Source organism: Salvelinus alpinus, chromosome 25 (assembly GCF_045679555.1).
Source record: "Salvelinus alpinus chromosome 25, SLU_Salpinus.1, whole genome shotgun sequence".
Classification (NCBI taxonomy): Eukaryota; Metazoa; Chordata; class Actinopteri; order Salmoniformes; family Salmonidae; genus Salvelinus; species Salvelinus alpinus.
In genome coordinates, this window is record NC_092110.1 from 46,914,897 (window position 1) to 46,986,985 (window position 72,089).

Below are 72,089 nucleotides of genomic sequence, written 5' to 3' on the forward strand. Positions count from 1 at the left end.
CACCATCAACTGTGGGACCTTATATAGACAGCTGTGTGCCTTTCCAAATCATGTCCAATTAATTGAATTTACCACAGGTGGACTCCAATCAAGTTGTAGAAACATCTCAAGGATGCTCAATGGAAACAGGATGCACCTGAGCTCAATTTCGAGTCTCATAGCAAAGGGTCTGAATACTTACGTACATAAGGTATCGTTTTAAAAAATAAATTTGCAAACATTTCTACAAACTTGATTTTGCTTTGTCATTATGTATTGTGATGTCATTATGGGGTATTGTGATGTCATTATGGGGTATTGTGATGTCATTATGGGGTATTGTGATGTCATTATGGGGTACTGTGTGTAGATTGAGGTTTTTTGTATTTATTTAATCCATTTTAGAATAAGGCTGTAATGTAACAAAACATGGAAAAAGGGAAGGGGTCTGAATACTTTCAGAATTATCTGTCTATAGTTAGTTAAACCATCTGAGGACCTCTATAGTTAGTTAACCATCTGAGGACCTCTATAGTTAGTTAACCATCTGAGGACCTCTATAGTTAGTTAACCATCTGAGGACCTCTATAGTTAGTTAACCTCTATAGTTAGTTAACCATCTGAGGACCTCTATAGTTAGTTAACCATCTGAGGACATCTATAGTTAGTTAACCATCTGAGGACCTCTATAGTTAGTTAACCATCTGAGGACCTCTATAGTTAGTTAACCATCTGAGGACCTCTATAGTTAGTTAACCATCTGAGGACCTCTATAGTTAGTTAACCATCTGAGGACCTCTATAGTTAGTTAACCATCTGAGGACCTCTATAGTTAGTTAACCATCTGAGGACCTCTATAGTTAGTTAACCATCTGAGGACCTCTATAGTTAGTTAACCATCTGAGGACCTCTATAGTTAGTTAACCATCTGAGGACCTCTATAGTTAGTTAACCATCTGAGGACCTCTATAGTTAGTTAACCATCTGAGGACCTCTATAGTTAGTTAACCATCTGAGGACCTCTATAGTTAGTTAACCATCTGAGGACCTCTATAGTTAGTTAACCATCTGAGGACCTCTATAGTTAGTTAACCATCTGAGGACCTCTATAGTTAGTTAACCATCTGAGGACCTCTATAGTTAGTTAACCATCTGAGGACCTCTATAGTTAGTTAACCATCTGAGGACCTCTATAGTTAGTTAACCATCTGAGGACCTCTATAGTTAGTTAACCATCTGAGGACCTCTATAGTTAGTTAACCATCTGAGGACCTCTATAGTTAGTTAACCATCTGAGGACCTCTATAGTTAGTTAACCATCTGAGGACCTCTATAGTTAGTTAACCATCTGAGGACCTCTATAGTTAGTTAACCATCTGAGGACCTCTATAGTTAGTTAACCATCTGAGGACCTCTATAGTTAGTTAACCATCTGAGGACCTCTATAGTTAGTTAACCATCTGAGGACCTCTATAGTTAGTTAACCATCTGAGGACCTCTATAGTTAGTTAACCATCTGAGGACCTCTATAGTTAGTTAACCATCTGAGGACCTCTATAGTTAGTTAACCATCTGAGGACCTCTATAGTTAGTTAACCATCTGAGGACCTCTATAGTTAGTTAACCATCTGAGGACCTCTATAGTTAGTTAACCATCTGAGGACCTCTATAGTTAGTTAACCATCTGAGGACCTCTATAGTTAGTTAACCATCTGAGGACCTCTATAGTTAGTTAACCATCTGAGGACCTCTATAGTTAGTTAACCATCTGAGGACCTCTATAGTTAGTTAACCATCTGAGGACCTCTATAGTTAGTTAACCATCTGAGGACCTCTATAGTTAGTTAACCATCTGAGGACCTCTATAGTTAGTTAACCATCTGAGGACCTCTATAGTTAGTTAACCATCTGAGGACCTCTATAGTTAGTTAACCATCTGAGGACCTCTATAGTTAGTTAACCATCTGAGGACCTCTATAGTTAGTTAACCATCTGAGGACCTCTATAGTTAGTTAACCATCTGAGGACCTCTATAGTTAGTTAACCATCTGAGGACCTCTATAGTTAGTTAACCATCTGAGGACCTCTATAGTTAGTTAACCATCTGAGGACCTCTATAGTTAGTTAACCATCTGAGGACCTCTATAGTTAGTTAACCATCTGAGGACCTCTATAGTTAGTTAACCATCTGAGGACCCCTATAGTTAGTTAACCATCTGAGGACCTCTATAGTTAGTTAACCATCTGAGGACCTCTATAGTTAGTTAACCACCTGAGGACCTCTATAGTTAGTTAACCACCTGAGGACCTCTATAGTTAGTTAACCATCTGAGGACCTCTATAGTTAGTTAACCATCTGAGGACCTCTATAGTTAGTTAACCATCTGAGGACCTCTATAGTTAGTTAACCATCTGAGGACCTCTATAGTTAGTTAACCATCTGAGGACCTCTATAGTTAGTTAACCATCTGAGGACCTCTATAGTTAGTTAACCATCTGAGGACCTCTATAGTTAGTTAACCATCTGAGGACCTCTATAGTTAGTTAACCATCTGAGGACCTCTATAGTTAGTTAACCATCTGAGGACCTCTATAGTTAGTTAACCATCTGAGGACCTCTATAGTTAGTTAACCATCTGAGGACCTCTATAGTTAGTTAACCATCTGAGGACCTCTATAGTTAGTTAACCATCTGAGGACCTCTATAGTTAGTTAACCATCTGAGGACCTCTATAGTTAGTTAACCATCTGAGGACCTCTATAGTTAGTTAACCATCTGAGGACCTCTATAGTTAGTTAACCATCTGAGGACCTCTATAGTTAGTTAACCATCTGAGGACCTCTATAGTTAGTTAACCATCTGAGGACCTCTATAGTTAGTTAACCATCTGAGGACCTCTATAGTTAGTTAACCATCTGAGGACCTCTATAGTTAGTTAACCATCTGAGGACCTCTATAGTTAGTTAACCATCTGAGGACCTCTATAGTTAGTTAACCATCTGAGGACCTCTATAGTTAGTTAACCATCTGAGGACCTCTATAGTTAGTTAACCATCTGAGGACCTCTATAGTTAGTTAACCATCTGAGGACCTCTATAGTTAGTTAACCATCTGAGGACCTCTATAGTTAGTTAACCATCTGAGGACCTCTATAGTTAGTTAACCATCTGAGGACCTCTATAGTTAGTTAACCATCTGAGGACCTCTATAGTTAGTTAACCATCTGAGGACCTCTATAGTTAGTTAACCATCTGAGGACCTCTATAGTTAGTTAACCATCTGAGGACCTCTATAGTTAGTTAACCATCTGAGGACCTCTATAGTTAGTTAACCATCTGAGGACCTCTATAGTTAGTTAACCATCTGAGGACCTCTATAGTTAGTTAACCATCTGAGGACCTCTATAGTTAGTTAACCATCTGAGGACCTCTATAGTTAGTTAACCATCTGAGGACCTCTATAGTTAGTTAACCATCTGAGGACCTCTATAGTTAGTTAACCATCTGAGGACCTCTATAGTTAGTTAACCATCTGAGGACCTCTATAGTTAGTTAACCATCTGAGGACCTCTATAGTTAGTTAACCATCTGAGGACCTCTATAGTTAGTTAACCATCTGAGGACCTCTATAGTTAGTTAACCATCTGAGGACCTCTATAGTTAGTTAACCATCTGAGGACCTCTATAGTTAGTTAACCATCTGAGGACCTCTATAGTTAGTTAACCATCTGAGGACCTCTATAGTTAGTTAACCATCTGAGGACCTCTATAGTTAGTTAACCATCTGAGGACCTCTATAGTTAGTTAACCATCTGAGGACCTCTATAGTTAGTTAACCATCTGAGGACCTCTATAGTTAGTTAACCATCTGAGGACCTCTATAGTTAGTTAACCATCTGAGGACCTCTATAGTTAGTTAACCATCTGAGGACCTCTATAGTTAGTTAACCATCTGAGGACCTCTATAGTTAGTTAACCATCTGAGGACCTCTATAGTTAGTTAACCATCTGAGGACCCCTATAGTTAGTTAACCATCTGAGGACATCTGTAGTTAGTTAACCATCTGAGGACCTCTATAGTTAGTTAACCATCTGAGGACCTCTATAGTTAGTTAACCATCTGAGGACCTCTGTAGTTAGTTAACCATCTGAGGACCTCTATAGTTAGTTAACCATCTGAGGACCTCTGTAGTTAGTTAACCATCTGAGGACCTCTATAGTTAGTTAACCATCTGAGGACCTCTATAGTTAGTTAACCATCTGAGGACCTCTATAGTTAGTTAACCATCTGAGGACCCCTATAGTTAGTTAACCATCTGAGGACATCTATAGTTAGTTAACCTCTATAGTTAGTTAACCATCTGAGGACCTCTATAGTTAGTTAACCATCTGAGGACCTCTATAGTTAGTTAACCATCTGAGGACCTCTATAGTTAGTTAACCATCTGATGACCTCTATAGTTAGTTAACCTCTATAGTTAGTTAACCATCTGAGGACCTCTATAGTTAGTTAACCATCTGAGGACCTCTATAGTTAGTTAACCATCTGAGGACCTCTATAGTTAGTTAACCATCTGAGGACCTCTGTAGTTAGTTAACCATCTGAGGACCTCTATAGTTAGTTAACCATCTGAGGACCTCTATAGTTAGTTAACCATCTGAGGACCTCTATAGTTAGTTAACCATCTGAGGACCTCTATAGTTAGTTAACCATCTGAGGACCTCTATAGTTAGTTAACCATCTGAGGACCTCTATAGTTAGTTAACCATCTGAGGACCTCTATAGTTAGTTAACCATCTGAGGACATCTATAGTTAGTTAACCATCTGAGGACCTCTATAGTTAGTTAACCATCTGAGGACCTCTATAGTTAGTTAACCATCTGAGGACCTCTATAGTTAGTTAACCATCTGAGGACCTCTATAGTTAGTTAACCATCTGAGGACCTCTATAGTTAGTTAACCATCTGAGGACCTATATAGTTAGTTAACCATCTGAGGACCTCTATAGTTAGTTAACCATCTGAGGACCTCTATAGTTAGTTAACCATCTGAGGATCTCTATAGTTAGTTAACCATCTGAGGACCTCTATAGTTAGTTAACCATCTGAGGACCTCTATAGTTAGTTAACCATCTGAGGACCTCTATAGTTAGTTAACCATCTGAGGACCTCTATAGTTAGTTAACCATCTGAGGACCTCTATAGTTAGTTAACCATCTGAGGACCTCTATAGTTAGTTAACCATCTGAGGACCTCTATAGTTAGTTAACCATCTGAGGACCTCTATAGTTAGTTAACCATCTGAGGACCTCTATAGTTAGTTAACCATCTGAGGACCTCTATAGTTAGTTAACCATCTGAGGACCTCTATAGTTAGTTAACCATCTGAGGACCTCTATAGTTAGTTAACCATCTGAGGACCTCTATAGTTAGTTAACCATCTGAGGACCTCTATAGTTAGTTAACCATCTGAGGACCTCTATAGTTAGTTAACCATCTGAGGACCTCTATAGTTAGTTAACCATCTGAGGACCTCTATAGTTAGTTAACCATCTGAGGACCTCTATAGTTAGTTAACCATCTGAGGACCTCTATAGTTAGTTAACCATCTGAGGACCTCTATAGTTAGTTAACCATCTGAGGACCTCTATAGTTAGTTAACCATCTGAGGACCTCTATAGTTAGTTAACCATCTGAGGACCTCTATAGTTAGTTAACCATCTGAGGACCTCTATAGTTAGTTAACCATCTGAGGACCTCTATAGTTAGTTAACCATCTGAGGACCTCTATAGTTAGTTAACCATCTGAGGACCTCTATAGTTAGTTAACCATCTGAGGACCTCTATAGTTAGTTAACCATCTGAGGACCTCTATAGTTAGTTAACCATCTGAGGACCTCTATAGTTAGTTAACCATCTGAGGACCTCTATAGTTAGTTAACCATCTGAGGACCTCTATAGTTAGTTAACCATCTGAGGACCTCTATAGTTAGTTAACCATCTGAGGACCTCTATAGTTAGTTAACCATCTGAGGACCTCTATAGTTAGTTAACCATCTGAGGACCTCTATAGTTAGTTAACCATCTGAGGACCTCTATAGTTAGTTAACCATCTGAGGACCTCTATAGTTAGTTAACCATCTGAGGACCTCTATAGTTAGTTAACCATCTGAGGACCTCTATAGTTAGTTAACCATCTGAGGACCTCTATAGTTAGTTAACCATCTGAGGACCCCTATAGTTAGTTAACCATCTGAGGACCTCTATAGTTAGTTAACCATCTGAGGACCTCTATAGTTAGTTAACCATCTGAGGACCTCTATAGTTAGTTAACCATCTGAGGACCTCTATAGTTAGTTAACCATCTGAGGACCTCTATAGTTAGTTAACCATCTGAGGACCTCTATAGTTAGTTAACCATCTGAGGACCTCTATAGTTAGTTAACCATCTGAGGACCTCTATAGTTAGTTAACCTCTATAGTTAGTTAACCATCTGAGGACCTCTATAGTTAGTTAACCATCTGAGGACCTCTATAGTTAGTTAACCATCTGAGGACCTCTATAGTTAGTTAACCATCTGAGGACCTCTATAGTTAGTTAACCATCTGAGGACCTCTATAGTTAGTTAACCATCTGAGGACCTCTATAGTTAGTTAACCATCTGAGGACATCTATAGTTAGTTAACCATCTGAGGACCTCTATAGTTAGTTAACCATCTGAGGACCTCTATAGTTAGTTAACCATCTGAGGACCTCTATAGTTAGTTAACCATCTGAGGACCTCTATAGTTAGTTAACCATCTGAGGACCTCTATAGTTAGTTAACCATCTGAGGACCTCTATAGTTAGTTAACCATCTGAGGACCTCTATAGTTAGTTAACCATCTGAGGACCTCTATAGTTAGTTAACCATCTGAGGACCTCTATAGTTAGTTAACCATCTGAGGACCTCTATAGTTAGTTAACCATCTGAGAACATCTATAGTTAGTTAACCATCTGAGGACCTCTATAGTTAGTTAACCATCTGAGGACCTCTATAGTTAGTTAACCATCTGAGGACCTCTATAGTTAGTTAACCATCTGAGGACCTCTATAGTTAGTTAACCATCTGAGGACCTCTATAGTTAGTTAACCATCTGAGGACCTCTATAGTTAGTTAACCATCTGAGGACCTCTATAGTTAGTTAACCATCTGAGGACCTCTATAGTTAGTTAACCATCTGAGGACCTCTATAGTTAGTTAACCATCTGAGGACCTCTATAGTTAGTTAACCATCTGAGGACCTCTATAGTTAGTTAACCATCTGAGGACCTCTATAGTTAGTTAACCATCTGAGGACCTCTATAGTTAGTTAACCATCTGAGGACCTCTATAGTTAGTTAACCATCTGAGGACCTCTATAGTTAGTTAACCATCTGAGGACCTCTATAGTTAGTTAACCATCTGAGGACCTCTATAGTTAGTTAACCATCTGAGGACCTCTATAGTTAGTTAACCATCTGAGGACCTCTATAGTTAGTTAACCATCTGAGGACCTCTATAGTTAGTTAACCATCTGAGGACCTCTATAGTTAGTTAACCATCTCAGGACCTCTATAGTTAGTTAACCATCTCAGGACCTCTATAGTTAGTTAACCATCTGAGGACCTCTATAGTTAGTTAACCATCTGAGGACCTCTATAGTTAGTTAACCATCTGAGGACCTCTATAGTTAGTTAACCATCTCAGGACCTCTATAGTTAGTTAACCATCTCAGGACCTCTATAGTTAGTTAACCTCTATAGTTAGTTAACCATCTGAGGACCTCTATAGTTAGTTAACCATCTGAGGACCTCTATAGTTAGTTAACCATCTGAGGACCTCTATAGTTAGTTAACCATCTGAGGACCTCTATAGTTAGTTAACCATCTGAGGACCTCTATAGTTAGTTAACCATCTGAGGACCTCTATAGTTAGTTAACCATCTGAGGACCTCTATAGTTAGTTAACCATCTGAGGACCTCTATAGTTAGTTAACCATCTGAGGACCTCTATAGTTAGTTAACCATCTGAGGACCTCTATAGTTAGTTAACCATCTGAGGACCTCTATAGTTAGTTAACCATCTGAGGACCTCTATAGTTAGTTAACCATCTGAGGACCTCTATAGTTAGTTAACCATCTGAGGACCTCTATAGTTAGTTAACCTCTATAGTTAGTTAACCATCTGAGGACCTCTATAGTTAGTTAACCATCTGAGGACCTCTATAGTTAGTTAACCATCTGAGGACCTCTATAGTTAGTTAACCATCTGAGGACCTCTATAGTTAGTTAACCATCTGAGGACCTCTATAGTTAGTTAACCATCTGAGGACCTCTATAGTTAGTTAACCATCTGAGGACCTCTATAGTTAGTTAACCATCTGAGGACCTCTATAGTTAGTTAACCATCTGAGGACCTCTATAGTTAGTTAACCATCTGAGGACCTCTATAGTTAGTTAACCATCTGAGGACCCCTATAGTTAGTTAACCATCTGAGGACCTCTATAGTTAGTTAACCATCTGAGGACCTCTATAGTTAGTTAACCATCTGAGGACCTCTATAGTTAGTTAACCATCTGAGGACCTCTATAGTTAGTTAACCATCTGAGGACCCCTATAGTTAGTTAACCATCTGAGGACCTCTATAGTTAGTTAACCATCTGAGGACCTCTATAGTTAGTTAACCATCTGAGGACCTCTATAGTTAGTTAACCATCTGAGGACCTCTATAGTTAGTTAACCATCTGAGGACCTCTATAGTTAGTTAACCATCTGAGGACCTCTATAGTTAGTTAACCATCTGAGGACCTCTATAGTTAGTTAACCATCTGAGGACCTCTATAGTTAGTTAACCATCTGAGGACCTCTATAGTTAGTTAACCATCTGAGGACCTCTATAGTTAGTTAACCATCTGAGGACCTCTATAGTTAGTTAACCATCTGAGGACCTCTATAGTTAGTTAACCATCTGAGGACCTCTATAGTTAGTTAACCATCTGAGGACCCCTATAGTTAGTTAACCATCTGAGGACCTCTATAGTTAGTTAACCATCTGAGGACCTCTATAGTTAGTTAACCATCTGAGGACCTCTATAGTTAGTTAACCATCTGAGGACCTCTATAGTTAGTTAACCATCTGAGGACCTCTATAGTTAGTTAACCATCTGAGGACCTCTATAGTTAGTTAACCATCTGAGGACCTCTATAGTTAGTTAACCATCTGAGGACCTCTATAGTTAGTTAACCATCTGAGGACCTCTATAGTTAGTTAACCATCTGAGGACCTCTATAGTTAGTTAACCATCTGAGGACCTCTATAGTTAGTTAACCATCTGAGGACCTCTATAGTTAGTTAACCATCTGAGGACCTCTATAGTTAGTTAACCATCTGAGGACCTCTATAGTTAGTTAACCATCTGAGGACCTCTATAGTTAGTTAACCATCTGAGGACCCCTATAGTTAGTTAACCATCTGAGGACCTCTATAGTTAGTTAACCATCTGAGGACCTCTATAGTTAGTTAACCATCTGAGGACCTCTATAGTTAGTTAACCATCTGAGGACCTCTATAGTTAGTTAACCATCTGAGGACCTCTATAGTTAGTTAACCATCTGAGGACCTCTATAGTTAGTTAACCATCTGAGGACCTCTATAGTTAGTTAACCTCTATAGTTAGTTAACCATCTGAGGACCTCTATAGTTAGTTAACCATCTGAGGACCTCTATAGTTAGTTAACCATCTGAGGACCTCTATAGTTAGTTAACCATCTGAGGACCTCTATAGTTAGTTAACCATCTGAGGACCTCTATAGTTAGTTAACCATCTGAGGACCTCTATAGTTAGTTAACCATCTGAGGACATCTATAGTTAGTTAACCATCTGAGGACCTCTATAGTTAGTTAACCATCTGAGGACCTCTATAGTTAGTTAACCATCTGAGGACCTCTATAGTTAGTTAACCATCTGAGGACCTCTATAGTTAGTTAACCATCTGAGGACCTCTATAGTTAGTTAACCATCTGAGGACCTCTATAGTTAGTTAACCATCTGAGGACCTCTATAGTTAGTTAACCATCTGAGGACCTCTATAGTTAGTTAACCATCTGAGGACCTCTATAGTTAGTTAACCATCTGAGGACCTCTATAGTTAGTTAACCATCTGAGAACATCTATAGTTAGTTAACCATCTGAGGACCTCTATAGTTAGTTAACCATCTGAGGACCTCTATAGTTAGTTAACCATCTGAGGACCTCTATAGTTAGTTAACCATCTGAGGACCTCTATAGTTAGTTAACCATCTGAGGACCTCTATAGTTAGTTAACCATCTGAGGACCTCTATAGTTAGTTAACCATCTGAGGACCTCTATAGTTAGTTAACCATCTGAGGACCTCTATAGTTAGTTAACCATCTGAGGACCTCTATAGTTAGTTAACCATCTGAGGACCTCTATAGTTAGTTAACCATCTGAGGACCTCTATAGTTAGTTAACCACCTGAGGACCTCTATAGTTAGTTAACCATCTGAGGACCTCTATAGTTAGTTAACCATCTCAGGACCTCTATAGTTAGTTAACCATCTCAGGACCTCTATAGTTAGTTAACCTCTATAGTTAGTTAACCATCTGAGGACCTCTATAGTTAGTTAACCATCTGAGGACCTCTATAGTTAGTTAACCATCTCAGGACCTCTATAGTTAGTTAACCATCTCAGGACCTCTATAGTTAGTTAACCATCTGAGGACCTCTATAGTTAGTTAACCATCTGAGGACCTCTATAGTTAGTTAACCATCTGAGGACCTCTATAGTTAGTTAACCATCTGAGGACCTCTATAGTTAGTTAACCACCTGAGGACCTCTATAGTTAGTTAACCATCTGAGGACCTCTATAGTTAGTTAACCATCTGAGGACCTCTATAGTTAGTTAACCATCTGAGGACCTCTATAGTTAGTTAACCATCTGAGGACCTCTATAGTTAGTTAACCATCTGAGGACCTCTATAGTTAGTTAACCATCTGAGGACCTCTATAGTTAGTTAACCATCTGAGGACCTCTATAGTTAGTTAACCATCTGAGGACCTCTATAGTTAGTTAACCATCTGAGGACCTCTATAGTTAGTTAACCATCTGAGGACCTCTATAGTTAGTTAACCATCTGAGGACCTCTATAGTTAGTTAACCATCTGAGGACCTCTATAGTTAGTTAACCATCTGAGGACCTCTATAGTTAGTTAACCATCTGAGGACCTCTATAGTTAGTTAACCATCTGAGGACCTCTATAGTTAGTTAACCATCTGAGGACCTCTATAGTTAGTTAACCATCTGAGGACCTCTATAGTTAGTTAACCATCTGAGGACCTCTATAGTTAGTTAACCTCTATAGTTAGTTAACCATCTGAGGACCTCTATAGTTAGTTAACCATCTGAGGACCTCTATAGTTAGTTAACCATCTGAGGACCTCTATAGTTAGTTAACCATCTGAGGACCTCTATAGTTAGTTAACCATCTGAGGACCTCTATAGTTAGTTAACCATCTGAGGACCTCTATAGTTAGTTAACCATCTGAGGACCTCTATAGTTAGTTAACCATCTGAGGACCTCTATAGTTAGTTAACCATCTGAGGACCTCTATAGTTAGTTAACCATCTGAGGACCTCTATAGTTAGTTAACCATCTGAGGACCTCTATAGTTAGTTAACCATCTGAGGACCTCTATAGTTAGTTAACCATCTCAGGACCTCTATAGTTAGTTAACCATCTCAGGACCTCTATAGTTAGTTAACCATCTGAGGACCTCTATAGTTAGTTAACCATCTGAGGACCTCTATAGTTAGTTAACCATCTGAGGACCTCTATAGTTAGTTAACCATCTCAGGACCTCTATAGTTAGTTAACCATCTCAGGACCTCTATAGTTAGTTAACCTCTATAGTTAGTTAACCATCTGAGGACCTCTATAGTTAGTTAACCATCTGAGGACCTCTATAGTTAGTTAACCATCTCAGGACCTCTATAGTTAGTTAACCATCTCAGGACCTCTATAGTTAGTTAACCATCTGAGGACCTCTATAGTTAGTTAACCATCTGAGGACCTCTATAGTTAGTTAACCATCTGAGGACCTCTATAGTTAGTTAACCATCTGAGGACCTCTATAGTTAGTTAACCATCTGAGGACCTCTATAGTTAGTTAACCATCTGAGGACCTCTATAGTTAGTTAACCATCTGAGGACCTCTATAGTTAGTTAACCATCTGAGGACCTCTATAGTTAGTTAACCATCTGAGGACCTCTATAGTTAGTTAACCATCTGAGGACCTCTATAGTTAGTTAACCATCTGAGGACCTCTATAGTTAGTTAACCATCTGAGGACCTCTATAGTTAGTTAACCATCTGAGGACCTCTATAGTTAGTTAACCTCTATAGTTAGTTAACCATCTGAGGACCTCTATAGTTAGTTAACCATCTGAGGACCTCTATAGTTAGTTAACCATCTGAGGACCTCTATAGTTAGTTAACCATCTCAGGACCTCTATAGTTAGTTAACCATCTGAGGACCTCTATAGTTAGTTAACCATCTGAGGACCTCTATAGTTAGTTAACCATCTGAGGACCTCTATAGTTAGTTAACCATCTGAGGACCTCTATAGTTAGTTAACCATCTGAGGACCTCTATAGTTAGTTAACCATCTGAGGACCTCTATAGTTAGTTAACCATCTGAGGACCTCTATAGTTAGTTAACCATCTGAGGACCTCTATAGTTAGTTAACCATCTCAGGACCTCTATAGTTAGTTAACCATCTGAGGACCTCTATAGTTAGTTAACCATCTGAGGACCTCTATAGTTAGTTAACCATCTGAGGACCTCTATAGTTAGTTAACCATCTGAGGACCTCTATAGTTAGTTAACCATCTGAGGACCTCTATAGTTAGTTAACCATCTGAGGACCTCTATAGTTAGTTAACCATCTGAGGACCTCTATAGTTAGTTAACCATCTGAGGACCTCTATAGTTAGTTAACCATCTGAGGACCTCTATAGTTAGTTAACCATCTGAGGACCTCTATAGTTAGTTAACCATCTGAGGACCTCTATAGTTAGTTAACCATCTGAGGACCTCTATAGTTAGTTAACCATCTGAGGACCTCTATAGTTAGTTAACCATCTGAGGACCTCTATAGTTAGTTAACCATCTGAGGACCTCTATAGTTAGTTAACCATCTGAGGACCTCTATAGTTAGTTAACCATCTGAGGACCTCTATAGTTAGTTAACCATCTGAGGACATCTATAGTTAGTTAACCATTAACCAACTCAGCACAGCAGAGTAGGGAAGGCCAGACCCAGCACAGCACAGTAGGGAAGGTCAGACCCAGCACAGTAGGGAAGGTCAGACCCAGCACAGTAGGGAAGGCGAGACCCAGCACAGTAGGGAAGGTCAGACCCAGCACAGTAGGGAAGGCGAGACCCAGCACAGTAGGGAAGGCCAGACCCAGCACAGTAGGGAAGGCCAGACCCAGCACAGTAGGGAAGTGCAGACCCAGCACAGTAGGGAAGGCCAGACCCAGCACAGTAGGGAAGGCCAGACCCAGCACAGTAGGGAAGGCCAGACCCAACACAGTAGGGAAGGCCAGACCCAACACAGTAGGGAAGGCCAGGTGTGATTTGTGCATCACTAAGTGTAGAGCAGCTTGGCATGTCCACAGGACGTATGGCTTTGTCCATCTGCTAAGACAAATACTTGCTCAGAACATGTGGTCAGAGATTGTGGTTTCTTTCTCAGTTTCCAGAGTGATTCCTGTAACAGAGTGAATGAACACTTTGGGTCTTCCCTGGTTACTAGGCTGGTCAGGGGTCTTCCCTGGTTACTAGGCTGGTCAGGGGTCTTCCCTGGTTACTAGGCTGGTCAGGGGTCTTCCCTGGTTACTAGGCTGGTCAGGGGTCTTTCCCTGGTTACTAGGCTGGTCAGGGGTCTTCCCTGGTTACTAGGGTGGTCAGGACACTGTATTCAGATGGACTGTGGATCAGGTTCCTTGGCCTCCATCTGGGGGCCACTTCTCCTGGTCCTTGCTGGACCTCTGGCTTTGAACTGCTCTCTGCCTGAGATAGCATTTACCCAGTTCTAGTGGTCTGACCTGCCTGAGATAGCATTTACCCAGTTGTAGTAGATGGTCTGACCTGCCTGAGATGGCATTTACCCAGTTCTAGTGGTCTGACCTGCCTGAGATGGCATTTACCCAGTTCTAGTGGTCTGACCTGCCTGAGATGGCATTTACCCAGTTCTAGTGGTCTTACCTGCCTGAGATAGCATTTACCCAGTTCTAGTAGATGGTCTGACCTGCCTGAGATGGCATTTACCTAGTTCTAGTGGTCTGACCTGCCTGAGATAGCATTTACCCAGTTCTAGTAGATGGTCTGACCTGCCTGAGATGGCATTTACCCAGTTCTAGTGGTCTGACCTGCCTGAGATTGCAATTACCCAGTTCTAGTGGTCTGACCTGCCTGAGATAGCATTTACCCAGTTCTAGTGGTCTGACCTGCCTGAGATGGCATTTACCCAGTTCTAGTGGTCTGACCTGCCTGAGATGGCATTTACCCAGTTCTAGTGGTCTGACCTGCCTGAGATGGCATTTACCCAGTTCTAGTAGATTGTCTGACCTGCCTGAGATAGCATTTACCTAGTTCTAGTGGTCTGACCTGCCTGAGATGGCATTTACCCAGTTCTAGTGGTCTGACCTGCCTGAGATGGCATTTACCCAGTTCTAGTGGTCTTACCTGCCTGAGATTGCAATTACCCAGTTCTAGTGGTCTGACCTGCCTGAGATAGCATTTACCCAGTTCTAGTGGTCTGACCTGCCTGAGATGGCATTTACCCAGTTCTAGTGGTCTGACCTGCCTGAGATAGCATTTACCTAGTTCTAGTGGTCTGACCTGCCTGAGATAGCATTTACCCAGTTCTAGTAGATGGTCTGACCTGCCTGAGATGGCATTTACCCAGTTCTAGTGGTCTGACCTGCTTGAGATTGCAATTACCCAGTTCTAGTGGTCTGACCTGCCTGAGATAGCATTTACCCAGTTCTAGTGGTCTGACCTGCCTGAGATGGCATTTACCCAGTTCTAGTGGTCTGACCTGCTTGAGATTGCAATTACCCAGTTCTAGTGGTCTGACCTGCCTGAGATAGCATTTACCCAGTTCTAGTGGTCTGACCTGCCTGAGATGGCATTTACCCAGTTCTAGTGGTCTGACCTGCCTGAGATGGCATTTACCTAGTTCTAGTGGTCTGACCTGCCTGAGATAGCATTTACCCAGTTCTAGTGGTCTGACCTGCCTGAGATAGCATTTACCCAGTTCTAGTGGTCTGACCTGCCTGAGATAGCATTTACCCAGTTCTAGTGGTCTGACCTGCCTGAGATAGCATTTACCCAGTTCTAGTGGTCTGACCTGCCTGAGATAGCATTTACCCAGTTCTAGTGGTCTGACCTGCCTGAGATAGCATTTACCCAGTTCTAGTGGTCTGACCTGCCTGAGATAGCATTTACCCAGTTCTAGTGGTCTGACCTGCCTGAGATGGCATTTACCCAGTTCTAGTGGTCTGACCTGCCTGAGATGGCATTTACCTAGTTCTAGTGGTCTGACCTGCCTGAGATAGCATTTACCCAGTTCTAGTGGTCTGACCTGCCTGAGATAGCATTTACCCAGTTCTAGTGGTCTGACCTGCCTGAGATAGCATTTACCCAGTTCTAGTGGTCTGACCTGCCTGAGATAGCATTTACCCAGTTCTAGTGGTCTGACCTGCCTGAGATAGCATTTACCCAGTTCTAGTGGTCTGACCTGCCTCAGATAGCATTTACCCAGTTCTAGTGGTCTGACCTGCCTCAGATAGCATTTACCCAGTTCTAGTGGTCTGACCTGCCTGAGATAGCATTTACCCAGTTCTAGTGGTCTGACCTGCCTGAGATAGCATTTACCCAGTTCTAGTGGTCTGACCTGCCTGAGATAGACCACCCACTAGAACTGGGTAAATGCTGACAAGTCAGCTTCTATGTGGGTCCCAAGCCGCACCAGCTCATCAACTGTGTGGGCTGTCCCTCTTGAGACTGCTGGACAATTTCCAAGTATGAGATTGACCATTTCCTTTTTCAGCGTGACCAGGCTTACAGCGCGTACACAGAACTCTGCACTGACGAGCAAAGTCTTGGATGCTCTCTTTGTGGCCTTGAATTGTGTCTCGAAGCCTTTTCAACCCCTCTGTCTCAGTCTTCAGAGAGAAATGACCAGAGGAATGCAGTCTTGAATTTCAACACGCCACCAGTCTTCGGCTGTGACCTGTAGCACAGTATTCATAGTTGCCAACAGCTCACACACACACACACTATAGACACACTATAGACACCCATTTCAGCTAGGAGGTGGTCTTCTGTCATTCATACCACAAATATTTCATAACAGAACCCGCCGCGTTACAGTAACACAGAACCCGCCGCGTTACAGTAACAGAACCCGCCGCGTTACAGTAACACAGAACCCGCCGCGTTACAGTAACAGAACCCGCCGCGTTACAGTAACACAGAACCCGCCGCGTTACAGTAACACAGAACCCGCCGCGTTACAGTAACACAGAACCCGCCGCGTTACAGTAACAGAACCCGCCGCGTTACAGTAACACAGAACCCGCCGCGTTACAGTAACACAGAACCCGCCGCGTTACAGTAACACAGAACCCGCCGCGTTACAGTAACAGAACCCGCCGCGTTACAGTAACAGAACCCGCCGCGTTACAGTAACAGAACCCGCCGCGTTACAGTAACAGAACCCGCCGCGTTACAGTAACAGAACCCGCCGCGTTACAGTAACAGATACCTGCGGCGTTACAGTAACAGAACCCGCCGCGTTACAGTAACAGAACCCGCCGCGTTACAGTAACAGAACCCGCCGCGTTACAGTAACAGAACCCGCCGCGTTACAGTAACAGAACCTGCGGCGTTACAGTAACACAGAACCTGCGGCGTTACAGTAACACAGAACCCGCCGCGTTACAGTAACACAGAACCCGCCGCGTTACAGTAACACAGAACCCGCCGCGTTACAGTAACACAGAACCCGCCGCGTTACAGTAACACAGAACCTGCGGCGTTACAGTAACAGAACCCGCCGCGTTACAGTAACAGAACCCGCCGCGTTACAGTAACACAGAACCTGCGGCGTTACAGTAACACAGAACCTGCGGCGTTACAGTAACACAGAACCTGCGGCGTTACAGTAACAGAACCCGCCGCGTTACAGTAACACAGAACCTGCGGCGTTACAGTAACACAGAACCTGCTGCGTTACAGTAACAGAACCCGCCGCGTTACAGTAACACAGAACCTGCGGCGTTACAGTAACAGAACCCGCCGCGTTACAGTAACACAGAACCTGCGGCGTTACAGTAACACAGAACCTGCGGCGTTACAGTAACACAGAACCTGCGGCGTTACAGTAACACAGAACCTGCGGCGTTACAGTAACAGAACCCGCCGCGTTACAGTAACACAGAACCCGCCGCGTTACAGTAACACAGAACCCGCCGCGTTACAGTAACACAGAACCTGCGGCGTTACAGTAACACAGAACCTGCGGCGTTACAGTAACACAGAACCTGCGGCGTTACAGTAACACAGATACCTGCGGCGTTACAGTAACACAGATACCTGCGGCGTTACAGTAACACAGAACCTGCGGCGTTACAGTAACACAGATACCTGCGGCGTTACAGTAACACAGAACCTGCGGCGTTACAGTAACACAGAACCTGCGGCGTTACAGTAACACAGAACCTGCGGCGTTACAGTAACACAGAACCTGCGGCGTTACAGTAACACAGAACCTGCGGCGTTACAGTAACACAGATACCCGCCGCGTTACAGTAACACAGAACCTGCGGCGTTACAGTAACACAGAACCTGCGGCGTTACAGTAACACAGAACCTGCGGCGTTACAGTAACACAGATACCTGCGGCGTTACAGTAACACAGATACCTGCGGCGTTACAGTAACACAGATACCTGCGGCGTTACAGTAACACAGATACCTGCGGCGTTACAGTAACACAGATACCTGCGGCGTTACAGTAACACAGATACCTGCGGCGTTACAGTAACACAGATACCTGCGGCGTTACAGTAACACAGATACCTGCGGCGTTACAGTAACACAGATACCTGCGGCGTTACAGTAACACAGAACCTGCGGCGTTACAGTAACACAGAACCTGCGGCGTTACAGTAACACAGAACCTGCGGCGTTACAGTAACACAGAACCTGCGGCGTTACAGTAACACAGAACCTGCGGCGTTACAGTAACACAGAACCTGCGGCGTTACAGTAACACAGAACCTGCGGCGTTACAGTAACACAGAACCTGCGGCGTTACAGTAACACAGAACCTGCGGCGTTACAGTAACACAGAACCTGCGGCGTTACAGTAACACAGAACCTGCGGCGTTACAGTAACAGAGATACCTGCGGCGTTACAGTAACAGAACCCACCGCGTTACAGTAACAGAACCCGCCACATTACAGTAACACAGAACCTGCGGCGTTACAGTAACACAGAACCCACCGCGTTACAGTAACAGAACCCGCCACGTTACAGTAACACAGAACCCACCGCGTTACAGTAACAGAGAACCTGCGGCGTTACAGTAACAGAACCCACCGCGTTACAGTAACACAGAACCCACCGCGTTACAGTAACAGAGAACCTGCGGCGTTACAGTAACAGAACCCACCGCGTTACAGTAACACAGAACCTGCGGCGTTACAGCTGAGAATCTGTGAGCCGATATATACTCCATCCAGGGAACAGGGTTTAAGAGGATTAAGCACTAGTCATGACTGAGTAATTAGACATGAGATAAGAGATGTCTGAACTGAAATGTATATTTCTTAAATGTCAGTGTCAAAACAGTAACGTGTTCATATTACACCACTAATTAAATAACACAGACAAAATAAATCTGAAAGATCAATTTAATGATTAATGGAATGTGTCTGTAACCAAAAGACTTGAAACATAGAAACAACATAGAAACAAGTATGCCATTATTAGAAACAAGTATGCCATTCAGATCAAAGTAGGTAAAGTCATGTCAGCGGATAGCAAATTAAGTGTTCAGAAAACCTATTTTGCAGGCAGCCGTGGTAGAACAGGAGACCGAGGTTAAACTACTAAACACTGCCATCTGGTGGACAATAACAATATTGAAATTAGGTTAAACTACTAAACACTGCCATCTGGTGGACAATAACAGTATTGAAATGAGGTTAAACTACTAAACACTGCCATCTGGTGGACAATAACAGTATTGAAATGAGGTTAAACTACTAAACACTGCCATCTGGTGGACAATAACAGTATTGAAATTACAATAGAATCACTGTGTATTATGGTTTTCAGCTAGTTTAGTTGTGTTCCCATCGTCCAGCCAGTTCTACCTTTGGCGTATTCTCTTTATTATACATTAATACACTTCTTTTGGTCCCAAAATGAAGTCTTTATAAAATAAAAGTGGTCCACTTTTGATGTGAAAACAGACACTAACTAAACACAACACAATTTAACAAAGCTCCTCTCAATTTATTATACACATTGAACTAATGAAAAACACCAAAGACCATTCCTGATAACACTACATCAAGGAAACCTGTTGATTCAACCATATTTGTAACCAGGTTTCCATCCAACCTTTTCATGCGAGTAAAATACAAAAAAAAAAGTCACGACAGGTCTGATGTAAACAAACATTTTCGGTAAACTTTCCAAATGTCGACAAAACATGAAACCAGTCGGACTTTATGAGCAAATATTGATATAATAACCATCATTTCTCTAAGTTAACTTGGGAGTCACAGTTGTGTGGTCCTCCCACTACGACTCAATGGGAACCCATACAGGTTATTAAACTAATGAAATAAGTTACGATGAACTTCACAGGGTGGTGAAAGTGCACGGAGCTTGATGCTCCTTTCCAAGAAATATCGAGGGTCTCATTCTGCTGACATGATGCTCGACCGCCGTTTGACAAATAAAATGATTCTCTTTTGTCCATAATAATAATAAATCTCATGTAGGCTATACGTGTGCTCCAGCCAGCAGCCCTGTATCTGCACACTGCCGGCTGTTGGCTAGAGCGCACGTACCAACAGCACACGCTAAATAACAGAAACCTTTTGTTGTTGAAAGAAATGTAAAATCGCAAGAAGTATTTTCATGTGCGCTATGTAATCACGCACAGCCCGTTTTCTACCATGTTATTGACTTGTTTATTGTTTACTCCATGTGTAACTCTGTGTTGTTGTCTGTTCACACTGCTATGCTTTATCTTGGCCAGGTCGCAGTTGCAAATGAGAACTTGTTCTCAACTAGCCTACCTGGTTAAATAAAGGTGAAATAAAAAAATAAAATAAAAAATCTGCAACTAGTTCGTTTGATGGAAACGCATCACTGGTGGGAAAATGTGTGTTTTGTTTTTATGCAGATTTTTAGAATCTTCGCATGAAAATCTTGTCACCAATTGGATGGAAACCTAGCTAGTGAAAAACAAAATAATAGGAAAAACAAACTAGTCCGTCTTCCATAATGAATATCTCCATAACTCCCTGTGTGTCCCTGATGAAGACTAATGTGGTGAAGAGAGACATGTAGTTTCACAATAGCATCCATACAGGCAACAGGCAATCAATATATCAAGACTTTCTCCAATATAAAGTGAATGAGAACATGTCAGTACAGGTTTCCATTGATAAGGTGCTATATAGAAGCCTGTCGTGATTCTGTCCCAGCGGTGTAATTCCAAAAAAACAGGATTAGCAAATTAGCCAGCTAACTTTGAAAAACAGCAGCAACATATAACTACATTATCTAGTTGATTAAGAAAGCTACATTTGTTTATTGGTTGTTGAGTCAATTATAGCTTATGGATTTTAAGTCTATATATATAACTTAAATTTTTTTAAATTATATTAGAAAAGTAAGCTGGGGGGAAAACGAATTGATCCAGCTTCCAGAACCAGGTTATTGGTGTGTGGTTGTCTGCTGTTCACTTGTTGACCTTGTCCCTGTCGATGCCCTTGTGTTGTGGCACGTGTCTGTAGATGCAGGTATTGTATCGGACACAGCCTGTGGTTCTCCAGAAGTAACACTCCTGACTCTTCTCTCTGTAACACACGGACAAGAGCTTCAGAATACACTGAAATGTTACTTAGTGACAGCTGCTGATGTAAAAAGGTAATAAAATATGTTTATAAATCAACATAGGATGTTTAGAAACTCAGGCGCGAGGGGGGGGGTCTGTTAGAATAGCAGAATATACAAGCTGCCATTTTGAAATGTCGTTTTGCATCAGCAGTTTCTCTTATGTCAGCCAACATGTTTTAGATCGGTAAGTTAGCTGGCTAGACTATCTAAACTTGTAGTAAACATGGTCGGATTACCGACCGGAGGGCCCTCATTGATTTTGATAGTCATATCACTAAAAACTGCAAACGTTTCTCTAAAGCCTACGGCAAAATGTGTAGAATTGCATGACATTTGTTAAAACGCTGAATATTCTCTCCCACCACATGGTAAAATGTGTAGAATTGCACAAAACAAACTGTAAAAATAAAATCATAATCTCTCCACTGTCAAGAGGTGGGCTGCTAAAATGTTTTGCTCCAAATGTGGTGGGGTCTGCACATGTGGATACGCACACCTGAGGCCCCTCATGATGAGTTCAGATTTTGTGGCCCCCATTAAGACCCCCCTGCCGCTGAGGGTCTTTCTTTGTATGAGTCGCTCTATGTGAAGCAGATTTCAGAGCTCTGAACGCGTTGGATGCCAATTACACCCCCCTCCCACCCCGATTGTCTGGAGAATGTTGTCGGAAGTTCTCACTTTACATTTACGCGCCATGTCTGACCATTATGGCTGAGAGATTACTCGCTGGCAGTGTGGGGAAAAACTGAGGTGTCAGAACTGGGACTGCTGCTCCTGTGCCTCCACAATATAAATACTAGTGGACTAACCCGAAATGACGGCTTGTTACACATTGAAAAGTCCCTAGTGGACTAACCCGAAATGACGGCTTGTTACACAATGAAAAGTCCCTAGTGGACTAACCCGATATGACGGCTTGTTACACAATGGAGAGGGGTAAGATACAGAGAGAGGAAGTGGGCTGGTACATACATGTGGAAGCTATGCTCATGAAAAATGAATAGTTTGCACATGAACGACCACTCATTCTAAAAGAAATGCAACACATATATTTACACTTGTATGCCGTTGTCATCTCTCTGAAACCACTCGTCCGTCTCTGGAGAGTAGTTCGACGTAAGTCTCTGGTTTATCCAAGAATTTTGCGACGTTCAGAATGACACTGATGTCAGGTAATGATTAATGGATGACTGGTATGATAATGATATATTCTGATATATTCTTGAGTTCATTCGGGAAACGGTAACTCATTAAACAAACTTTATCCGTGGAGCCCCAAGTTACTAATGAGTTAATTTTTACATGATTCATTTAATCCCGTAATAATTAAACATAGTTAGTTGATATGATAAAATAGCCGTCATCACATGAATGATAGACACGTCACGACAACCAGAGGCTGGGTGTGGGTTTTCTACTCACGGTGCGTTGGTGAAGGTAAAAGCTAATTGGGACAAGCCCAGTTTCTTCTGCATCACTTTATCAGGGTGACGGACAGCCAGCATCACTCCGTTCAACACCTCACCCTGACAGACAAGACACATAGACAGACAGACTTTAAACAGCTGGAGACTCAGTGCAGGCTGACAGAACCAAGTTTCCTGGACAACTATCTCTGCAAATCTAGTGTTGACAGGCTGACACAGAGAACAATATATATAAATATATATGAGAGAGAACAATATATATAAATATATATATGACACAGAACAATATATATAAATATATATGAGAGAGAACAATATATATAAATATATATATGACACAGAACAATATATATAAATATATATGACAGAACAATATACACTGCTCAAAAAAATAAAGGGAACACTAAAATAACACATCCTAGATCTGAATGAATGAAATATTCTTATTAAATACTTTTTTCTTTACATAGTTGAATGTGCTGACAACAAAATCACACAACAATTATCAATGGAAATCAAATTTATCAACCCATGGAGGTCTGGATTTGGAGTCACACTCAAAATTAAAGTGGAAAACGTTTAGTGGGTGACCCCGTCTCTCTACCACATCGTTTAGTGGGCGACCCCGTCTCTCTACCACACCGTTTAGTGGGTGACCCCGTCTCTCTACCACACCGTTTAGTGGGTGACCCCGTCTCTACCACATCGTTTAGTGGGCGACCCCGTCTCTACCACATCGTTTAGTGGGTGACCCCGTCTCTCTACCACATCGTTTAGTGGGCGACCCCGTCTCTCTACCAGATCGTTTAGTGGGCGACCCCGTCTCTCTACCAGATCGTTTAGTGGGCGACCCCGTCTCTCTACCACATCGTTTAGTGGGCGACCCCGTCTCTCTACCACATCGTTTAGTGGGCGACCCCGTCTCTCTACCACATCGTTTAGTGGGCGACCCCGTCTCTCTACCACATCGTTTAGTGGGCGACCCCGTCTCTCTACCACATCGTTTAGTGGGCGACCCCGTCTCTCTACCACATCGTTTAGTGGGCGACCCCGTCTCTCTACCACATCGTTTAGTGGGTGACCCCGTCTCTACTACATCGTTTAGTGGGTGACCCCGTCTCTCTACCACATCGTTTAGTGGGTGACCCCGTCTCTCTACCACATCGTTTAGTGGGTGACCCCGTCTCTCTACCACATCGTTGAGTGGGTGACCCCGTCTCTCTACCACATCGTTGAGTGGGTGACCCCGTCTCTCTACCACATCGTTGAGTGGGTGACCCCGTCTCTCTACCACATCGTTTAGTGGGTGACCGCGTCTCTCTACCACATCGTTTAGTGGGCGACCCCGTCTCTACCACATCGTTTAGTGGGTGACCCCGTCCATACCACATCGTTTTGTGGGTGACCCCGTCTCTCTACCACATCGTTTAGTGGGTGACCCCGTATATCTACCACATCGTTTAGTGGGTGACCCTGTCTCTCTACCACATCGTTTAGTGGGCGACCCCGTCTCTCTACCACATCGTTTAGTGGGCGACCCCGTCTCTCTACCACATCGTTTAGTGGGCGACCCCGTCTCTCTACCACATCGTTTAGTGGGTGATCCCGTCTCTATCACATCGTTTAGTGGGTGACCCCGTCTCTCTACCACATCGTTTAGTGGGCGACCCCGTCTCTCTACCACATCGTTTAGTGGGTGACCCCGTCTCTCTACCACATCGTTTAGTGGGCGACCCCGTATCTCTACCACATCGTTTAGTGGGCGACCCCGTATCTCTACCACATCGTTTAGTGGGCGACCCCGTATCTCTACCACATCGTTTAGTGGGCGACCCCGTATCTCTACCACATCGTTTAGTGGGCGACCCCGTCTCTACCACATCGTTTAGTGGGCGACCCCGTCTCTCTACCACATCGTTTAGTGGGTGACCCCGTCGCTCTACCACATCGTTTAGTGGGTGACCCCGTCTCTCTACCACATTGTTTAGTGGGTGACCCCGTCTCTCTACCACATCGTTTAGTGGGTGACCCCGTCTCTCTACCACATCGTTTAGTGGGTGACCCCGTCTCTACCACATCGTTTAGTGGGTGACCCCGTCTCTCTACCACATCGTTTAGTGGGCGACCCCGTCTCTCTACCACATCGTTTAGTGGGTGACCCCGTCTCTACCACATCGTTTAGTGGGTGATCCCGTCTCTTTACCACATCGTTTAGTGGGTGACCCCGTCTCTCTACCACATCGTTTAGTGGGTGACCCCGTCTCTACCACATCGTTTAGTGGGTGACCCCGTCTCTCTACCACATCGTTTAGTGGGCGACCCCGTCTCTACCACATGTTGTGGTAGTTTACAGACAGAGACGTACAGACAGAGACTTACATGTAGAGTCCTGATGGCTTTCTCACAGTGGTCCATGTTGTGGTAGTTGATAAACGCACAGTTGGAAGAGCGGAGGATCTTGATACTGTGGATAGTCCCAGCACTGACAGAGAGACAATCCATTAACAGTCTTCTAGTCATCCTACTGTCTCATCTTACAGTATATATAGATACAAGCCAGGGTCAAGACATGTTTACCTCAGCTGAACACGGTGGTTATGTGTTGCCTCAGCTGAACAGGGTGGTTATGTGTTGCCTCAGCTGAACAGGGTGGTTATGTGTTGCTAGAGACATGTTGCCTCAGCTGAACAGGGTGGTTATGTGTTGCCTCAGCTGAACAGGGTGGTTATGTGTTGCTAGAGACGTGTTGCCTCAGCTGAACAGGGTGGTTATGTGCTGTGAGAGACATGTTGCCTCAGCTGAACAGGGTGGTTATGTGTTGCCTCAGCTGAACAGGGTGGTTATGTGTTGCCTCAGCTGAACAGGGTGGTTATGTGTTGCTAGAGACGTGTTGCCTCAGCTGAACAGGGTGGTTATGTGTTGCCTCAGCTGAACAGGGTGGTTATGTGCTGCCTCAGCTGAACAGGGTGGTTATGTGTTGCCTCAGCTGAACAGGGTGGTTATGTGTTGCCTCAGCTGAACAGGGTGGTTATGTGTTGCCTCCTCAGCTGAACAGGGTGGTTATGTGTTGCCTCAGCTGAACAGGGTGGTTATGTGCTGCTAGAGACATGTTGCCTCAGCTGAACAGGGTGGTTATGTGCTGCCTCAGCTGAACAGGGTGGTTATGTGTTGCCTCAGCTGAACAGGGTGGTTATGTGTTGCCTCAGCTGAACAGGGTGGTTATGTGTTGCCTCAGCTGAACAGGGTGGTTATGTGCTGCCTCAGCTGGTTATGTGTTGCCTCAGAACAGGGTGGTTATGTGCTGCCTCAGCTGAACAGGGTTGTTATGTGCTGCCTCAGCTGAACAGGGTGGTTATGTGCTGCTAGAGAAGGGGAAGGAGGTGGAAGAGAGAGGAACAGGAGAGGAGTGGGGGGTGCGGGGACAGGAGAGGAGGTGGCAGAGACAGGGGGAGTTGGTGGCGGAGACAGGAGAGGAGGTGGCGGAGACAGGAGAGGAGGTGGCGGAGACAGGAGAGGAGGTGGCGGAGACAGGAGAGGAGGTGGCGGAGACAGGAGAGGAGGTGGCGGAGACAGGAGGGGAGGTGGCGGAGACAGGAGAGGAGGTGGCGGAGACTGTTACTACCTGCTGAAGAGGCTGTGTAGCATTGGTTGTGTTGTGTTGGGCGCCAAGCAGCCAACATATACAGGAAAGAGATTGCTGTGGAGAGAGAAACATCTTCAGTGGCAGGCGAAGTCAGATGAAAAGTAATTTCAACAGCACCCAGCTATCAGACTCAAAGCTACAAATCAACAGCACCCAGCTATCAGACTCAAAGCTACAAATCAACAGCACCCAGCTATCAGACTCAAAGCTACAAGTCAACAGTACATTATATAGGGGATAGGGTGCTATAACAGACAGCCCTAGACTCTTACTGTATGATAACCATGCTAGGGCTCGACAGAGTAACCATTCAAACAGGGCTCGACAGAGTAACCGTTCAAACAAGGCTCGACAGAGTAACCGTTCAAACAGGGCTCGACAGAGTAACCGTTCAAACAGGACTCGACAGAGTAACCATTCAAACAGGGCTCGACAGAGTAACCGTTCAAACAAGGCTCGACAGAGTAACCATTCAAACAGGGCTCGACAGAGTAACCGTTCAAACAGGACTCGACAGAGTAACCATTCAAACAGGACTTGACAGAGTAACCATTCAAACAGGACTCGACAGAGTAACCATTCAAACAGGGCTTGACAGAGTAACCATTCAAACAGGGCTCGACAGAGTAACCATTCAAACAGGGCTCGACAGAGTAACCGTTCAAACAGGACTCGACAGAGTAACCATTCAAACAGGACTTGACAGAGTAACCATTCAAACAGGACTCGACAGAGTAACCATTCAAACAGGGCTTGACAGAGTAACCATTCAAACAGGACTCGACAGAGTAACCATTCAAACAGGACTCGACAGAGTAACCATTCAAACAGGACTCGACAGAGTAACCATTCAAACAGGACTCGACAGAGTAACCATTCAAACAGGACTCGACAGAGTAACCATTCAAACAGGACTCGACAGAGTAACCATTCAAACAGGACTCGACAGAGTAACCATTCAAACAGGACTCGACAGAGTAACCATTCAAACAGGACTCGACAGAGTAACCATTCAAACAGGACTCGACAGAGTAACCATTCAAACAGGACTCGACAGAGTAACCATTCAAACAGGACTCGACAGAGTAACCATTCAAACAGGACTCGACAGAGTAACCATTCAAACAGGACTCGACAGAGTAACCATTCAAACAGGACTCGACAGAGTAACCATTCAAACAGGACTCGACAGAGTAACCATTCAAACAGGACTTGACAGAGTAACCATTCAAACAGGGCTCGACAGAGTAACCGTTCAAACAAGGCTCGACAGAGTAACCATTCAAACAGGGCTCGACAGAGTAACCATTCAAAATAGATGTGTGCCACACAAAAAAAAAGTCAAGTATGAGCAAACGTGCACGTTGTAATTTATAGCAAAAATAATTGCTGTCGTAGCTATTCTCTAAGTATTTCTGCTGTTTCATAGCTGGTATCTAATCACACAAAAAACTACAAATCCCACACAGCTATCCCACCTCATGCAGCAACAGTACCTGGGGGGGAAGGAACACAGTCAATTTACCTGCCAGTCTACTGAAGTGTGATTGTCATTGTGTTCCTAGGCTATTTAAAATAGTGTTGTTCACACACTACGTTGTTTTTCAATGTTAGTTTGAGCTTGTTCAACTGCTAACCAAGAGACTGACAAGACTTCCGAGTAATACCGTTACCACGGTAACCTCACGCCCTTAATTAAAGGGCCAGCTGAAATATTTGGGGGGGGGGGGTACATTGAGCACGAAACACTCCACAAACCGTTTTCATGAACTCTTGACATTTCTAATCATAAAAACACCTCTTTATCAACGAGTTCCACATCCCAACCCTCAGCTTCCCTCAGCCCCTCCCACCTCTCTCCAGTTCCACATCCCAACCCTCAGCTTCCCTCAGCCCCTCCCACCTGTCTCCAGTTCCACATCCCAACCCTCAGCTTCCCTCAGCCCCTCCCACCTCTCTCCAGTTCCACATCCCAACCCTCAGCTTCCCTCAGCCCCTCCCACCTGTCTCCAGTTCCACATCCCAACCCTCAGCTTCCCTCAGCCCCTCCCACCTGTCTCTGCTGGACACCATCTTTCTATGCACCATTAACAATGCTGTGATGTTTAACCAACAATTTCAATCTAATCCAATAGAATCCACAGATTGCGAGTTGAAGATAAATACTTTTACTAAGAGTATTAGTATATTAGTAATTGACTGACCCGGCCTCTCCAGATCTCCTAACAGTACTATTTCTAGGGTCAATTTCAGATTAATGCTAAGCATTTTCAGCCATTCCTGAACCTGAGACCAGAAACAGGCTACCCTGACGGCAATACCAAAATAAATTTTCTATTGATTCTGTATCCTCACAACAAAATCTGCAGAGCTTCCATGATTTTATGCCCCAAATATTCAACATTTTGTTGGTGGCAAGAATTCTATATAATAATTTTAGCTGAAAAGCACAAAATCTTGAATCTTGCGTCATTTTATATATCAACTCACATACCCTGTACCATGGAATCGGTGCATCAAAAATCTCTCCCAGACTATGTTGCAATCTGTATGGCACAGTTGTCAACATCCTGGTCCTCAAATGAAACTGGTATACTTTCCTATTTATGCTATTTTTAATCCTCCGCCAGTTTTGATCCTTTATATTGGGCAGACAGACCAGTTCCCTGCCTCCTCCCGCTGCCACCTGCCTGCTCCATTTTTGGGGTAATGCTGTAATCAATTGGTTGTACTCTTGGATTGAGGAGACCTTTCCGAACAATTCTGATAACTCCATGAAAGACAACTCTACCATTCCAATTTACAATATAATTTAAGATCAAAATGCCCTTTTCAAACATCTTTCCCATAAATACAGGTATTTTATCAAACAGCACATTTGACTTCAGCCATAATATTTGTTCTATCTTTTCAGGGGGATGAAATTTAAATTGTAACCAGCTCTGCAATGCTTGTTATAAAAAGAGATATACGTTGAAAAAAGGTTTCATTTTCAATTAATCGAAAATTAGACATGGCAATCTGCACAAAGGCAAAAAGGACATTTTTAAACAATGGATGAGCTTTTCTTAGTAATCTACATGATTTATTTTGTCTGGTTTAGCGTCCCAGATAAAGCTAAAAATATATATAGTCATATGATTTGAAAAACGAATCATCAGGAGTAGGCAGCACCATAAGTAAGTGAGTAAACAGATATGACAAAGGAGTTAATCAGGGCAATTTTTCCATAAATAGACAGGTATTTACCTCTCCATGGTTGCAGGATCTTGTTTATTTTTACAAGTTTTCTATTGAAATTCATTGCGGAGAGCTCATTTATATATTTTGTGATATGAATACCAAGTATGTCTACTTCACCATCAGCCCATTTTATAGGTAAATTGCAGGGTAATGTAAAAGTTGTATTTTTTAAAGATCCAATATGTAATATTGTAGGTTTTAGTCCAGAGAGTACAGAAAAGTTATCTAGATCTTAAATGAGACATTGCAGAAATCTAGCTTGCGGACTTAATATAAAACTAGACTCATCGGCATATATGGACACCTTTGTTTTTAAGCCTTGGATTTCTAATCCTCGAATGTTGTTATTGGATCTGATTTTAATAGCTAGCATTTCGATGGCCATAACGAATAGATATGGTGACAGCGGACACCCTTGTTTAACCTGTTGAGGATAGAGGGCGCTATTTTCACTTTGGGGAAAAATCGTGCCCAATTTAAACGGCCTCGTACTCTATTCTTGCTCGTACAATATGCATATTATTATTACTATTGGATAGAAAACACTCTCAAGTTTCTAAAACCGTTTGAATTATATCTGTGAGTAAAACAGAACTCATTTTGCAGCAAACTTCCTGTCAGAAAGTGAAAAATCTGAAATCGAGGCTCTGTTCCAGGGCCTCCCTATCAATTTGCTTGAAATGTATGACTATACATGCACTTCATACGCCTTCCACTAGATGTCAATAGGCTGTGAGAGGTGAAATGGGGTTTCTAGGTATTTCTATGGTCAAAAGAGAGAGTTTGGAATGACATGACCCCGAATTCCTTTGTTCAGGAAGACGCATAAAGGTCATCAGTATTGGCTTCTGAAAAGCATTCGCTATAGACGTCTAATATCTCCGGCTTTGATTTTATTTGATAAATGTGATAATATCATCGTAAAGTATGTTTTTTCAATATAGTTTTATCAGATTATTGAATTTTTTCGGGAGTTTAGGCGTGTTGCGTTCTCTGCGTTTGTTCACGAAGGAGAGCTTAGCGCCACTTGGCTAGTTTTGCTTGCTCATTCGAGAGGGAAAAAGACCATTCTAAAACCAAACAACGATTGTTCTGGACAAAGGACCCCTTGTACAACAGTCTGATGGAAGATCATCAAAAGTAGGACCCATTTTATGATGTTATTTCATATATCTGTCGAACATGTTTACTATTAGTTTGCACCCAGATTTTGGGCGCTCTCTCGCTATAACGTATGCTGCATGTCGTACTGAAGTTATTTTTAGAATTCTAACACGGCGATTGCATTAAGAACTAGTGTATCTATCATTTCCTATACAACATGTATTTTTTAGTAAAGTTTATGAATAGTTATTTGGTCAGAATAGGTGAGTGTCAGAAATATATCCGGACATTCTGGGAAAAAGATGCTAAGTTTTCACAATGTATAACCACGGATTTCAGCTCTAAATATGCACATTTTCGAACAAACCATATATGTATTGTGTAATATGATGTTATAGGACTGTCATCTGATGAAGTTTATGAAGGTTAGTGAAATAATTAATATCTTTTGCTGGTTTTGTCGCTATCAATACTGTTGCCATGAATCAATGCTGTTGTGTGGTAGGCTATTGTAGTAAGCTAATATAATGCTATATTGTGTTTTCGCTGTAAAACACTTTTAAAAAAATCGGAAATATTGGCTGGATTCACAAGATGTTTGTCTTTCATTTGCTGTACACCATGCATTTTTTAGAAATGTTTTATGATGAGTATTTAGGTATTTCACGTTGGTCTCTATATCACGTTGGTCTCTATATTACTCTGGCTGCTTCGGTGCTATTTGTGATGGTAGCTGTGATGGTAGCTGCAATGTAAAACTGATTTATACCTCAAATATGCAAATTTTTCGAACAAAACATAGATTTATTGTATAACGTGTTATAAGACTGTCATCTGATGAAGTTGTTTCTTGGTTAGTTTGGTTGGTTCTTGGTTAGTTTGGTTGGTTATGTGCAAGCTACCTGTGCTGTGAAAAATGTCTGTGCTTTTTTGTATTTGGTGGTGAGCTAACATAAATATACGTGGTGTTTTCGCTGTAAAACATTTTTAAAAATCGGACATGTTGACTGGATTCACAAGATGTTTATCTTTCATTTGCTGTATTGGACTTGTTAATGTGTGAAAGTTAAATATTTCAAAAAAAATATATATGAATTTCGCGCGCGGCCTTTTCAGTGGAATGTGGGAGGAGTTCCGCTAGCGGAACCCCGGGGCTAGACAGGTTAACTCCTCTTGACAATTCAAAACTGAGAAGTAGCCGTTATTTACTAATTTTACACCTGGGGTTGGTATACTTTTACCCATTTTATAAGATCATCACCAAAATTTAAATTTAAAAAATCCAGGCATTTATTTTTTTAAATCCAGTCTTACATTATCAAATGCCTTTTCAAAATCCGCTATAAATACCATTCCTGGTTTCATGATGTTCTATTATTTCTAGTAGTCGTCGTATATTATCTCCAATGTATCGTCCATGTAAAAAACCTGTCTGATCAGGATGAACAATACCTGGTAAAACCCTTTTAATTCCAAGTGCTATGCATTTTGCTAGTATTTCTGCATCACAACATTGAAGTGTAAGGGGCCTCCAGTTTTTTAGATAGACTGGGTCTTTATATTTGCCATCTGGGTCTTGTTTTAATAACAGAGAAATCAGACCTTCCTGCTGAGTACCTGACAGACTACCATTTCTTTAGGAGTAGTTAAAACAATCTAACAATGGAGCTTTCAGTATATAAGTATACTTATATATATACACGTATATTATATACTTATAAGTATATATATATATAAGTATATACGCCTCTAGTTATGATCTTCATGCCTTAAAGTAATGGACTTTTCTCTTTGCTTATTTGAGCTGTTCTTGGCATAATACGGACTTGGTCTTTTACCAAATAGGGCTATCTTCTGCATACCACCTCTACCTTGTCACAACACAACTGATTGACTCAAACGCATTAAGGAAAGAAATTCCACAAATTAACTTTTAACAAGACACACCTCTTAATTGAAATGCATTCCAGGTGACTACCTCATGAAGCTGGTTGAGAGAATGCCAAGAGTGTGTAAAGCTGTCATCAAGGTAAACGGTGGCTACTTTGAAAATAATATTTTGATTTATGTAACACTTTTTTTGGTTACAACGTGATTCCATATGTTATTTCACTATTATTCTACAATGTAGGAAACAGTACAAATAAAGAAGAACCTCTTGAATGAGTAGGTGTGTCCAAACTTTTGACTGGTACTGTATCTCACCTTGCGCTCCCTCCCGGTGCAACAGGGCCTGGGATAGGGGATCTGCGTTCCGGGCCTGGGGTAGTGGATCTGGGTTTAGGGCCTGGGGTAGTGGATCTGGGTTTAGGTCTGGGGCCCACTCCCTCCCACGTCGCACTGTCCTCTGCTGAGGTGGCAGCCGCAGGAAAGTCATTACTACCATATTCATCTATGGGGAGACACACACACACACACCGAGAGAGAGCGAGAGACACACACACACAGAGAGACAGACAGAGACACCAAGATAGAGCGAGAGAGAGACACAGAGAGACAGACACACACAGAGAAAGAGAGACACACACACACACACACACACAGAGAGAGACACACATACAGAGAAAGAGACAAACAGACACAGATACACCGAGAGAGTGAGAGAGAGTCAGAGACACCGAGAGAGAGAGAGAGCGAGACAGAGACACACACACACACACACACACACACACACACAGAGAGAGAGAAAGAGAGACACACACAGAGAGAGCGACAGAGAGACAGAGACACACACACAGAGACAGAGACACACACACACAGAGACAGAGAGAGAGAGAGAGAGGTTATAATACCAGATGTTCAAAACGTGTTATCTTTATAAATTGGGGATTCACAGATCGGTTTGTGCCGTTGTGACAACGCATTGTCACTTAGCATATTGGCAAGACAGCACAAACTGATGTGGGACTGGTCTAGTTGTTTACCTTCAATACCAGACAGGACATTAAGCGCCTTCTCAAAGTCTCCATGGGCAATCAGCGCATCAGAGCTCTGCTCACGCGTAAATCCCATTTCCTAGGATAAAAAAACATCACATATTCAATCAGCACGTTAGAGAGAGAAGTTATAACACGATAATGCGTTGGGCAGACTGCACCACTCTCTGGAGAGCCCTGAGGTTGCGGGCGGGTCATTTATTAGTCAACTAAGTAGGTACACAAGCGTGCACACACACACACACACACACACATCTATGCAGGTGGAAAGAGAGAGACCGAGATATTATATGCATCTTATTTAATGACACGCTATGGGCAGGTAATGGAAGAGATGCTGCACTACAGAAAGCATTATAACCTGGAATAGATGTTGACCGAATTAATTCAGAGGGCTGAGAAACAACTGGAACCAGGACTTCAGGAAACAGCAGAGGGAGCACCCCCCCCCCTTATCCACATCGACGCAGTGCAGGTGGAAAACGTCAAGTTCCTCGGCGTACACATCACGGACAATCTGAAATCGTCCACCCACACAGACAGTGTGGTGAAGGAGGCGTAACAGCGCTTCTTCAACCTCAGGAGGCTGAAGAATTTTGGCTTGGCACCTAAAACCCTGACAAACTTTTACAGATGCATAATTGAGAGCATCCTGTTGGGCTGTTTCACCGTCTGGTACGACAACTACACCGCCCACAACCACAGGGCTCTCCAGAGGGTGGTGCGGTCTGCCCAACGCATCACCACTTTAATAAATTGGAACACTAGTCACTTTAATAATGTTTAGATATTTTGCATTACTCATTTCATATGTATATAATGTATTCTATCCTACTGTATCTTAGTCTGTCGCTCTGACATTGCACACCCAAATATTTATATATTCTAAATTCCATTCCTTTATTTTAGATGTGTGTGTATTGTGATCTTGTTAGATATTACTGCACTGTTGGAGCTAGAAACACAAGCATTTTGCGACACCCACAGTAACATCTGCTAAACACGTGACTAATAAAGTTTGATTGTTTTGATGTTGACAGAATGAATTCAGAAGGAAACAAGGTTCACAGTTAAGAAACATTTATCAAAAGGAAACTTTTAATTGAGGCAAAAAAGAAAAAAATGTAAACAATATTGGAAAAAGCCAGTTTAAGAGGAAAGGGGTAGAGAAAAGAGAAATGTTAGGGAGATGAGGTTCCATCAACTTTCAGTTTGATAAAGGGTGGCTACTTTCAAAAATCTAAAATATATTTTGATTTGTTTAACACTTTTTTGGTTACTACATGATTCCATATGTGTTATTTCACAGTTGTGATGTCTTCACTATTATTCAACAAATGTAGAATTTCTTTATACAGTGGGGAGAACAAGTATTTGATACACTGCCGATTTTGCAGGTTTTCCTACTTACAAAGCATGTAGAGGTCTGTAATTTTTATCATAGGTACACTTCAACTGTGAGAGACGGAATTTAAAACAAAAATCCAGAAAATCACATTGTATGATTTTTAAGTAATTAATTCGCATTTTATTACATGACATAAGTATTTGATACATCAGAAAAGCAGAACTTAATATTTGGTACAGAAACCTTTGTTTGCAATTACAGAGATCATACGTTTCCTGTAGTTCTTGACCAGGTTTGCACACACTGCAGCAGGGATTTTGGCCCACTCCTCCATACAGACCTTCTCCAGATCCTTCAGGTTTCGGGGCTGTCGCTGGGCAATACGGACTTTCAGCTCCCTCCAAAGATTTTCTATTGGGTTCAGGTCTGGAGACTGGCTAGGCCACTCCAGGACCTTGAGATGCTTCTTACGGAGCCACTCCTTAGTTGCCCTGGCTGTGTGTTTCGGGTCGTTGTCATGCTGGAAGACCCAGCCACGACCTATCTTCAATGCTCTTACTGAGGAAAGGAGGTTGTTGGCCAAGATCTCGCGATGCATGGCCCCATCCATCCTCCCCTCAATACGGTGCAGTCATCCTGTCCCCTTTGCAGAAAAGCATCCCCAAAGAATGATGTTTCCACCTCCAAGCTTCACGGTTAGGATGGTGTTCTTGGGGTTGTACTAATCCTTCTTCTTCCTCCAAACACGGCGAGTGGAGTTTAGACCAAAAAGCTCTATTTTTGTCTCATCAGACCACATGACCTTCTCCAATTCCTCCTCTGGATCATCCAGATGGTCATTGGCAAACTTCAGACGGGCCTGGACATGCGCTGGCTTGAGCAGGGGGACCTTGCGTGCGCTGCAGGATTTTAATCCATGACGGCGTAGTGTGTTACTAATGGTTTTCTTTGAGACTGTGGTCCCAGCTCTTTTCAGGTCATTAACCAGGTCCTGCCGTGTAGTTCTGGGCTGATCCCTCACCTTCCTCATGATCATTGATGCCCCACGAGGTGAGATCTTGCATGGAGCCCCAGACCGAGGGTGATTGACCGTCATCTTGAACTTCTTCCATTTTCGAATAATTGCGCCAACAGTTGTTGCCTTCTCACCAAGCTGCTTACCTATTGTCCTGTAGCCCATCCCAGCCTTGTGCAGGTCTACAATTTTATCCCTGATGTCCTTACACAGCTCTCTGGTCTTGGCCATTGTGGAGAGGTTGGAGTCTGTTTGATTGAGTGGGTGGACAGGTGTCTTTTATACAGGTAACGAGTTCAAACAGGTGCAGTTAATACAGGTAATGAGTGGAGAACAGGAGGGCTTCTTAAAGAAAAACTAACAGGTCTGTGAGAGCCGGAATTCTTACTGGTTGGTAGGTGATCAAATACTTATGTCATGCAATAAAATGCAAATGAATTACTTAAAAATCATACAATGTGATTTTCTGGATTTTTGTTTTAGATTCCGTCTCTCACAGTTGAAGTGTACCTATGATAAAAATTACAGACCTCTACATGCTTTGTAAGTAGGAAAACCTGCAAAATCGGCAGTGTATCAAATACTTGTTCTCCCCACTGTATATATTTTTTTAAATAACTTGAATGAGTAGGTGTCCAAACTTTGGAATGGTACTATATGTTTTGATGTACGCTGGCCCTCTTCAAATAAACGTAATAATTGTAATGTAGGTGAAAAGAGATATAGATTTTCTTTCTACCTATGTAGAACATGTAGTAATATTATAATATATGTTATATTAAAAGAGGCTTCCGTACATACCATCAGCATCATGATCTGAACTGTCACCAACTCCTGAGCAGCATCTGAACACAAACTGTCCTGCTTTAATACCTCCTTATAGGTCTGGCATGCCTCAAAGTACCTCTGGACAGAGAGAGGGAGAGAGAGAGAGAGAGAGAGAGAGAGAGAGAGAGAGAGAGAGAGAGAGGGTGGACCGAGAGAGAGAGAGAGAGAGGGTGGACCGAGAGAGGGAGAGAGAGAGGGTGGACAGAGAGAGAGAGAGAGAGAGAGAGAGAGGGTGGACAGAGAGAGAGAGAGAGAGGGTGGACAGAGGGAGGCAGCACAGTGAGATTGACAAACATTACACAAAGAGAGGAAATAAAATCCTGAAGTTGAATTGCATAAAGTATTATTATCATTATAATAATGTTGTGTACCTTGAGTCCAGACAGAGCCTTCCCCTTCCTGTATAGTCCTTTAATCCAACCAGGCTCCATGGACAGAGCCAGATTGGCATCACACAAGGCCCGATCATACTGCTGCATCTTCTCATAACAAAAGGACCGGTTCCCAAACAGCCTACAACAGGACATCAGTGCTGTGTTCAGAAAACGTCAGAGTGGCCTAGCGTCCTGTTCGACACCTACACATTCCAAGGTTTTTCTTCATTTTTACTATTTTCTACATTGTAGAATAATATTGAAGACATCAGAACTATGAAATAACACATATGAAATCATGTAGTAACCAAAAAAAAGTGTTAAACAAATTACAATATATTTTATATTTGAGTTCTTCAAAGTAGCCACCCTTTGCCTTGATGACAGCTTTGCACACTCTTGGCATTCTCTCAACTAGCTTCATGAGGTAGTCACCTGGAATGCATTTCAATTAACAGGTGTGCCTTGTTAAAATGTCTTCCCTCTTAAGGGGAACTCCTGTAGGAACTCCTTCAAGACTGTTGGAAAAGCATTCCAGGTGAAGCTGGTTGAGAGAATGCCACGAGTGTGCAAAGCTGTCATCAAGGCAAATGGTCGCTACTTTGAAGACACAAAAATATATTTTGATATATTTTGTTTTAACACATTTTTTGGTTACTACATGATTCCATGTGTTATTTCACAGTTTTGATGTCTTCACCATATTGTAGAAACAAGTACAAATAAAGAAAAACCCTTGAATGAGTAGGTGTCCAAACTTCTGACTGGTACTGTATATATAAAATCGCAAAAGGTATTTTAATGTGTACTACGTCAACACGCACATCATTTTATCCTCAACAAGTCAATTTGTTGGAAAATCTGCATATTGTTTTTATGCCGATTTTGGAATATTCGCAGGAAATTCAGTCGCCAAATGGAGAAACCTAGATAGCGACTGACAGAGAAAAACTCCTGATGCACAACCACATTTCAAAATGGCACCTTGTATATTCCACTATTCTAACAATAATAATTGTTTTGGGAAATTGACCCGCCGACGTACAAATGGAGGGCCGTGGGCCGCTGTCAAATTACCAGGTTGTTAGCTAGCTAGCTAGGTAGGTAACATGACTGAACAACGTTGTTTGTTATCAAACCAATCATTAGCGGCCCAGAATTCCTTTAAAACTGCCCTCGACATGGTTTGTGAAATTATATCAAATGCAAATCAGCGCTAAAATGAAAGGTAATTGGTTGGAGCCGTTTTCTGTGTCGTACAGCTGCGAGCACGCCTGTTGCCAAGCTGCAAGCACGCCTGTTGCCAAGCTGCGAGCACGCCTGTTGCCAAGCTGCGAGCACGCCTGTTGCCAAGCTGCGCACAATTTTCCACTTCTGCCACTCAGAGATTGCATGACAGCGAAACACGCAGACTGGCACGTGCTTTCGGTTCCAACAGGCGATGAAATTATACAATGTCTCAACTTTGCTCCCGCTGCGTTTTAACAGATGACTCATCTGGGACTTACTCCCGTTTGATATCAATGCTAAATTATATCTTAAAAACTGATGGAGGAGCAGATGAGCAGGAAGAGCCGACGGAGAAGCAGGAGTGAGCGCTGGTAGGGGGGGGATGTGAGCGCCGGTAGGGGGGGGATGTGAGCGCCGGTAGGGGGGGGGATGTGAGCGCCGGTAGGGGGGGGATGTGAGCGCTGGTAGGGGGGGGGGGGGATGTGAGCGCTGGTAGGGGGGGGGGGGGATGTGAGCGCTGGTAGGGGGGGGGATGTGAGCGCTGGTAGGGGGGGGGGGGATGTGAGCGCTGGTAGGGGGGGGGGGATGTGAGCGCTGGTAGGGGGGGGATGTGAGCGTTGGTAGGGGGGGATGTGAGCGTTGGTAGGGGGGGGATGTGAGCGTTGGTAGGGGGGGGATGTGAGCGTTGGTAGGGGGGGATGTGAGCGTTGGTAGGGGGGGGGTGTGAGCGTTGGTAGGGGGGGGGATGTGAGCGTTGGTAGGGGGGGGATGTGAGCGTTGGTAGGGGGGGGGATGCGAGCGTTGGTAGGGGGGGGGATGCGAGCGTTGGTAGGGGGGGGGGATGTGAGCGTTGGTAGGGGGGGGATGAAAGCGTTGGTAGAGGGGGGGGGGGTGTGAGCGCTGGTAGGGGGGGGGATGTGAGCGCTGGTAGGGGGGGGGGATGTGAGCGCTGGTAGGGGGGGGATGTGAGCGCTGGTAGTGGGGGGGGGATGTGAGCGCTGGTAGTGGGGGGGGGATGTGAGCGCTGGTAGGGGGGGGGGATGTGAGCGTTGGTAGGGGGGGGGGGATGTGAGCGCTGGTAGGGGGGGATGTGAGCGTTGGTAGGGGGGGGATGTGAGCGCTGGTAGGGGGGGGATGTGAGCGCTGGTAGGGGGGGGATGTGAGCGCTGGTAGGGGGGGGGATGTGAGCGCTGGTAGGGGGGGGGTGTGAGCGCTGGTAGGGGGGGGATGTGAGCGCTGGTAGGGGGGGGGGATGTGAGCGCTGGTAGGGGGGGGGGGATGTGAGCGCTGGTAGGGGGTGGGGGGATGTGAGCGTTGGTAGGGGGGGGAATGTGAGCGTTGGTAGGGGGGGGGGATGTGAGCGTTGGTAGGGGGGGGGGATGTGAGCGCTGGTAGGGGGTGGGGGGATGTGAGCGTTGGTAGGGGGGGGATGCGAGCGCTGGTAGGGAGGGGGGATGTGAGCGCTGGTAGGGGGGGGGATGTGAGCGCTGGTAGGGGGGGGGGATGTGAGCGCTGGTAGAGGGGGGGATGTGAGCGCTGGTAGAGGGGGATGCGAGCGCTGGTAGGGGGGGATGCGAGCGCTGGTAGGGGGGGAGGGTGCGAGCGCTGGTAGGGGGGGATGCGAGCGCTGGTAGAGGGGGATGCGAGCGCTGGTAGGGAGGGATGCGAGCGCTGGTAGGGGGGGATGCGAGCGCTGGTAGGGGGGGATGCGAGCGCTGGTAGGGGGGGATGCGAGCGCTGGTAGGGGGGGATGCGAGCGCTGGTAGGGGGGGGATGCGAGCGCTGGTAGGGGGGGGATGCGAGCGCTGGTAGGGGGGGATGCGAGCGCTGGTAGGGAGGGGATGCGAGCGCTGGTAGGGGGGGATGCGAGCGCTGGTAGGGGGGGGATGCGAGCGCTGGTAGGGGGGGATGCGAGCGCTGGTAGGGGGGGATGCGAGCGCTGGTAGGGGGGGATGCGAGCGCTGGTAGGGGGGGATGCGAGCGCTGGTAGGGGGGGATGCGAGCGCTGGTAGGGGGGGGATGTGAGCGCTGGTAGGGGGGGGATGTGAGCGCTGGTAGGGGGGGATGTGAGCGCTGGTAGGGGGGGGATGTGAGCGCTGGTAGGGGGGGGGATGTGAGCGCTGGTAGGGGGGGGGGTGTGAGCGTTGGTAGGGGGGGGGATGTGAGCGCTGGTAGGGGGGGGATGTGAGCGCTGGTAGGGGGGGGGATGTGAGCGCTGGTAGGGGGGGGGGATGTGAGCGCTGGTAGGGGGGGGGGGTGTGAGCGTTGGTAGGGGGGGGGATGTGAGCGTTGGTAGGGGGGGGGATGTGAGCGCTGGTAGGGGGGGGGATGTGAGCGCTGGTAGGGAGGGGGGATGTGAGCGCTGGTAGAGGGGGGGGGATGTGAGCGCTGGTAGAGGGGGGGATGTGAGCGCTGGTAGAGGGGGGGATGTGAGCGCTGGTAGGGGGGGGATGTGAGCGCTGGTAGAGGGGGGGATGTGAGCGCTGGTAGGGGGGGGATGTGAGCGCTGGTAGGGGGGGGATGCGAGCGCTGGTAGGGGGGGATGCGAGCGCTGGTAGAGGGGGATGCGAGCGCTGGTAGAGGGGGATGCGAGCGCTGGTAGAGGGGGATGTGAGCGCTGGTAGAGGGGGATGCGAGCGCTGGTAGGGGGGGATGCGAGCGCTGGTAGGGGGGGGATGCGAGCGCTGGTAGGGGGGGGATGCGAGCGCTGGTAGGGGGGGGATGCGAGCGCTGGTAGGGGGGGGAAGCGAGCGCTGGTAGGGGGGGGATGCGAGCGCTGGTAGGGGGGGGATGCGAGCGCTGGTAGGGGGGGATGCGAGCGCTGGTAGGGGGGGATGCGAGCGCTGGTAGGGGGGGATGCGAGCGCTGGTAGAGGGGGATGCGAGCGCTGGTAGGGGGGGATGCGAGCGCTGGTAGGGGGGGATGTGAGCGCTGGTAGAGGGGGATGCGAGCGCTGGTAGGGGGGGATGCGAGCGCTGGTAGGGGGGGGATGCGAGCGCTGGTAGGGGGGGATGCGAGCGCTGGTAGGGGGGGATGCGAGCGCTGGTAGGGGGGGATGCGAGCGCTGGTAGGGGGGGATGCGAGCGCTGGTAGGGGGGGGATGCGAGCGCTGGTAGAGGGGGATGCGAGCGCTGGTAGGGGGGGATGTGAGCGCTGGTAGGGGGGGGATGCGAGCGCTGGTAGGGGGGGATGCGAGCGCTGGTAGGGGGGGATGCGAGCGCTGGTAGGGGGGGGATGCGAGCGCTGGTAGGGGGGGGGATGCGAGCGCTGGTAGGGGGGGGGATGCGAGCGCTGGTAGAGGGGGATGTGAGCACTGGTAGGGGGGATGTGACTAGCTGATTACAGCTGATATGCGCATGAAAGTTGCCATTACTGGACCGGCGCATACAAGAGACAGATTCTTTTGCTGAAAACATGTAACATTTAAGCTGTCTTTATAAACACCTTATACCAGGCAGCAGCAGGTTTTAAAACCTGTCCTGTCTTTATAAACACCTTATACCAGGCAGCAGCAGGTTTTAAAACCTGTCCTGTCTTTATAAACACCTTATACCAGGCAGCAGCAGGTTTTAAAACCTGTCCTGTCTTTATAAACACCTTATACCAGGCAGCAGCAGGTTTTAAAACCTGTCCTGTCTTTATAAACACCTTATACCAGGCAGCAATAGGTTATAAAACCTGTCCTGTCTTTATAAACACCTTATACCAGGCAGCAGCAGGTTTTAAAACCTGTCCTGTCTTTATAAACACCTTATACCAGGCAGCAGCAGGTTTTAAAACCTGTCGAGAAGAAAGGTGGTAGCATCATGTGAAAAATATTTTTTATCATAATTATTATGACATTTTGGTACTGTGATATTACCGTGGTACCGGTGTACCGCGCAACACTACTAGACAGGGAACAGGGAGCCATTTCAGCATAGAGTTGTGCACTAGACAGGGAACAGGGTGCAGTTTCAGCATAGAGTTGTGCACTAGACAGGGAACAGGGAGCCATTTCAGCATAGAGTTGTGCACTAGACAGGGAACAGGGTGCAGTTTCAGCATAGAGTTGTGCACTAGACAGGGAACAGGGAGCCATTTCAGAATAGAGTTGTGCACTAGACAGGGAACAGGGAGCCATTTCAGAATAGAGTTGTGCACTAGACAGGGAACAGGGAGCCATTTCAGCATAGAGTTGTGCACTAGACAGGGAACAGGGAGCCATTTCAGCATAGAGTTGTGCACTAGATAGGGAACAGGGAGCCATTTCAGCATAGAGTTGTGCACTAGATAGGGAACAGGAAGCCATTTCAGCATAGAGTTGTGCACTAGACAGGGAACAGGGAGCCATTTCAGCATAGAGTTGTGCACTAGATAGGGAACAGGGAGCCATTTCAGCATAGAGTTGTGCACTAGATAGGGAACAGGGAGCCATTTCAGCATAGAGTTGTGCACTAGATAGGGAACAGGGAGCCATTTCAGAATAGAGTTGTGCACTAGACAGGGAACAGGGAGCCATTTCAGCATAGAGTTGTGCACTAGATAGGGAACAGGGAGCCATTTCAGCATAGAGTTGTGCACTAGACAGGGAGCCATTTCAGCATAGAGTTGTGCACTAGACAGGGAACAGGGAGCCATTATGGATGCAGATCACAGTTATTTACTCATATCATACATAAGCCGAGTGCCAACCAGTGTCATTGCCTTTTATACTCACTTAAATTCTGTAGGATTGTGTTTAATAGCGTCAGTGAAATACTTGACTGCCATTTCCAACTGGCCACAGGCTGCGAACTGGTTTCCTATGACTGGGGAGAGGAAAGAGACTTAAAGCGTGACACTTGTAGTTTAAACTACAGGAAATAAGCCACCGAAGTGCTTTGATGTTTCGGATCAGTAAGAGGTTGGATGTGTCCCAAATGGCCCTAATCCCTATAAAGTGCATTACTTTTGAGCAAAGCCCTATGGGCCCTGGTGCACTGTATAGGGTACAGCGTGGCATTTGGGACACACGTTGTGATTTGATATTACTGATATGAATGCGAGTTAGGACTTACGGGCGAGCTCTGTGCTTCTTTTAAGAATATCGTCAACATTGGCCTCCACCTTTTTCTAATGGGACGCATAGGTGTCAGTTAGTATGTCACAGTGCAGAAGGTCTACGGCGTTACACTACAGACCGTACGTCACAGTGCAGAAGGTCTACGGCGTTACACTACAGACCGTACGTCACAGTGCAGAAGGTCTACGGCGTTACACTACAGACCGTACGTCACAGTGCAGAAGGTCTACGGCGTTACACTACAGACCGTACGTCACAGTGCAGAAGGTCTACGGCGTTACACTACAGACCGTACGTCACAGTGCAGAAGGTCTACGGCGTTACACTACAGACCGTACGTCACAGTGCAGAAGGTCTACGGCGTTACACTACAGACCGTACGTCACAGTGCAGAAGGTCTACGGCGTTACACTACAGACCGTACGTCACAGTGCAGAAGGTCTACGGCGTTACACTACAGACCGTACGTCACAGTGCAGAAGGTCTACGGCGTTACACTACAGACCGTACGTCACAGTGCAGAAGGTCTACGGCGTTACACTACAGACCGTACGTCACAGTGCAGAAGGTCTACGGCGTTACACTACAGACCGTACGTCACAGTGCAGAAGGTCTACGGCGTTACACTACAGACCGTACGTCACAGAGGTGGGACATGCTTATGTTCAACATAAATCAGAAAGTTTCTTTTCTTTTCAAAATCACCTCCTTTTTCCTGACTATAACCTCCTGCCGTTCCTTCTCCTGCTGCCGTCCCTTCTCCTGCTGCCGTCCCTTCTCCTGCTGCCGTCCCTTCTCCTGCTGCCGTCCCTTCTCCTGCTGCCGTTCCTTCTCCTGCTGCCGTTCCTTCTCCTGCTGCCGTTCCTTCTCCTGCTGCCGTTCCTTCTCCTGCTGCCGTTCCTTCTCCTGCTGCCGTTCCTTCTCCTGCTGCCGTTCCACCACTGGCTCCTGGATAATAATTTTCTTCTCTGGTTTGGGGTTCTGCTCTAGTTGTCGTTTAGCAATACAAGCAGCCGTAGAGACGAAGCAGCTACTCATATCCAACTCCTGTATGGGGACAGATCCAAGATGGAGGAGCAGTTACACACTAGAAGCAGCTACTCATATCCAACTCCTGTATGGGGACAGATCCAAGATGGAGGAGCAGTTACACACTAGAAGCAGCTACTCATATCCAACTCCTGTATGGGGACAGATCCAAGATGGAGGAGCAGTTACACACTAGAAGCAGCTACTCATATCCAACTCCTGTATGGGGACAGATCCAAGATGGAGGAGCAGTTACACACTAGAAGCAGCTACTCATATCCAACTCCTGTATGGGGACAGATCCAAGATGGAGGAGCAGCTACACACTAGAAGCAGCTACTCATATCCAACTCCTGTATGGGGACAGATCCAAGATGGAGGAGCAGTTACACACTAGAAGCAGCTACTCATATCCAACTCCTGTATGGGGACAGATCCAAGATGGAGGAGCAGCTACTCATATCCAACTCCTGTATGGGGACAGATCCAAGATGGAGGAGCAGTTACACACTAGAAGCAGCTACTCATATCCAACTCCTGTATGGGGACAGATCCAAGATGGAGGAGCAGTTACACACTAGAAGCAGCTACTCATATCCAACTCCTGTATGGGGACAGATCCAAGATGGAGGAGCAGTTACACACTAGAAGCAGCTACTCATATCCAACTCCTGTATGGGGACAGATCCAAGATGGAGGAGCAGCTACACACAAGAAGGAGCTACTCATATCCAACTCCTGTATGGGGACAGATCCAAGATGGAGGAGCAGTTACACACTAGAAGCAGCTACTCATATCCAACTCCTGTATGGGGACAGATCCAATATGGAGGAGCAGCTACACACAAGAAGGAGCTACTCATATCCAACTCCTGTATGGGGACAGATCCAAGATGGAGGAGCAGCTACACACAAGAAGGAGCTACTCATATCCAACTCCTGTATGGGGACAGATCCAAGATGGAGGAGCAGTTACACAGTAGAAGCAGCTACTCATATCCAACTCCTGTATGGGGACAGATCCAAGATGGAGGAGCAGCTACACACAAGAAGGAGCTACTCATATCCAACTCCTGTATGGGGACAGATCCAAGATGGAGGAGCAGTTACACACTAGAAGCAGCTACTCATATCCAACTCCTGTATGGGACAGATCCAAGATGGAGGAACTAACAGTTATCCACTAAACAGAAGCGAGTAGACAGAAGCTGTTCAAAAAATTGTCACTAACTTTCAGCGCTAAGGGAAAAATTAATGGATTTCTATTTGTTTGATGGAACTATTAGATGCAATTGTCTAAGTGAAATTAGTTATACAGAATTGTAAAGAAATACATTTTACAAATGTACAGAATGAGCAGGTTACTTCCTTCCAGTGACATTCTTTACACGAATCAGTAAATAATGTCAATAATTGACATTACAGGGCTGCCGAGTGGCGCAGCAGTCTAAGGCACTGCATCTTAGTGCTGGAGGCCTCACTGCAGACCGTGTTTCGATTCCAGGCTGTATTACAGCCGGCCGTGATTGGGAGTCCCATAGGGCAACGCTCAATTGGCCCAGCGTTGGCCGGGGTAGGCCGGGTTTGGCCATCATTGTAAATTAGAATTTGTTCTTAAATAAAAGGTTAAATTACTAGTACACATTTGCACATAGAGCGATGACATATCAGAGCGTTACAACATGCGATAATGACATAGCAGAGCGATAATGACATAGCAGAGCGATACAACATGCGTTAATGACATAGCAGAGCGATAATGACATAGCAGAGCGATACAACATGCGATAATGACATAGCAGAGCGATACAACATGCGTTAATGACATAGCAGAGCGATACAACATGCGTTAATGTCATAGCAGAGCGATACAACATGCGTTAATGACATAGCAGAGCGATACAACATGCGTTAATGACATAGCAGAGCGATAATGACATAGCAGAGCGATACAACATGCGTTAATGTCATAGCAGAGCGATACAACATGCGTTAATGACATAGCAGAGCGATACAACATGCGTTAATGACATAGCAGAGCGTTACAACATGCGTTAATGACATAGCAGAGCGATACAACATGCGTTAATGACATAGCAGAGCGTTAATGACATAGCGTTAATGACATAGCAGAGCGTTACAACATGCGTTAATGACATAGCAGAGCGTTACAACATGCGTTAATGACATATCAGAGCGTTAATGACATAGCGTTAATGACATAGCAGAGCGTTACAACATGTGTTAATGACATAGCAGAGCGTTAATGACATAGCGTTAATGACATAGCAGAGCGTTAATGACATATCAGAGCGATACAACATGCGTTAATGACATAGCAGAGCGTTAATGACATAGCGTTAATGACATAGCAGAGCGTTACAACATGTGTTAATGACATAGCAGAGCGTTAATGACATAGCAGAGCGATACAACATGCGTTAATGACATAGCAGAGCGTTAATGACATAGCAGAGCGTTACAACATGCGATAATGACATAGCAGAGCGTTAATGACATAGCAGAGCGATACAACATGCGTTAATGACATAGCAGAGCGTTAATGACATAGCGTTAATGACATAGCAGAGCGTTACAACATGTGTTAATGACATTGCAGAGCGTTACAACATGCGTTAATGAGAGAGCGTTAATGACATAGCAGAGCGTTAATGACATAGCGTTAATGACATAGCAGAGCGTTACAACATGCGTTAATGACATAGCAGAGCGTTACAACATGCGTTAATGACATATCAGAGCGTTAATGACATAGCGTTAATGACATAGCAGAGCGTTACAACATGTGTTAATGACATAGCAGAGCGTTAATGACATAGCGTTAATGACATAGCAGAGCGTTAATGACATATCAGAGCGATACAACATGCGTTAATGACATAGCAGAGCGTTAATGACATAGCGTTAATGACATAGCAGAGCGTTACAACATGTGTTAATGACATAGCAGAGCGTTAATGACATAGCAGAGCGATACAACATGCGTTAATGACATAGCAGAGCGTTAATGACATAGCAGAGCGTTACAACATGCGATAATGACATAGCAGAGCGTTAATGACATAGCAGAGCGATACAACATGCGTTAATGACATAGCAGAGCGTTAATGACATAGCGTTAATGACATAGCAGAGCGTTACAACATGTGTTAATGACATTGCAGAGCGTTACAACATGCGTTAATGAGAGAGCGTTAATGACATAGCAGAGCGTTAATGACATAGCGTTAATGACATCGCAGAGCGTTACAACATACGTTAATGACATATCAGAGCGTTAATGACATAGCATTAATGACATCGCAGAGCGTTACGACATGCGATAATGAGAGAGCGTTAATGACATATCAGAGCGTTAATGACATAGCGTTAATGACATAGCAGAGCGTTACAACATGCGTTAATGACATAGCAGAGCGTTAATGACATAGCGTTAATGACATAGCAGAGCGTTACAACATGCGATAATGAGAGAGCGTTAATGACATAGCGTTAATGACATCGCAGAGCGTTAATGACATAGCGTTAATGACATAGCAGAGCGTTACAACATGCGTTAATGACATAGCAGAGCGTTACAACATGCGATAATGAGAGAGCGTTAATGACATAGCGTTAATGACATCGCAGAGCGTTAATGACATAGCAGAGCGTTAATGACATAGCATTAATGACATCGCAGAGCGTTACGACATGCGATAATGAGAGAGCGTTAATGACATATCAGAGCGTTACAACATGCGTTAATGACATAGCAGAGCGTTAATGACATAGCAGAGCGATACAACATGCGTTAATGACATAGCAGAGCGATACAACATGCGTTAATGACATAGCAGAGCATTAATGACATAGCAGAGCGTTAATGACATAGCAGAGCGATACAACATGCGTTAATGACATAGCAGAGCGTTAATGACATAGCAGAGCGATACAACATGCGTTAATGACATAGCAGAGCATTAATGACATAGCAGAGCGTTAATGACATAGCAGAGCGATACAACATGCGTTAATGACATAGCAGAGCGTTAATGACATAGCAGAGCGATACAACATGCGTTAATGACATAGCAGAGCGTTAATGACATAGCAGAGCGATAATGACATAGCAGAGCGTTAATGTCATAGCAGAGCGATACAACATGCGTTAATGACATAGCAGAGTGTTAATGACATAGCAGAGCGATAATGACATAGCAGAGCGTTAATGTCATAGCAGAGCGATACAACATGCGTTAATGACATAGCAGAGCGATAATACATAGCAGAGCGATACAACATGCGTTAATGTCATAGCAGAGCGATACAACATGCGTTAATGACATAGCAGAGCGATACAACATGCGTTAATGACATAGCAGAGCGATACAACATGCGATAATGACATAGCAGAGCGATACAACATGCGTTAATGACATAGCAGAGCGATACAACATGCGATAATGACATAGCAGAGCGATACAACATGCGTTAATGACATAGCAGAGCGATACAACATGCGATAATGACATAGCAGAGCGTTACAACATGCGATAATGACATAGCAGAGCGATACAACATGCGATAATGACATAGCAGAGCGTTACAACATGCGATAATGACATAGCAGAGCGATACAACATGCGTTAATGACATAGCAGAGCGATACAACATGCGTTAATGACATAGCAGAGCGATACAACATGCGTTAATGACATAGCAGAGCGATACAACATGCGTTAATGACATAGCAGAGCGATACAACATGCGATAATGACATATCAGAGCGATACAACATGCGTTAATGTCATAGCAGAGCGTTACAACATGCGTTAATGACATAGCAGAGCGATAATGACATAGCAGAGCGTTAATGACATAGCAGAGCGATACAACATGCGATAATGACATATCAGAGCGATACAACATGCGTTAATGTCATAGCAGAGCGATACAACATGCGTTAATGACATAGCAGAGCGATAATGACATAGCAGAGCGTTAATGACATAGCAGAGCGTTACAACATGCGTTAATGTCATAGCAGAGCGTTACAACATGCGTTAATGACATAGCAGAGCGATAATGACATAGCAGAGCGATACAACATGCGTTAATGACATAGCAGAGCGATAATGACATAGCAGAGCGATACAACATGCGTTAATGACATAGCAGAGCGATACAACATGCGTTAATGACATAGCAGAGCGATAATGACATAGCAGAGCGATACAACATGCGTTAATGTCATAGCAGAGCGTTACAACATGCGTTAATGACATAGCAGAGCGATACAACATGCGTTAATGACATAGCAGAGCGTTACAACATGCGTTAATGACATAGCAGAGCGTTAATGACATAGCAGAGCGTTACAACATGCGTTAATGACATAGCAGAGCGTTAATGACATAGCAGAGCGTTAATGACATAGCAGAGCGTTACAACATGCGTTAATGACATAGCAGAGCGTTAATGTCATAGCAGAGCGATAATGACATAGCAGAGCGTTAATGTCATAGCAGAGCGATACAACATGCGTTAATGACATAGCAGAGCGATAATGACATAGCAGAGCGATACAACATGCGTTAATGTCATAGCAGAGCGATACAACATGCGTTAATGACATAGCAGAGCGATACAACATGCGTTAATGACATAGCAGAGCGATACAACATGCGTTAATGAGTTTCACCAGTAATACAGTACACTCCTCTTACAGTGATCACATCCGTGGAGGACAATTGAAACACTGTAAACAGTTGATTAGGGCTTGGAACCTCTTAGCCTGGCAATTTGACTGGTAAACTCAAAAAGACACTCCATAAAGCTGTCAGTCTACCCATGATGCCACCATTGACTTGAATGGGGAGGCCGTTGTATAGATTCTAGGACTAGAGCTACCTTCACTGTAAGCAGGGTGCACTGTAGAATGAAAATGACACATACAGAAGCTAAAGGAAGCAAAACAAACCTCTGGCTCCCTGGCTAATCCCTTGTCTCTCACGTCCTCCTGGTCCTCATTACTGCTACCACAGGTCTCCTCCAAAGGAGAATCCTGCGCCTCCTGCTGCCTGCTGCAGGCTGTAGTACCACCAGGTCCCGGACCAAGGCCCTCCTCTGTAAACTCCTTCTCCTCCTCCTGCTGCTCTCTCTCAATGTTTAAATCTCCTCCCTGATTCTCTGAGCGGCTGGACCTCCCTGGCCCTCGGTTCTCCTAGGAGGCATAAAAAAGGCAAATATGTTCAGAGTACAAACGCATATCCAAGACACCAGGGCAACATGCCAAATAGCACCACATTTACTATATAGGGCACTACTTTTGGCCGGGGCCCTATAGGGCACTACTTTTGGCCGGGGCCCTATAGTGCACTACTTTTGGCCGGGGCCCTATAGTGCACTACTTTTAGCCAGGGCCCTATAGTGCACTATATAAGGAATAGGTTGCCACTTGGAATACATGAACTTATCTATAGTCAGTGCATTCGGAAAGTATTCAGACCCCTTGACTTTTTCCACATGTTGTTACATTACAGCTTTATGGTTACAGCTTTTTGGTCGGGCGACCAGCTCTAGGAAGAGTCTTGGTGGTTCCAAACTTCTTCCATTTAAGAATGATGGAGGCCACTGTTTTCTTGGGGACCTTCAAATGGTGCAGACATTTTTTGGTACTCTTCCCCAGATCTGTGCCTCGGCACAATCCACAATTCTTTCGACCTCACGGCTTTGTTTTTGCGCTGATATGTCCTGTCAACAACCTTATATAGACAGGTGTGTGCCTTTCCAAATCATGTCCAATCAATTGAATTTACCACAGGTGGACTCCAATCAAGTTGTAGAAACATCAAGGACGATCAATGGAATCAGGATGCACCTGAGCTCAATCTCGAGTCTCATAGCAAAGGGTCTGAATGCTTATGTAGATAAGATAAATACAGTTGAAGTCGGAAGCTTACATACACCTTAGCCAAAAACATTTAAACTCAGTTTTTCCACAATTCCTGACATTTAATCTTGGTAAAAATTCCCTGTCTTAGGTCAGGTAGGATCACCACTTTATTTTAAGAATGTGAAATGTCAGAATAATAGTAGAGAATTATTCATTTCAGCTTTTATTTCTTTCATCACATTCCCAGTGGGTCAGAAGTTTACATACACTCAATTAGTATTTGGTAGCATTGCCTTTAAATAGTTTAACTTGGGTCAAACGTTTCGGGTAGCCTTCCACAAGCTTCCCACAATAAGTTGGGTGAATTTTGTCCCATTTCTCCTGACAGAGCTGGTGTAACTGAGTCAGGTTTGTAGGCCTCCTTGCACGCACACGCTTTTTCAGTTCTGCCCACAAATGTTCTATACGATTGAGGTCAGGGCTTTGTGATGGCCACTACAATACCTTGACTTTGTTGTCCTTAAGCCATTTTGCCAAAACTTTGGAAGTATGCTTGGGGTCATTGTTCATTTGGAAGACCCATTTGCAACCAAGCTTTAACTTCCTGACTGATGTCTTGAGATGTTGAAGACTCTCCACTAGTGGGGTGCAGTATAGTGAAATTGGAACAGAAACATACTTACAGCCTCCTTATCTTTGCCTGCACGTTTCCTCTCCTTCTGTCGCTGTGGGGGGTGAGAACAGAGAGAAATACCTGCATGAGAATAACAGGTGGTTCTCTGGAGGGTGAAGACCCCTTGCATCCCACGACAGGCGGGACAGACAGACACTACAGGCAGGGACACTTGCATCCCACGACAGGCGGGACAGACAGACACTACAGGCAGGGACACTTGCATCCCACGACAGGCGGGACAGACAGACACTACAGGCAGGGACACTTGCATCCCACGACAGGTGGGACAGACAGACACTACAGGCAGGGACACTTGCATCCCACGACAGGCGGGACAGACAGACACTACAGGCAGGGACACTTGCATCCCACGACAGGCGGGACAGACAGACACTACAGGCAGGGACACTTGCATCCCACGACAGGCGAGACAGACAGACACGACAGGCAGGGACACTTGCATCCCACGACAGGCGGGACAGACAGACACTACAGGCAGGGACACTTGCATCCCACGACAGGCGAGACAGACAGACACTACAGGCAGGGACACTTGCATCCCACGACAGGCGGGACAGACAGACAGACACTACAGGCAGGGACACTTGCATCCCACGACAGGCGGGACAGACAGACAGACACTACAGGCAGGGACACTTGCATCCCACGACAGGCGGGACAGACAGACAGACACGACAGGCAGGGACACTTGCATCCCACGAGAGTTTCAGTGTTATCTAAAGGCTCAGCAGTAAATGTCCACTCCCCAAGTTGATTTACAGTGGAATGTCTGACTAGTCTCTTATCTCTTCCACTCCCCTGCAGAGTTCTGTCTCACAGTCACACCTCTCTCAGACCGTTTTCTTCATAAGAGGCAGAGACTAGAAAATAACTGTGGAACAACATTAAACCTTATAATACATAGACATATTGTTAATCTGTAGTCCAGGACCCTGCCATTTATAACCCCTCCCCTTCTATTAATACAACATATGCATAATCAATTATTATAATACATCAAACTATTATAACCCCAAGGTGTACCCGACAGCATCCTGAGCATGCTGTGTTCAGGATCAAAGATAGTAACTATCATTACTAAATATCAGTTTAATTTGCTGTGAAATCTTTACATAGTGGCACAGCCAAGCCAACAAGGTGACACAGCACCCCTCTTATTTGGGGAGAACCCTGGTATAGTGACCAGATCTGGAGACAACCCTGGTATAGTGACCCAATCTTGGGAGAACCCTGGCATAGTGACCAGATCTGGAGAGAACCCTGGCATAGTCACCAGATCTGGAGAGAACCCTGGCATAGTGACCAGATCTGGAGAGAACCCTGGCATAGTGACCAGATCTGGAGAGAACCCTGGCATAGTCACCAGATCTGGAGAGAACCCTGGCATAGTGACCAGATCTGGAGAGAACCCTGGCATAGTGACCAGATCTGGAGAGAACCCTGGCATAGTGACCAGATCTGGAGAGAACCCTGGCATAGTGACCAGATCTGCATAGAACCCTGGCATAGTGACCAGATCTGGGGAGAACCCTGGCATAGTGACCAGATCTGGGGAGAACCCTGGCATAGTGACCAGATCTGGAGAGAACCCTGGCATAGTGACCAGATCTGGAGAGAACCCTGGCATAGTGACCAGATCTGGAGAGAACCCTGGCATAGTGACCAGATCTGGAGAGAACCCTGGCATAGTGACCAGATAGATAGATTTTGGTAGATTTTCAGGAAAATATTAATCCCTACAACAGACAGACACTACAGACAGAGACACTAGACACTACAGACAGACAGACACTAGACAGAGACACCAGACACTACAGACAGACAGACACTAGACAGACACTACAGACAGACAGACACTAGACAGAGACACTACAGACAGACACTACAGACAGACACTACAGACAGACAGACACTACAGACAGACACTACAGACAGACAGACACTACAGACAGACACTACAGACAGACACTACAGACAGACAGACACTACAGACAGACACTACAGACAGACACCACAGACAGACACTACAGACAGACACCACAGACAGACACCACAGCAGACACCACAGACTAACCTTCTTTTTAAGTCTTTTCTTTTCTGCTTTTTCTTTTAGTTTGTCCTCTTCTTCTATAAGTTCCCTGGCGTTTTTTTCAGCCTCCTAAAAAGGAACGTTATTCTCAGTAAAACATCCTCTATGTTGAATGTAACACAAAATGATGTGATTAACTGAAATAGTTGTTTGGCATCTTACCTCAGGAGTGAGTTGTCTTATACATGGATGGGGGGTTAAGGGTAGCTTTGAGATACTATGCCCTAAAAAATTGTGTGTAAAACCGCAATAGGCTTTTTTATCTTTGTGTTTTTTGTCATCATAATAGTCGACGTCATCGTCGTATTCATCGTCAATATAGTCACCCACGAAGGGGTTGACAATATCAAGACCTGGAAAATCAAATATGGGGTGAATTAAATGGCAATGGACAGCAATAATTCATATCTGTTGATGAACTAAAGCAGTCTTTCCCAGTCCTGGCCCTGGGAACACAAAGGAGTGCACATGTTTGTCCTCAGTAGCACTATACAGGGGATTCAAACAATCAACATCCTCAAGCTTGGATGATTTCAGTCAGCTGTGTAGAGCTAGCAAAAAAACTAGAATGTGTACTAATTGCAGTCCCCGGGACCAGGATTGGGAAGTGCTGAACTAAAACAATAAATAGTACCGTGTAATGACAATTCACATTAGGTCTACATCTTTACAAGGTCCCTCACCTGGCTCTTCATTAGGTCTACATCTTTACAAGGTCCCTCACCTGGCCTTTCATTAGGTCTACATCTTTACAAGGTCCCTCACCTGGCTCTTCATTAGGTCTACATCTTTACAAGGTCCCTCAACCTGGCTCTTCATTAGGTCTACATCTTTACAAGGTCCCTTACCTGGCTCTTCATTAGGTCTACATCTTTACAAGGTCCCTCACCTGGCCTTTCATTAGGTCTACATCTTTACAAGGTCCCTCACCTGGCCTTTCATTAGGTCTACATCTTTACAAGGCAGACAAGCCCAGGTATGTAGGTCCCTCACCTGGCCTTTCATTAGGTCTACATCTTTACAAGGCAGACAAGCCCAGGTATGTAGGTCCCTCACCTGGCCTTTCATTAGGTCTACATCTTTACAAGGCAGACAAGCCCAGGTATGAAAGTCCCTCACCTGGCCTTTCATTAGGTCTACATCTTTACATGGTCCCTCACCTGGCCTTTCATTAGGTCTACATCTTTACAAGGCAGACAAGCCCAGGTATGTAGGTCCCTCACCTGGCTCTTCATTAGGTCTACATTCCAAATAACACCATTCCCAATGTAGTGCACTACATAGGGGACCAGGGTCCATATGGCTCATGTCTAAAGTAGTGCACAACATAGGGGACCAGGGTCCATATGGCTCTTGTCTAAAGTAGTGCACTACATAGGGGACCAGGGTCCATATGGCTCTTGTCTAAAGTAGTGCACTACATAGGGGACCAGGGTCCATATCAAATCAAATCAAATCAAATTTTATTAGTCACATACACATGGTTAGCAGATGTTAATGCGAGTGTAGCGAAATGCTTGTGCTTCTAGTTCCGACAATGCAGTAATAACCAACAGTAATCTAACCTAACAATTCCACAACTACTACCTTACACACACACACAAGTGTAAAGGGATAAAGAATATGGGTGTGGGTGGACCAATTCAGTTTGTCCGTGATGTGTACACCGAGGAACTTAAAACTTTCCACCTTCTCCACTACTGACCCGTCGATGTGGATATGGGGGTGCTCCCTCTGCTGTTTCCTGAAGTCCACAATCATCTCCTTTGTTTTGTTGACGTTGAGTGTGAGGTTATTTTCCTGACACCACACTCCGAGGGCCCTCACCTCCTCCCTGTAGGCCGTCTCGTCGTTGTTGGTAATCAAGCCTACCACTGTAGTGTCATCCGCAAACTTGATGATTGAGTTGGAGGCGTGCATGGCCACGCAGTCGTGGGTGAACAGGGAGTACAGGAGAGGGCTCAGAACGCACCCTTGTGGGGCCCCAGTGTTGAGGATCAGCGGGGTGGAGATGTTGTTACCTACCCTCACCACCTGGGGGCGGCCCGTCAGGAAGTCCAGGACCCAGTTGCACAGGGCGGGGTCGAGACCCAGGGTCTCGAGCTTGATGACGAGTTTGGAGGGTACATATGGCTCTTGTCTAAAGTAGTGCACTACATAGAGAATAGGGTGCCATTTTGGACACAGACGCTGAGTTGACCTGAACATGACCTTGCTATCATACAGCATATGACTTGAATCATTCAAAGATTTCTTAACAAAAATGTACTAACTAAACAGTATTTATTACCAATCTGGCATTTATAGGGAACAGAGTACAACTCAGAACTGTATGTTCTTACCTAACAGGCCATAGTTAAAGGCATCCATAAAGGTGTGTTTAGTGGCTCGTCCATGTATCAGATCCACCATAGCTTCCTGTCGGTGAGAGAGATTAAAGTAGATTTTGGCCACAGTAGCTGGGAACCATGAGGCTATACAGCTAACTATATACAGTAGCTGGGAACCATGAGGCTATACAGCTAACTATATACAGTAGCTGGGAACCATGAGGCTATACAGCTAACTATATACAGTAGCTGGGAACCATGAGGCTATATAGCTAACTATATACAGTAGCTGGGAACCATGAGGCTATACAGCGAACTATATACAGTAGCTGGGAACCATGAGGCTATACAGCGAACTATATACAGTAGCTGGGAACCATGGGGCTATATAGCTAACAATATACAGTAGCTGGGAACCATGAGGCTATACAGCTAACTATATACAGTAGCTGGGAACCATGAGGCTATACAGCGAACTATATACAGTAGCTGGGAACCATGGGGCTATATAGCTAACTATATACAGTAGCTGGGAACCATGATGCTATATAGCTAACAATATACAGTAGCTGGGAACCATGAGGCTATACAGCTAACTATATACAGTAGCTGGGAACCATGAGGCTATACAGCGAACTATATACAGTAGCTGGGAACCATGGGGCTATATAGCTAACTATATACAGTAGCTGGGAACCATGATGCTATATAGCTAACAATATACAGTAGCTGGGAACCATGAGGCTATATAGCTAACAATATACAGTAGCTGGGAACCATGAGGCTATATAGCTAACAATATACAGTAGCTGGGAACCATAAGGCTATACAGCTAACTATATACAGTAGCTGGGAACCATGAGGCTATACAGCTAACTTAACTATATAAGGTAGCACCTATCTAGGGCAGAAGGCAAACATGAACCTGATCTGTCATTCATCACTCCCTCTCTCACTCCCTCTCTCTCTCACACACACACACACACACACACACACACTACTCACGTGGGTACGCAAAATGTGTGGATTCTCCTGCATGATGACATGATCTGATGATGTGAAGAGAAAATATGATCAGAGACTTCAGGGAATGTTACCACATGTCTATGTGCGCATCTTTGACAACTAACGTTAATGGCATAGCTAGCTAATTATGTTCAGAATTACAACAATTTCCTATTAACGTGCGTGGTTGGTGTTTACATGTGTTACCACCTCGTCCTAGAGCCACCTGCTCCTACACGCTAGTGCACAAGATGAAGAAAACAAACTTCAGCTCCTGTTAACTTTATAAGGTTACCTCAAATTCAGTGGTGGCTAACGTTAGCTAGCTAACGTTGGTGTTATTTGGCTAGCTACCTTTCCTTGGTTACGCGACGAAACTGACAATTTCAAGCTAACGTTAGCTCATCTCAATCTTACCTGGTTTCCAATCTCTCTTTCTAAAGTGAGACATTTGATTTGATTAATTTGTGGTGGTTGATTAGACAGAAAATGACTCCTTTAGAAACTCAACGTCTTCCTTGTTGCTCTGTTCCGCGTTGGCATGACTCATCGAGCATTTAACATGACGCCCACACAGTCCTGCGTAGCGAACTAGCGACCTCCATACGTGTTCACTTCTCCACCGCTCTGAGGAGAATCGAAACTAGCCTCGTCGTCACTGGTTACCACAGCCACAAAGTCATAACCCCCCCTCGCCTAGTTATAGAATTGATCTTCTTAAAATGTGATGTTTAACCTGACCTTGACCACACTGCTAACCTTATGCCTAACCTTACATTCATACATTTTTACAATATAGACAATTTGAACGTTGTGGCAACCAGCCAGAGAGGAAGAAACATAATTTACCTTTTATTTAACTAGGCAAGTCAATTTTGAACAAATAGTTATTTACAATGACAGCTTAGGAATAGTGGGTTAACTGCCTTGTTCAGGGGTAAAACAACAGATTTTTACTTTGTCAGTTCCGGGATTTGATCCAGCAACCTTTCAGTTACTAACCCAACACTCTAACCACTAGGCTACCCAATTCATTCATCTGCGGTTACTTCTGTTTCCAAAATGGCAGACAATTAAAGAGTTGCAAATAAATGGTTTCTATAGCTCCGTTTCCATTCAACTGGCGACCAATTTTCATGCTCATGTTCGAAAATCCTCATTTTTAAAAATGCTCATGTTCCCCCAAGAGATGTGTTTCCATCAAATTAACTTGTTGCAGATAAAAGGCTGTGTGTGATGACATAGTGCCCATATAAATACCTTTTGTGGTTAAATTACAATGTACCGAATAAAAAAAATACAAGTTAAATAGGTTTTCATCGCATTTTAAACTCTAATGATGATTTTCTCACAAAAAAATGTTTTGTTATATAGCGAGTGTACCCACTCTGGGATGTCGTGGAAATTCTAATCAATAAAGAGGAGAGACAAGGTCAATAATCACCAATCAGGATATGACCCCCAAGACGAGGCTCTTATCTCGTCCCTGGGTACGTCACAATACAGGAACACCAACTCATTCTATGGCATAAATCAATTGTCAGCTCAAGCTATCTCTATCTCGAGTAAACACCATGTCCTTGACAATACCCAGACTAGGATCTGGAGAGGAAACCATCCGTGTACTATTTGTTAAGTATAGTTGTTAATATTAAACAAAACAAGTAAACATGTTCATTTCTCTACTCACAGGTCCACTCTAGTATTGGCAAGTGCACAGTGGTGTAAAGTACTTAAGTAAAAATACTTTAAATGACTACTTAAGTAGTTCTTTGGGGATATCTGTTCTTTACTTTACAATTTATATTATTGACAACTTTTACTCCACTATATTCTTAAAGAAAATTCTGCACTTTTAATTCCATACATTTTCCCTGACACCCAAAAGTAGTCGTTACATTTTGAATGCTTAGCAGGACAGAAAATGGTTCAATTCGACACTTTTATCAAGTGAACATCCCTGGTCGTCCCTACTGCCTCTGATCAGAATCACTAAACAAAAATGCTTTGTTTTTAAATGATGTCTGAGTGTTGGAGTGTGACCCTGGCTATCCGTAAATAAAAATAAAAAAGACAATTATGCCATCTGGTTTGCTTAATATAAGGAGTTTGAAATTAGTCATACTTTTACTTTCACTTTTGATAATTAAGTTTATTTTAAACCAAATACTTTTAGACTTTTACTCAAGTAGTATTTTACTGGGTGACTTTCATTTTTACTTGAGTCATTTTCTATTAAGGTATCTTTACTTTTATTCAAGTATGACAATTGAGTTTCCACAACTGCTCATGCGCTCTAGCCAACATCTCTATCTGCGCACTGTTGTCAAGGGCGCACGTATAGCCTACATGATGAGATTATTACGGTGCTTTCAATACAACTGGAAACTCAGGGAAAAAACTAGCTCTAATATGACGTCAGTGATCGTCGGAAAGTAGGACGTAGAAAGAGGCCCGAGTTCCCGAGTTGGAATTCCGAGTCGGATGACCGTTCCAAAAAAATTAAATGCAGAGCTCGTTTTTTTCCAGTTGTCTTTATATATTATACATGTAAACATTTTCATGTCTTTGGTTATGCAAACATTTGTTTATTAGATTATATTTCGTTTTAATAATAATGTTGTTTTAATTCCATATGGGTCATACCTTGCTTTGGTCATGTGTTCTCTTATGGGTCAATGATTTTAATTACAATATAGCAATTATGTTCTCGGCTCAATTACTTAGAAGGGCATGTGTTCCCACCCCTCCAATGTGGGCCCAGGTGCATATTTGGTAGCCCCTATACATTCAGGATGTAAGGCTTACTAGTTATGGCAAATGTTGGGAAGACCTGGTTGTTGTAACAACAACAAAAACAGCACAGCTTCACTTTGACCACATCTTTTCATTTATGTTTTATTTGTGTCTTTTTTCCTTTACCACGTTGTTTGGCTCCAGCCATTGGAAGCTCGGTGCATGTACAAAGAAACAGAACGCAATTCAACCGTTGATGGACGGTGACGAAAATAATGACATTGCCAGTAGTCATGTTAAGGTGTTCAATGTTTTATTGGTGGAGTTTTATGGATTTGCATATGGCTGTGCATTATTATGATGTCATAATAGGGAAGAGGATCTGATCAAGCCTATTAGTATTCTTGATCCCAAAAAGACACACAACTGTTTTGGGGGTTAATTCCACATCTGTTTGCATTGCTTGGTAGTGTATTAGCATGGTATGAGACAACATAAATATTACAATTTAAAATAAAATTAAAATAAACAGTATTATCCTAAATTGAGACATGAACAAAACATGTGATATCACATCAACAACAAAATCTTTCAGGATGTACCTGTTTTCAGTATAGAATGACATGTATACAAATTATATTACATTTTTTTGTGTTTTGTCTTAATGACTGTTCTTTAGTAGATAGGAAACTCAACAGTGTGTTAGTCCGGGAAACAATAACTAGATAGTTGTTTTATGTTTGTGAAACCTTGAAATGAACACAACGAGAAGTGATTTTGTAACAACACATTTGAATGGGTAAGGGTATCAAAATATATACACTGCTCAAAAAAATAAAGGGAACACAAACAACACAATGTAACTCCAAGTCAATCACACTTCTGTGAAATCAAACTGTCCACTTAGGAAGCAACACTGATTGACAATAAATTTCACATGCTGTTGTGCAAATGGAATAGACAACAGGTGGAAATTATAGGCAATTAGCAAGACACCCCCAATAAAGGAGTGGTTCTGCAGGTGGTGACCACAGACCACTTCTCAGTTCCTATGCTTCCTGGCTGATGTTTTGGTCACTTTTGAATGCTGGCGGTGCTTTCACTCTAGTGGTAGCATGAGACGGAGTCTACAACCCACATAAGTGGCTCAGGTAGTGCAGCTCATCCAGGATGGCACATCAATGCGAGCTGTGGCAAGAAGGTTTGCTGTGTCTGTCAGCGTAGTGTCCAGAGCATGAAGGCGCTACCAGGAGACAGGCCAGTACATCAGGAGACGTGGAGGAGGCCGTAGGAGGGCAACAACCCAGCAGCAGGACCGCTACCTCCGCCTTTGTGCAAGGAGGATCAGGAGGAGCACTGCCAGAGCCCTGCAAAATGACCTCCAGCAGGCCACAAATGTGCATGTGTCTGCTCAAACGGTCAGAAACAGACTCCATGAGGGTGGTATGAGGGCCCGACGTCCACAGGTGGGGGTTGTGCTTACAGCCCAACACCGTGCAGGACGTTTGGCATTTGCCAGAGAACACCAAGATTGGCAAATTCGCCACTGGTGCCCTGTGCTCTTCACAGATGAAAGCAGGTTCACACTGAGCACGTGACAGACGTGACAGAGTCTGGAGACGCCGTGGAGAACGTTCTGCTGCCTGCAACATCCTCCAGCATGACCGGTTTGGCGGTGGGTCAGTCATGGTGTGGGGTGGCATTTCTTTGGGGGGGCCGCACAGCCCTCCATGTGCTCGCCAGAGGTAGCCTGACTGCCATTAGGTACCGAGATGAGATCCTCAGACCCCTTGTGAGACCATATGCTGGTGCGGTTGGCCCTGGGTTCCTCCTAATGCAAGACAATGCTAGACCTCATGTGGCTGGAGTGTGTCAGCAGTTCCTGCAAGAGGAAGGCATTGATGCTATGGACTGGCCTGCCCGTTCCCCAGACCTGAATCCAATTGAGCACATCTGGGACATCATGTCTCGCTCCATCTACCAAAGCCACGTTGCACCACAGACTGTCCAGGAGTTGGCGGATGCTTTAGTCAAGGTCTGGGACGAGATCCCTCAGGAGACCATCCGCCACCTCATCAGGAGCATGCCCAGGCGTTGTAGGGAGGTCATACAGGCACGTGGAGGCCACACACACTACTGAGCCTCATTTTGACTTGTTTTAAGGACATTACATCAAAGTTGGATCAGCCTGTAGTGTGGTTTTCCACTTTAATTTTGAGTGTGACTCCAAATCCAGACCTCCATGGGTTGATACATTTGATTTCCATTGATAATTTTTGTGTGATTTTGTTGTCAGCACATTCAACTATGTAAAGAAAAAAGTATTTAATAAGAATATTTAATTCATTCAGATCTAGGATGTGTTATTTTAGTGTTCCCTTTATTTTTTTGAGCAGTGTATATAATTCTATGTCTGAATAAGGCTCATATAAACTGTTTTCATCACTGTCTTGTAAACACATTCTTGTAAGTTGGAGTTACTGTACGTGATTATCTGGGGCTGATGTACAGATTTGAGCACTTGACATGACATTGACATTTCTGGGTATATCTCACCTGTAACATAATAATAATGATAATAATAATATTGTTATATTATTTTTTATAATACAAAATCTGTCAATCAACCAAATGTATTTCTTATAACCTCTTTTAGCATCAGCAGTTGTCACAAGGGGTTATAGAGAGACTCAGTCTAAACATCTAAGACCCATCAATGCCAAAGCCTCTGGGAAACACTCCCTAGAGGTCATCAATTTAGCATTAAAACTAGAGAGGAACCATGCCCTCCGAGGGCTGTGCTGAGCGGACATTTAAGAGTACATATTCAAAATGTTCCAACCTGCGTAGATGACCATCAGGGTCATATAATAACCAGGAGTGTCATGTCTAATAACCATGTCATGTCTTTTTCATAGCCTGAGCGAGAGAGCGAGAGAGAGAGGATCAGGTACATAAAGTTATCACAGATGCACACTATGTAAAACACATTATATTAATAATTCCCTAGAAATTGGATGTCATTATCTTTCATAACTGTTGCAATACAAAACATTGAAATGTTGTTAAATATTTGCTACTTTGGTATACATTGAGTGAAATGGTATACATTGAGTGAAATTACACAATGAAATAATAGATCATCACTCACAGACAGACATAGCTTGATAGTTGTTCATAGTTTATTATCATAGTTGGCCATAGTTTCTAATGATCGTTTCTAATCATAGTTTCTAGTCTGAGAGGTTTGATATAATAAGAGGGTCAAATAGACCCTAAGAGGGCCGAAGCTGTTGTTTACAAACAGTATGAATTAATAAAAACAATGGTTCAATGTCCTTCATTTTAAAAAAACATACACGTCAATGAAAACAATTAAGACAAATCATTCTTAAATAACATACAGTGGGGAGAACAAGTATTTGATACACTGCCGATTTTGCAGGTTTTCCTACTTACAAAGCATGTAGAGGTCTGTAATTTTTATCATAGGTACACTTCAACTGTGAGAGACGGAATCTAAAACAAAAATCCAGAAAATCACATTGTATGATTTTTTAGTAATTAATTTGCATTTTATTGCATGACATAAGTATTTGATCACCTACCAACCAGTAAGAATTCCAGCTCTCACAGACCTGTTAGTTTTTCTTTAAGAAGCCCTCCTGTTCTCCACTCATTACCTGTATTAACTGCACCTGTTTGAACTCGTTACCTGTATAAAAAGACACCTGTCCACACACTCAATCAAACAGACTCCAACCTCTCCACAATGGCCAAGACCAGAGAGCTGTGTAAGGACATCAGGGATAAAATTGTAGACCTGCACAAGGCTGGGATGGGCTACAGGACAATAGGCAAGCAGCTTGGTGAGAAGGCAACAACTGTTGGCGCAATTATTAGAAAATGGAAGAAGTTCAAGATGACGGTCAATCACCCTCGGTCTGGGGCTCCATGCAAGATCTCACCTCGTGGGGAATCAATGATCATGAGGAAGGTGAGGGATCAGCCCAGAACTACACGGCAGGACCTGGTCAATGACCTGAAGAGAGCTGGGACCACAGTCTCAAAGAAAACCATTAGTAACACAAAACGCCGTCATGGATTAAAATCCTGTCCAGTCCTCCTCCTATTCCCCCCTGCAGTAAGTCCTCCTCCTATTCCCCGCTGCAGTAAGTCCAGTCCTCCTCCTATTCCCCCCCTGCAGTAAACCCAGTCCTCCTCCTATTCCCCCCTGCAGTAAGTCCAGTCCTCCTCCTATTCCCCCCCTGCAGTAAGTCCAGTCCTCTTCCTATTTCCCCCCCTGCAGTAAGTCCAGTCCTCCTCCTATTCCCCCCTGCAGTAAGTCCAGTCCTCTTCCTATTTCCCCCCCTGCAGTAAGTCCAGTCCTCCTCCTATTCCCCCCCTGCAGTAAGTCCAGTCCTCTTCCTATTTCCCCCCAGCAGTAAGTCCAGTCCTCCTCCTATTCCCCTTGCAGTAAGTCCAGTCCTCCTCCTATTCCCCTGCAGTAAGTCCAGTCTTCCTCCTATTTCACCCCCTGCAGTAAGTCCAGTCTTCCTCCCATTTCCCCCCCTGCAGTAAGTCCAGTCCTCCTCCTATTCCCCTGCAGTAAGTCCAGTCCTCCTCCTATTTCCCCCCCTGCAGTAAACCCAGTCCTCCTCCTATTCCCCTGCAGTAAGTCCAGTCCTCCTCCTATTTCCCCCCCTGCAGTAAGTCCAGTCCTCCTCCTATTTCCCCCCTGCAGTAAGTCCAGTCCTCTTCCTATTTCCCCCCCTGCAGTAAACCCAGTCCTCCTCATATTCCGCCCCTGCAGTAAGTCCAGTCCTCCTCCTATTTCCCCCCCTGCAGTAAGTCCAGTCCTCCTCCTATTTCCCCCCTGCAGTAAGTCCAGTCCTCCTCCTATTTCCCCCCCTGCAGTAAACCCAGTCCTCCTCATATTCCCCCCCTGCAGTAAGTCCAGTCCTCTTCCTATTTCCCCCCCTGCAGTAAGTCCAGTCCTCCTCCTATTCCCCCTGCAGTAAGTCCAGTCCTCTTCCTATTTCCCCCTGCAGTAAGTACAGTCCTCCTCCTATTCCCCTGCAGTAAGTCCAGTCCTCTTCCTATTTCTCCCCTGCAGTAAGTCCAGTCCTCCTCCTATTCCCCCCTGCAGTAAGTCCAGTCCTCCTCCTATTCCCCCCCTGCAGTAAGTCCAGTCCTCCTCCTATTCCCCCCCTGCAGTAAGTCCAGTCCTCTTCCTATTTCCCCCCCTGCAGTAAGTCCAGTCCTCCTCCTATTCCCCCCTGCAGTAAGTCCAGTCCTCTTCCTATTCCCCCCCCTGCAGTAAGTCCAGTCCTCCTCCTATTCCCCCCTGCAGTAAGACCAGTCCTCCTCCTATTCCCCCCCTGCAGTAAGTCCAGTCCTCTTCCTATTTCCCCCCCTGCAGTAAGTCCAGTCCTCCTCCTATTCCCCCTGCAGTAAGTCCAGTCCTCTTCCTATTTCCCCCTGCAGTAAGTACAGTCCTCCTCCTATTTCACCCCCTGCAGTAAGTCCAGTCTTCCTCCCATTTCCCCCCCTGCAGTAAGTCCAGTCCACCTCCTATTCCCCTGCAGTAAGTCCAGTCCTCCTCCTATTTCCCCCCCTGCAGTAAACCCAGTCCTCCTCCTATTCCCCTGCAGTAAGTCCAGTCTTCCTCCTATTTCCCCCCCTGCAGTAAGTCCAGTCCTCCTCCTATTTCCCCCCTGCAGTAAGTCCAGTCCTCTTCCTATTTCCCCCCCTGCAGTAAACCCAGTCCTCCTCATATTCCGCCCCTGCAGTAAGTCCAGTCCTCCTCCTATTTCCCCCCCTGCAGTAAGTCCAGTCCTCCTCCTATTTCCCCCCTGCAGTAAGTCCAGTCCTCCTCCTATTTCCCCCCCTGCAGTAAACCCAGTCCTCCTCATATTCCCCCCCTGCAGTAAGTCCAGTCCTCTTCCTATTTCCCCCCCTGCAGTAAGTCCAGTCCTCCTCCTATTCCCCCTGCAGTAAGTCCAGTCCTCTTCCTATTTCCCCCTGCAGTAAGTACAGTCCTCCTCCTATTCCCCTGCAGTAAGTCCAGTCCTCTTCCTATTTCTCCCCTGCAGTAAGTCCAGTCCTCCTCCTATTCCCCCCTGCAGTAAGTCCAGTCCTCCTCCTATTCCCCCTGCAGTAAGTCCAGTCCTCCTCCTATTCCCCCCCTGCAGTAAGTCCAGTCCTCTTCCTATTTCCCCCCCTGCAGTAAGTCCAGTCCTCCTCCTATTCCCCCCTGCAGTAAGTCCAGTCCTCTTCCTATTCCCCCCCCTGCAGTAAGTCCAGTCCTCCTCCTATTCCCCCCTGCAGTAAGACCAGTCCTCCTCCTATTCCCCCCCTGCAGTAAGTCCAGTCCTCTTCCTATTCCCCCCCCTGCAGTAAGTCCAGTCCTCTTCCTATTCCCCCCCCTGCAGTAAGTCCAGTCCTCTTCCTATTCCCCCCCCTTGCAGTAAGTCCTTCTATTTCCCCCCCTGCAGTAAGTCCAGTCTGTACTCTATCAAGGTAAAGTTGGTGATTTTGGCGATGGGCTCAGGGATGACGAACTCTCTGACCCGTGTGTAGCCTAAGTTCTCATACAGCCTCTGTGCATCAGTCTGCACTACAGACGTGTAGAGAACGACCGCAGGGAAGCCTCTCTCCCTGCTGAAGTCTGCCACTGTCCTACTGAGGGCCTTAGCGATACCCATCCCCCGGTGTGTCCGACGTACAGACAACCTCTTCAGCTCCATGCAGCCCGGTTCTCTCTCCGCAGGCAGGCAGGCCACCGTTGCCACCACCCGGTCGTCGCTCTCAGCCACCCAGAAACATGAGTCCTTGTTCTCCAGGTAGGTCTCCTGGATGTGGTCGAGGTCCTTCCTCAGGGAGGTGTCGATGTAGCTGTTGAAGACGTAGCCCACCAGCTGCTTGGCCCCGGCCAGGAGGAGAGTGACCCCTACTACAGGCAGCAGGACGGACCTGGAGCTGGCCAGCAGGGCGCAGAACGTGACCATCAGGATCATCTGGGTCAGGGGCTGTTTGAGGAGGTGCATGAAGGAGGAAGGGACGTGCTCGCTCATCCCCATGGTGAAGATCTCCTTCACGGTCTCCTTGTCATCATCCTGGTATCTTCGGATCGTGGTATCAGCAGCCATGGCACTGGTCTGTAAGGGTTGGGCCGATATGATTAAATAGAATATCGTGATATTTGACAATGATGATATGGTGATGTGCAAGATGATATACCATGAATTACAAAAATATACTTATTTGAACTTTACAAATCCAAAAAGGATGCAGTTTATCAGTTTTAGGCTGTATCAATGTCGAATGAAATTAATTCACTAGGCTAAGCCTGGTTTATTCACCTTACGAAGATTACTTAAATGAGAAGGCAACTATTATATCATAAATAAGCAAAATAATTAAAGTCTGGAATGATTTAACTCAGTCTGGATATGATTTAACTCAGTCTGGAATGATTTAGTCATTAACGGTGCAAAACAATTATATTGTATATCAAGATTTTTTTTAGAGTAGCATATCGTAGAAGAGGTCTCCCCAAATATCAGCCAACCTGTCTAGTGTCTGAGCTTCAATAACCTACCGGTCTGTCTAGTGTCTGAGCTTCAATAACCTACCGGTCTGTCTAGTGTCTGCCCTTCAATAACCTACCGGTCTGTCTAGTGTCTGCCCTTCAATAACCTACCGGTCTGTCTAGTGTCTGCCCTTCAATAACCTACCGGTCTGTCTAGTGTCTGTCCTTCAATAACCAACCGGTCTGTCTAGTGTCTGCCCTTCAATAACCTACCGGTCTGTCTCGTGTCTGTCCTTCAATAACCTACAGGTCTGTCTAGTGTCTGTCCTTCAATAACCTACCGGTCTGTCTAGTGTCTGCCCTTCAATAACCAACCGGTCTGTCTAGTGTCTGCCCTTCAATAACCAACCAGTCTGTCTAGTGTCTGCCCTTCAATAACCTACCGGTCTGTCTAGTGTCTGTCTAGTGTCTGCCCTTCAATAACCTACCGGTCTGTCTAGTGTCTGCCCTTCAATAACCTACCGGTCTGTCTAGTGTCTGCCCTTCAATAACCAACCGGTCTGTCTAGTGTCTGCCCTTCAATAACCTACCGGTCTGTCTAGTGTCTGCCCTTCAATAACCTACCGGTCTGTCTAGTGTCTGCCCTTCAATAACCTACCGGTCTGTCTAGTGTCTGCCCTTCAATAACCTACCGGTCTGTCTAGTGTCTGCCCTTCAATAACCTACCGGTCTGTCTAGTGTCTGCCCTTCAATAACCTACCGGTCTGTCTAGTGTCTGTCCTTCAATAACCTACCGGTCTGTCTAGTGTCTGCCCTTCAATAACCTACCGGTCTGTCTAGTGTCTGCCCTTCAATAACCAACCGGTCTGTCTAGTGTCTGCTCTTCAATAACCAACCGGTCTGTCTAGTGTCTGCTCTTCAATAACCAACCGGTCTGTCTAGTGTCTGCCCTTCAATAACCTACCGGTCTGTCTAGTGTCTGTCCTTCAATAACCAACCGGTCTGTCTAGTGTCTGTCTAGTGTCTGCCCTTCAATAACCTACCGGTCTGTCTAGTGTCTGTCCTTCAATAACCTACCGGTCTGTCTAGTGTCTGTCCTTCAATACCCTACCGGTCTGTCTAGTGTCTGTCTAGTGTCTGTTCTTCAATAACCTACCGGTCTGTCTAGTGTCTGTCCTTCAATACCCTACCGGTCTGTCTAGTGTCTGTCTAGTGTCTGTCCTTCAATAACCTACCGGTCTGTCTAGTGTCTGTCCTTCAATAACCTACCGGTCTGTCTAGTGTCTGCCCTTCAATAACCTACCGGTCTGTCTAGTGTCTGTCCTTCAATAACCTACCGGTCTGTCTAGTGTCTGTCCTTCAATAACCTACCGGTCTGTCTAGTGTCTGTCTAGTGTCTGTCCTTCAATAACCTACCGGTCTGTCTAGTGTCTGTCCTTCAATAACCTACCGGTCTGTCTAGTGTCTGTCCTTCAATAACCAACCGGTCTGTCTAGTGTCTGTCTAGTGTCTGTCCTTCAATAACCTACCGGTCTGTCTAGTGTCTGTCCTTCAATAACCTACCGGTCTGTCTAGTGTCTGTCTAGTGTCTGTCCTTCAATAACCAACCGGTCTGTCTAGTGTCTGTCTAGTGTCTGCCCTTCAATAACCTACCGGTCTGTCTAGTGTCTGTCTAGTGTCTGCCCTTCAATAACCTACCGGTCTGTCTAGTGTCTGTCCTTCAATAACCTACCGGTCTGTCTAGTGTTTCCTCTTCAATAACCTACCGGTCTGTCTAGTGTCTGTCTAGTGTCTGCCCTTCAATAACCTACCGGTCTGTCTAGTGTCTGTCTAGTGTCTGCCCTTCAATAACCAACCGGTCTGTCTAGTGTCTGCCCTTCAATAACCAACCGGTCTGTCTAGTGTCTGCCCTTCAATAACCAACCGGTCTGTCTAGTGTCTGTCCTTCAATAACCTACCGGTCTGTCTAGTGTCTGTCCTTCAATAACCAACCGGTCTGTCTAGTGTCTGCCCTTCAATAACCTACCGGTCTGTCTAGTGTCTGCCCTTCAATAACCTACCGGTCTGTCTAGTGTCTGCCCTTCAATAACCTACCGGTCTGTCTAGTGTCTGTCTAGTGTCTGCCCTTCAATAACCTACCGGTCTGTCTAGTGTCTGTCTAGTGTCTGCCCTTCAATAACCTACCGGTCTGTCTAGTGTCTGTCCTTCAATAACCTACCGGTCTGTCTAGTGTCTGTCTAGTGTCTGTCCTTCAATAACCTACCGGTCTGTCTAGTGTCTGTCCTTCAATAACCTACCGGTCTGTCTAGTGTCTGTCCTTCAATAACCTACCGGTCTGTCTAGTGTCTGCCCTTCAATAACCTACCGGTCTGTCTAGTGTCTGTCCTTCAATAACCTACCGGTCTGTCTAGTGTCTGTCTAGTGTCTGTCCTTCAATAACCTACCGGTCTGTCTAGTGTCTGTCCTTCAATAACCTACCGGTCTGTCTAGTGTCTGCCCTTCAATAACCTACCGGTCTGTCTAGTGTCTGTTCTTCAATAACCTACCGGTCTGTCTAGTGTCTGTCCTTCAATAACCTACCGGTCTGTCTAGTGTCTGCCCTTCAATAACCTACCGGTCTGTCTAGTGTCTGTCCTTCAATAACCTACCGGTCTGTCTAATGTCTGCCCTTCAATAACCTACCTGTCTGTCTAGTGTCTGCCCTTCAATAACCTACCGGTCTGTCTAGTGTCTGTCCTTCAATAACCTACCGGTCTGTCTAGTGTCTGCCCTTCAATAACCTACCGGTCTGTCTAGTGTCTGCCCTTCAATAACCTACCGGTCTGTCTAGTGTCTGTCCTTCAATAACCTACCGGTCTGTCTAGTGTCTGTCCTTCAATAACCTACCGGTCTGTCTAGTGTCTGTCCTTCAATAACCTACCGGTCTGTCTAGTGTCTGTCCTTCAATAACCTACCGGTCTGTCTAGTGTCTGTCTAGTGTCTGCCCTTCAATAACCTACCGGTCTGTCTAGTGTCTGTCCTTCAATAACCTACCGGTCTGTCTAGTGTCTGCTCTTCAATAACCTACCGGTCTGTCTAGTGTCTGTCCTTCAATAACCTACCGGTCTGTCTAGTGTCTGCCCTTCAATAACCTACCGGTCTGTCTAGTGTCTGTCTAGTGTCTGTCCTTCAATAACCTACCGGTCTGTCTAGTGTCTGTCCTTCAATAACCTACCGGTCTGTCTAGTGTCTGTCCTTCAATAACCTACCGGTCTGTCTAGTGTCTGTCTAGTGTCTGTCCTTCAATAACCTACCGGTCTGTCTAGTGTCTGTCCTTCAATAACCTACCGGTCTGTCTAGTGTCTGTCTAGTGTCTGCCCTTCAATAACCTACCGGTCTGTCTAGTGTCTGTCCTTCAATAACCTACCGGTCTGTCTAGTGTCTGCCCTTCAATAACCTACCGGTCTGTCTAGTGTCTGTCCTTCAATAACCTACCGGTCTGTCTAGTGTCTGTCTAGTGTCTGCCCTTCAATAACCTACCGGTCTGTCTAGTGTCTGTCTAGTGTCTGCCCTTCAATAACCAACCGGTCTGTCTAGTGTCTGCCCTTCAATAACCAACCGGTCTGTCTAGTGTCTGTCTAGTGTCTGCCCTTCAATAACCTACCGGTCTGTCTAGTGTCTGCCCTTCAATAACCTACCGGTCTGTCTAGTGTCTGCCCTTCAATAACCAACCGGTCTGTCTAGTGTCTGTCTAGTGTCTGCCCTTCAATAACCTACCGGTCTGTCTAGTGTCTGTCCTTCAATAACCTACCGGTCTGTCTAGTGTCTGTCCTTCAATAACCTACCGGTCTGTCTAGTGTCTGTCTAGTGTCGGTCCTTCAATAACTTACCGGTCTGTCTAGTGTCTGTCCTTCAATAACCTACCGGTCTGTCTAGTGTCTGCCCTTCAATAACCTACCGGTCTGTCTAGTGTCTGTTCTTCAATAACCTACCGGTCTGTCTAGTGTCTGTCCTTCAATAACCTACCGGTCTGTCTAGTGTCTGTCCTTCAATAACCTACCGGTCTGTCTAGTGTCTGTCCTTCAATAACCTACCGGTCTGTCTAGTGTCTGCCCTTCAATAACCTACCGGTCTGTCTAGTGTCTGTCCTTCAATAACCTACCAGTCTGTCTAATGTCTGCCCTTCAATAACCTACCGGTCTGTCTAGTGTCTGCCCTTCAATAACCTACCGGTCTGTCTAGTGTCTGTCCTTCAATAACCTACCGGTCTGTCTAGTGTCTGCCCTTCAATAACCTACCGGTCTGTCTAGTGTCTGCCCTTCAATAACCTACCGGTCTGTCTAGTGTCTGTCC

General features: G+C 44.9%; 2 protein-coding genes across 4 annotated transcripts in view; both read right to left on the minus strand.

Annotated features, from left to right (window-relative positions):
- Window positions 1-19,002: 19,002 nt before the first annotated feature.
- On the minus strand, window positions 19,003-58,162 carry LOC139554045 (uncharacterized). Its single transcript, XM_071366956.1, has 18 exons — window positions 57,905-58,162; window positions 57,488-57,531; window positions 56,495-56,570; window positions 54,315-54,505; window positions 54,138-54,221; window positions 52,050-52,091; window positions 50,452-50,694; window positions 44,145-44,486; window positions 43,435-43,489; window positions 43,095-43,185; window positions 37,163-37,304; window positions 36,765-36,869; window positions 33,589-33,679; window positions 32,870-33,056; window positions 26,297-26,371; window positions 25,054-25,156; window positions 22,670-22,773; window positions 19,003-21,207 (listed from the first exon to the last, which is right to left on the minus strand). Exons 1-18 carry the CDS (start codon window positions 57,936-57,938, stop codon window positions 21,090-21,092), a joined length of 2,127 nt encoding a protein of 708 aa, XP_071223057.1. The 5' UTR covers window positions 57,939-58,162; the 3' UTR covers window positions 19,003-21,089.
- Window positions 58,163-60,514: 2,352 nt separating this feature from the next.
- LOC139554046 (probable N-acetyltransferase CML1) overlaps window positions 60,515-72,089 on the minus strand; it is a 70,751-nt gene continuing 59,176 nt past the window's right edge. For 2 of the 3 annotated variants that reach the window (XM_071366957.1, XM_071366958.1), the window contains exon 2: window positions 60,515-67,383. In XM_071366957.1, the coding sequence (XP_071223058.1) occupies window positions 66,703-67,374 (672 nt within the window). In that variant the 5' untranslated portion in view covers window positions 67,375-67,383 and the 3' untranslated portion in view covers window positions 60,515-66,702. The remainder of the gene's footprint in view (window positions 67,384-72,089) is intronic. The other variant, XR_011670790.1, reaches the window with a different exon arrangement.

What these genes read in the sequence shown, in the direction of transcription:
- LOC139554045 (XM_071366956.1), bottom strand. Translation starts at nt 57,938, where the DNA reads ATGTCTCACTTTAGAAAGAGAGATTGGAAACCAG. An exon ending in AAAGAGAGATTGGAAACCAG is followed by an intron (nt 57,532 to 57,904) that starts GTAAGATTGAGA and finishes TCACATCATCAG; the next exon opens with ATCATGTCATCATGCAGGAG. An exon ending in TTTACCTTCACCAACGCACC is followed by an intron (nt 21,208 to 22,669) that starts GTGAGTAGAAAA and finishes CGTGTGTTACAG; the next exon opens with AGAGAAGAGTCAGGAGTGTT.